The 72,089-nt window shown below is 42.3% G+C and overlaps 1 protein-coding gene across 1 annotated transcript; it reads left to right on the forward strand.

The window, feature by feature from the left end:
• The first annotated feature begins 23,607 nt into the window (after positions 1–23,607).
• Positions 23,608–36,639, forward strand: LOC145167770 (brefeldin A-inhibited guanine nucleotide-exchange protein 2-like). Its single transcript, XM_079087018.1, has 11 exons — positions 23,608–25,001; positions 26,220–26,537; positions 27,678–28,029; positions 29,396–29,818; positions 29,912–30,198; positions 31,125–31,398; positions 31,486–31,985; positions 33,118–33,439; positions 33,521–33,905; positions 34,997–35,679; positions 35,822–36,639. The coding sequence occupies exons 1-11, from the start codon at positions 23,752–23,754 to the stop codon at positions 36,413–36,415; spliced, it is 5,388 nt and encodes a 1,795-aa protein (XP_078943144.1). The 5' UTR covers positions 23,608–23,751; the 3' UTR covers positions 36,416–36,639.
• Positions 36,640–72,089: the final 35,450 nt, after the last annotated feature.

The raw sequence follows: 72,089 nt of genomic DNA on the forward strand, positions 1-72,089 counted from the left end.
AACAAAGAACCTGTTTTCTAAAACAAAATGCTTATGAACTCACCAGCTTTATGCTGATACTCTTTCAAAACCTACTTGTATTCTCAGGACATTAGTAGACAGGTACATGTGCCGTATTCAAGAAGATGGAGCATAGTAGCTTCGAGTCCTTACTTGTTATTTACTTTTGGAGTCAAATGTGTATAATTCAAATGTAATGTAAACATTATACTATTAATATAATGGTTGTTGTTGCTTTGATTACTATTATTCAATTGTTGTGATAATATACATGACGTCCTCCGCCCCCGAACATTTCCGCCGTTCCAGTTTGGGGGTGTGACATTATGTGTCCCGGACTCCGGTCCGATTCCGGGCAAGTCCGATGCGGTATATGCGACTATGTTATATGTTATGTGTTAAGTGTTCCGGGGTAATCCTGATGACGGGGCAAGCCCGATGTATGTTAGTCATTATGCTATGTATTATGTATTTTGACGTAAGCCCGGTGTATGCTAGTTATGTGTTATATGTTATTTGTTCTGGGCTTCGGTCCGATGCCGGGGCAAGCCCGATGCAGATTATGTGATTATGCTATGTATGTGCCGGGGTAAGCCTGATGTCGGGGTAAGCCCGATGTCGGGGTAAGCCCGATGCCGGGGTGAGCCCGATGCCCGATGCGGTCGGATGTCGGGGTGAGCCCGATGCCGGACAGGAGTCCGATGTCGGGTAAGCCGATGTCGGGATTCGTCCCGATGCAGTTGAGAGTAGTCCCAGAGTTATGTTCTTTGTTATATGTGCTTTGTATGGTCTGTGGTAGTTTGGGGGAGCTCACTAAGCTTTGTGCTTACAGTTTTCAGTTTTGGTTTCAGGTACTTCAGCTAGTAAAGGGAAGGGCTCGAGTTGATGGCATGGCACACACCACAGTTTTATTAGCCTGGGTGCTTACTCTGATATTTTATGCGAGACAGTTATATGTTGACAGATTTTATGAGATTTTGAGATACGTGATTGATGATTTTATTTTACGGTCATAATATTATGTTTGCTAAATGATTTTAAAAACGAAATTTTTGGCTTGTATTTTTGGGACGTTTCAAGTTGGTATCAGAGCCTTGGTTTGAGGGACTCGGGCACACTTTTGGGTGTGAACTCAAACTAAGGAATTGGTAGAGAAATTTTCAAAAGGAAAATCATTTTTTGCAAAAGAAAAGATTTTTAGAAAAAGCGAAAAGAAAATTTTTGTGAAAAGAACTTTGAAAAGAGAAAAGGGTGTGGTGCATGCAATTAGCCGAGCTCAAGTAAGTACTACCAAATTACCCATAAAAGTTTATGCTATGTTATGATTATCAGCTTTATTAGAACAGCATGTTAGATTAGGACTAAGGATCTAGGAAGGATGCCTTATGTGCCCGTTATACGTTTTTCGACTTTATGAGAACTGCATGCTAGTACAGAATTGTTAGTATGATAGCCAGAGTAGTATATGCTTGAATATGTGTACTCAATGCCCGAATGCTGCTTGCTTTGTGCTTTTAGGAGTTCTAGTTGTCTTTCACTAACTAGTAAACGAATATGCTAAGTTACATATTGCAAGGACTAAATAATTTCAGAAGGTTAGGTCTAGATCTATTCCGCAGCTCTTGTTTGAGTCCAACTGTTGTAGGGTAGGATCTCTCATTCAAAGAATTATCTAGTCTGAGTAATATGTAATAGTACTTGTGATCTAATTAAGGGAAGAAATCAGGGACTTCTTATGCAGCTGATGGCGGAGAGTGAGTTGGTGATTACCCTAGGGAAAGCCTAGGATGAGAGTAGCAGAGAGCAGTAGCAGTAGAAGGGACTTGGTGGAGTCAAGACAGTTCTTGAGGAAAGTACGGATATATGTGGAAGGTAGTATGGGCCCGTACTACTGAAAGCAGAGGATCCGTACTCAAATCACGGAAGGCCGAGATAAGACCAGGGAACTTTTAGTGTATGTGATCCCTCTAGTTATATTAGTATTCTGACGCTTGTTATGATGTGTTTTTAGAATGGTGGTTTTACGCCCTAGACCAGCAGATGGTAGTTCAGGCACAAGAGAGGGATCGGGCTCAGGCTCTGGAGCCAGGCAGTTAGATGAGCAGATCAAGGAGTTCATCTCCTCGGAGGTCACGCGCAGCATACTAGACCAGACTCCTGTGATTTTTGGATCGGTCAAGGAGGGTATTTTAGAGCTTCTGGATGAGAAGTTGAGCGCATTCCGCACTAAGATAGCGACCATGATGGGATCGCACACATTGACTTTCAGGGAGTTCAGAGCTTGTGGAGCTCCCGACTACCCTGGGGCTCGGGACCCCATTACGAGTACCAGATGGTTGGCAGATGTTGCCAACGCGTTCCGTACCAGCAAATGTCCCGAGAAGGACAAGGTCAGATTAGCATCATGTCTTCTGAAGGACAGGGCACGAGATTGGTGGGAGGAGGTCGGGAGATCCATTGGAGATGACACTGTGTTGGATGCTATGACCTGGAGTGATTTCACGACCAGGTTCAGAGCCGAGTTCGCACCTGTTATTGAGGTGCAGCAGCTTGCTAGGGAGTTTCAGGACCTCCAGCAGACGACGGAGACTGTGGCGGAGATTACCGCCAAGTTTAGGGAGAGGGCCCTTCTTGTTCCGCAGTATGTGGCGGACGAGGAAATGAAAAAGGCCCGATATCATGAGATGTTGCAGAGTGATATCCGCCAGTTTGTGAGTCGATCCAGCTGCAAGACGTTGGAGGATATGATAGCGAGGGCTCGAGAGAGAGAGTGGGATTTAGAGATAGAGAGGAAGAGGAAGCCAGAGGGAGTTCAGTCAGGAGGTTTGGGCAATAAGCCCAAGGTATCAGATCACAGATCTCGAAGCCAGCAGAGCCACGGTCCTTGTGGTAAATGCGGCATGATGCACGAGGGAGCGTGCAAGGAGGGGAGTTCGGGTTGCTACAAGTGCGGCCAAACTGGTCACATGAGCCGAGATTGCACAACTACTACCACCACCACACTAGCATCAGATCTGCTTTGCTTTCATTGCAATCAGAGGGGACACAAGCAGTCCCAGTACCCGAGCTTAGCATCAGCAGGGAAGGTGGTAGCACCTTCTCCTACCACCTTGAGGATTACAGATGGCCGTCAGGTCCAGGCTGATGCGCCTACGGCGCGGAGCAGGGCTTTTCAGCTTACTGCAGAGGAGGCACGAGCAGCTCCTGACGTGGTAACGGGTATGTATTTTCCTCTTCTCTCTATATTTGATATTGTTTGTTTCTCATGTTTATGTGTTTGTGTATAGGGTCGTTCTTAGTGAACGACATTTCAGCTATGGTATTGTTTGATTCGGGGGCTACCCGATCATTTGTGTCGCTCGCACTTAGCAAGCGATTTAGCAGAGTTCTAGGGGAGCTGGATTGCCCACTCGACGTTGAGATAGCTGATGACAGGACCGTCAGGGTCACGAGAGTTCATAGAGGATGTACATTGCAGTTATTTGATGAGCAGTTCTTAGTGGATTTGGTTCCTATTCCCCTGCGAGGGAATAAGGTTATAGTAGGTATGGATTGGTTGAGCCCCAATGGGGCAGTGATAGATTGTGAGCAACAGTTGGTTAGAGTTTACACTCCCAGTGGGGGAGAGTTAGTGATTCAGGGCGAGAGGCCACAGCGTGGACCAGTTTTCTGTTCTGCAGCGTGAGCGAGACGTCACATTCAGCAGAGTTAGGCAGGATATGTCGCATATGTCATGGATACCCGAGATAAGGGTAAGACGACAGTCGATGATGTACCGGTGGTACGAGAGTATCCGGATGTGTTCCTGGAGGATTTGCCTGGGGTACCTCCGGAGAGGCAGGTTGAGTTCCGGATTGACCTGGTCCCTGGTGCGGCTCCGATAGCCAAGGCACCATATCGGTTGGCTCCTCCTGAGATGCATGAGTTATCTACGCAGCTGCAAGAGTTGCTAGACAAGGGTTTCATCAGGCCGAGTAGTTCACCATGGGGAGCCCTGATCCTGTTTGTGAAGAAGAAAGACGGGTCGCACCGTATGTGCATAGATTACTGGGAGCTGAATAAGGTAACGGTGAAGAACCGTTACCCACTCCCAATGATATATGACTTGTTTGACCAGCTTCAGTGAGCATCTTGGTTTTCCGAGATTGATTTACGGTCCGGATATCACCAGATGCGTGTCAGAGATGATGATGTGCAGAAGACCGCTTTTAGGACCCGCTATGGTTATTATGAGTTTGTGGTGATGCCGTTTGGGCTCACCAACGCTCCACCCGCGTTCATGGACCTCATAAACCGCGTATGCAGACCAATGCTATATCGGTTTGTGATAGTATTCATTGACGACATCTTGGTTTATTCCACGACTCAGGGGCAGCATGAGGAGCACCCGAGAGAGGTGCTAGAGAATTTGAGGAGGGAGAGACTTTTCGCAAAGTTCTCTAAGTGCGAGTTCTGGTTGCGTGAGGTGCAGTTTCTGGGACACCTCGTCAACCAGGAGGGTATATTAGTCAATCCGGCCAAGATAGAGGCCATGATGCAGTGGGAGGTCCTGAAGTCTCCATCCGAGATTCGGAGCTTCCTGGTTTTGGCAGGGTATTACAAGAGATTCATTCAGGATTTCTCCAAGATAGCAGTTCTGCTGACCCGACTGACCAAGAAGTCGGTGGTGTTTCGTTGGGGTCCTGAGCAGCTGACAGCCTTTGAGACGCTCAGGAAGCGACTGTGCGAGGCGCCGATTCTTACCCTGCCAGAGGGAGTAGATGACTTTGTAGTCTACTATGACGCTTCGATCACAGGTATGGGAGCAGTGTTGATGCAGCTGGGGCATGTGATATCTTATGCCTCGTGACAGTTAAAGCCTCACGAGGCTAATTACCCGACGCATGATTTAGAGCTGGGGGCGGTGGTGTTCGCCCTCAAGATTTGGTGGCATTACCTCTACGGGGTCCAGTGTACTATTTACACGGACCACAAGAGTTTGAGGTACCTCATGGATCAGCCGAATCTGAACATGAGGCAGCGTCGGTGGTTAGATGTAGTAAAGGATTACGACTGTGAGATCCTTTACCACCCGGGCAAGGCCAACGTAGTGGCCGACGCCCTGAGCCGCAAGGGGGTAGCGGCTCCGATCCTAGATATCTGTCTGAGGATGACAGTGATTACTTCATTGCTGGGGCAGATCAGGGAGGCGCAGGTTGAGGGCCTGAAGCAGGAGCGCCAGAAGTGCGAGAGGATAGTGAGCCGAGTAGCTTCGTTTGATTACGATAGACGAGGATTGTTGACCCTGCATGGGAGGGTCTGGGTATCGTACTGGGGTGGAGTACGGCAGGTGTTGATGGATGAGGCCCGCAAGTCTCGGTTCTCCATCCACCCAGGGGCGACGAAGATGTACAGAGATCTTCTACCCGATTACTGGTGGCCCTGCATGAAGCGGGACGTAGCTTGGTATGTGGATAGATGCCTGACCTGCAGGAAGGTCAAGGCAGAGCACCAGAGACCCCACAACAAGATGCAGCCATTATACATTCCCGTGTGGAAATAGGAGGATATCACTATGGACTTCATTACTAAGCTTCCTAGGACCGCACGTGGGGTTGATTCGATATGGGTCATCGTGGATCGGTTGACCAAGAGCATCCATTTTATACCGATCCAGGAGAGCATCTCGGCCGAGAAGTTGGCCGAGATTTACGTGCGAGAGGTAGTGGCATGTCATGGAGTGCCTGTCTCCGTGGTGTCAGACCGAGATGTCCGGTTTACTTCCAGGTTTTGGAAGCAGCTTCACGACGAGATGGGTACTCGTCTCCATTTCAGCACCGCTTTCCACCCTCAGATGGACGGGCAGAGCGAGAGGACGATTCATACTCTCGAGGACATGCTTCGGGCATGTGTGCTAGATTTCGGTGGCAATTGGGATACGTATCTTCCGTTAGTGGAATTTTCGTATAACAACAGCTATAACTCCAGTATAGACCGGCCCCCCTTCGAGATGCTCTACGGGAGGAAGTGTAGGACCCCAATCTATTGGGGTGAGTTTGGTCAGGGAGTCATGGGGAGTACGGAGGTAGTACTCAAGACCACGAAGCAGATTCAGCAAGTCCGAAGCAGGCTCCAGACTGCTCAGAGTTGGCAAAAGAGTTACGCCGATAAGCGTCGTTCGGACTTGGAGTTTCAGGTGGGCGATATGGTCCTCCTGAAAGTGTCACCCTGGAAGGGTGTTATCAGGTTTTAGAAGCGGGGCAAGCTGGGCCCCAGGTTCATAGGTCCATTTAGGGTTTTGTCACGGGTGGATCGGGTTGCCTATCGGTTAGATCTTCCAGCAGAGCTCAGCCAGATCCACAACACATTCCATGTTTCTCAGTTGCGAAAGTGCTTAGTGGATGATTCAGCAGTGGTACCCCTTGAGGACATTCAGGTTGACGATAGCCTGAACTATATCGAGAGACCCGTGGCGATTTTAGATCGCAAGACGAAAGAGCTGAGAAACAAGAGGGTAGAGTTAGTGAAGGTGAAGTGGAAACACCGCAAGGGTTCAGAGTGGACGTGGGAGTCCGGGGAGGAAATGAGGGAGCACTAGCCAGAGTTGTTTTCAGAGACATCAGACTTCGAGGATGAAGTCTAAGACAAGCGGGGGAGAATTGTAACACCCGGTCTCAGGTACGCATTTAAATTCAAGCAAAACTCCTTATTTTACCCTTGAACTCGGCGAGTTGGAGGCCCAAGGGTCGGGGGATTAAGTGACCTACTCGACGAGTCTGAAGACCGATTCGGCGAGTAGGAGCTGTCTGAGTAAAACCCTAAATTGGAGGGTTTGCACCCTATTTAAACATCTTATGAGGCTTCCACCCCAGCCTCCATCACCTTCAAGCTCTGTCCTCGAAACCCTAATCAATTGTGAGCATTCTTGAGCAATTTGTGTCTTTCCTTGTGATTTGAAGTTAGAAGAAGGAAGGGAAAACTTGGTGAATCAAGAAGCAAGTCAGTGGATCCAGAGTTGTGGTTGCACTTCCAGTTATTTGAGGTAAAGAGCTCCTACCTTGACTCCTTATTTATTAGATCTACCTTGAGGCTTGAATCTTGGCATCTTTGGGGGCCTTTCCAAGCCATTTCGGATTCTAAAGTGTGATATAGGGTAAATGCTTAAGATCTAGAACCCTGGAGGGTTCTCATGGCATAAAGGTGCCAACTTTATGGCCATGAGAACCTCATGCATGTAATAAACCCTATTTTTGGTCTTTGGAGCTTAAAAGTCTCATGCATGGACGTAAAGTTCACAACTTTACGTGTTACATCGACCTTAGGAGCCCAGATCTACCCTTTGGATGAGATTAGCACAACAGAAATCGAGTTATGGGCATGGGCATTAGTTGACTCGACGAGTCGTTCATGGGACTAGGCGAGTCGGGGGTTTGGTTCCCCAACATTTTCTGATTCGAAGGGATCTAGACGAGTCTAGAAGGGGGACTCAACAAAATAGACGTAGTTATGGACCTGGAAACCATGGGACTCGGCGAGTGTATGAACACACTCGGCGAGTCCAAGGCAATCTCCCAACCCATGAAGACGGACTCGACGAGTTGTTCATAGAACTCGGCGAGTCACAGACTAGTCACACTCATATGATGAAGATGAACTCGACGAGTTCAAGGATAAACTCGACGAGCCAGATGAAGATAGTCTTGATGTTATGTTTGAAGGAAAACTCGTCGAGTTCTTGCTAGACTCGACGAGTAGAGTCGGGGTTGGGAACAGATGAAAGAATAGGGACTCGACGAGTTGGTGAACCAACTTGGCGAGTCAGGTCAACTGGGTGTTGACTTTGACCAGGATGTTGACTTTAGACAGGGGTAAAATGGTCATTTCACCCTAAGAGTAATTATCAGTTTTTGACTAAGTACCTTTATGGAAATTTATAGCCGGAGAGTCGCCGGAGCAGCAGACAGAGATTCCTCACCCAGGGTTGCAGCAGTCAGTCACTCGAGGTGAGTTTCCTTCCAGTAGTAACGGGTCTACGGCCATAATGCCGACCCATTTAAGTTGTAGAGTATGTCGGGGTGAACCCGATGTCGGGGTTAGCCCGATGCAGTTTATATGTTTCCAGACATCAGTCTGATGCCGGGGCGGTCCTGAGAAGTAGTTAATTATGCTTGATGTCTTTGTGATTCATGCATGTATATGTGTTATGTGTTATGTGTCCCGGACTCCGGTCCAATGCCGGACAAGTTTGATGCAGTATATGCGACTATGTTATATGTTATGTGTTAAGTGTTTCGGGGTAAGCCCGATGTCGGGGCAAGCCCGATGTATGTTAGTCATTATGCCATGTATTATATATTTCGGGGCAAGCCCGATGTATGCTAGTTATGTGTTATATGTTATTTTTTTCGGGCTTCGGTTCGATGTCGGGGCAAGCCCGATGCAGATTATATGATTATGCTATGTATGTGCCGGGGTAAGCCTGATGTCGGGGTGAGCCCGATGCCCGATGCGGTCGGATGCCGGGGTGAGCCCGATGTCGGACAGGTGTCCGATGCCGGGTAAGCCGATGCTGGGATTCGTCCCGATGCAGTTGGGAGTAGTCCCAGAGTTATGTTATTTGTTATATGTGCTTTGTATGTGTAACAACCCAAAAATTTTTGTTTCAACATTACTAAAAATCACAACATCAAATGTCATATCATAAAATCATGGAACATGTATCTCAAAAAGTTATAATCAATGTATCAAATCAGAAAATGTGTCAAATCATATCAAACTATCAGAGTGAACTCCCAGGCTAAACTGAAGCTGTGGTGTGTGCCATGCCATCATCCCGAGCTCTTCCCCTTGCTAGCGGAAGTACCTGAAACCAAAACTGAAACTGTAAGCACAAAGCTTAGTGAGTTCCCCCAAACTACCACATACCATACAATAACATATAAAACAACTACTGGGCCTTGCCCACTGCATCAGACCGAAGTCTGGAAACTGCATCGGACCGAAGTCCGGAACTAACCAGGGTCGTGCCCTCTGCATCGGACCGAAGTCCGGTTTTAACCAGGGTCTTGCCCTCTGCATCGGACCGAAGCTCGGAAACTGCATCGGACCAAAGTCCGGAACTAACCAGGGCCTTGCCCTCTGCATCGAACCGAAGTCCGAAAACTGCATCGGACCGAAGTCCGGAACTGACTGAACATAACATAGCATAATCGCAACTACTGGCTTAAACACATATAATGCATACTGCATCGGACCGAAGTCCGGAACACATAACACAAAGACATGCTTGAATCACAAAGACCTCAATCACACTGAACTACTGCATCGGACCGACGTCCGGAACTACTGCTAACTAAACGGGCCGGCATTGTGGCCGTAGACCTGTTCCTACTGAAAGGAAACTCACCTCGTAAGCTGGATGCTGAAAAAGCTACTCGGGAACTGTCTGCTGCTGCTCCGGTATCTCCCCGGCTACAATTCCCATAAATATACTCACAAAGCTTAGTGAGTTCCCCCAAACTACCACATACCATACAATAACATATAAAACAACTACTGGGCCTTGCCCACTGCATCGGACCGAAGTCCGGAAACTGCATCGGACCGAAGTCCGGAACTAACCAGGGTCATGCCCTCTGCATCGGACCGAAGTCCGGAACTAACCAGGGCCTTGCCCTCTGCATCGGACCGAAGCTCGGAAACTGCATCGGACCGAAGTCCGGAACTAACCAGGGCCTTGCCCTCTGCATCGGACCGAAGTCCGGAAACTGCATCGGATCGAAGTCCGGAACTAACCAGGGCCTTGCCCTCTGCATCGGACCGAAGTCCGAAAACTGCATCGGACCGAAGTCCGGAACTGACTGAACATAACATAGCATAATCGCAACTACTGGCTTAAACACATATAATGCATACTGCATCGGACCGAAGTCCGGAACACATAACACAAAGACATGCTTGAATCACAAAGACCTCAATCACACTGAACTACTGCATCGGACCTACGTCCGGAACTACTGCTAACTAAACGGGCAGGCATTGTGGCCGTAGACCTGTTCCTACTGAAAAGAAACTCACCTCGTAAGCTGGATGCTGAAAAAGCTACTCGGGAACTGTCTGCTGCTGCTCCGGTATCTCCCCGGCTACAATTCCCATAAATATACTCAATCAAATACTGATAACTAAACTGAGGGTGAAATGACTATTTTAGCCCCGGTCAAAGTCAACTTCCTGGTCAAAGTCAACTTCCAGTTGACCGGACTCGCCGAGTTGGGCCGCCAACTCGCCGAGTCCCTTTCATCCGTTCTAGTCCTCTACTCGCTTCTACTCGTCGTGTTTGTCGAAGACTCGACGAGTTCTTCTTCGATACATAAATCGAGTCTAACTTCATCCGACTCGCTGAGTTGTATGAACAACTCGTCGAGTTCTCCTTCATCATATGAACATGTCCAGTCTGCGACTCGCTGAGTCGTAAGAACAACTCGTCGAGCCTGAAGAACAACTCGCCGAGTTAAAGAAAACCTCACCGAGTCCCAAGCATGTTATTACTATACAGTCGATTCTAATCGATTTCAGTGCTTCTAAATCATAGATCTGAGCTTCTAGGACTGGTTTTACACGTAAAGTTTCCAACTTTACGTGCATGCACAAGGGTATGAGGCTAAAATACCCAAAATCATCAACTACTAAGCACTTAGGGTTTGGAACAAGGCCAAGATTGCATAAAGGTGGCTATAATGAGCTCCTGGAGTTCAAGAGGGGCTAGATCTGATGTATAACTCGATCATAAGGCTTTATTACAAGAGATTTGGGGTTTTTGAGCTTAATATCAACAATTTTGGGGACAAACTAGATCTATTAGGTCAATAAACAAGATGGAGACTTTATTACCAGAAAAGATGACCACAAAGGAGTGTGTCCCGGATCTACTTCTTCTTCCTTGAACTCTTCAACCTTCTCCTTCTTCTACTTGCTCCAAAATGCACCAAAAGTTGCTTCACAAGGCAACAACCACTCACACACTCTTTAAGGAGGCTAGGGTTTGATAAGAAATGTTCTGAGGGTGATGGAGGCGAGGTTGGGGCGCATAAATGTGTTTAAATAGGGTGCAGACCCTTAAAATTAGGGCTTCATCCAGACAAGCGGACTCGCCGAGTCCCAGCATATGGACTCGCCGAGTAGCCAGCTTAATACGTGTGATCAACCCGTCTCTACTCGACGAGTTGTGCTACAGACTCGTCGAGTATCCCTTAAGAAAATAAAAATTACTTTATTTAAATCACATACCAGAAATGGGGCGTTACAACTCTCCCCCACTTATCTTAGACTTCATCCTCGAAGTTTGCTGCTGTTGAATCTATAAACAACTCTCGATAATGCTCCCTCATTTCCTCCTCGGCCTCCCACGTCCACTCTGAACCCTTTCGGTGCTGCCACTGCACCTTCACTAGCTGGACTACCTTGTTCCTCAGAGTCTTCGTTTTCCGATCCAAGATCGCAACTGGTCTCTCGATATAATTCAGGTTGTTATCAACCTGAATATCCTCCAAGGGTACAACCGCTGACTCGTCCACCAAACACTTCCTCAACTGAGAAACATGGAAAGTGTTGTGGATCTGGCTAAGCTCTGCTGGAAGATCCAACCGATAGGCGACCCGACCTACTCGGGCCAAAACCCTAAAAGGACCAATGAACATGGGGCCCAGTTTGCCCCTCTTTCGGAACCTGATAACACCCTTCCAGGGTGATACCTTCAGGAGGACCATATCGCCCACCTGAAACTCCAAATCCGAACGCCTCCTGTCGGCGTAACTCTTCTGCCGACTCTGCGCAGTCTGCAGTCTGCTACGGACCTGCTGGATCAACTCTGTGGTCTTGAGCACCACCTCAGTGCTTCCGATGACCCTCTGACCGACCTCGCCCCAACAAATCGGGGTCCTACACTTCCTCCCGTAAAGCATCTCAAAAGGAGGACGGTCAATACTGGCGTGGTAACTGTTGTTATACGAAAATTCCGCTAATGGAAGATACGTATCCCAACTGCCACCAAAATCTAGAACACATGCCCGTAGCATGTCCTCAAGAGTCTGAATCGTCCTCTCGCTCTGCCCGTCCGTCTGAGGGTGGAAAGCGGTGCTGAAGTGAAGACGAGTCCCCATCTCGTCATGAAACCGCTTCCAAAACCTGGAAGTAAACCGGACATCTCTGTCTGACACCACCGAGACAGGCAATCCATGCCGTGCCACTACCTCGCGCACATAAATATCAGCTAGCTTCTCGGCCGATATACTCTCCTGAATCGGTATGAAATGCGCGCTCTTGGTCAGCCGATCCACTATGACCCAAATCGAATCAACTCCACGTGCGGTCCTGGGAAGCTTAGTGATGAAATCCATGGTGATATCCTCCTATTTCCACACGGGAATGTCTAACGGCTGCATCTTGCCGTGGGGTCTCTGATGCTCCACCTTGACCTTCCTGCAGGTCAGGCATCTCTCCACGTACCAAGCTACGTCCCGCTTCATGCAGGGCCACCAATATTCGGGTCGAAGATCTCTGTACATCTTCGTCGCCCCTGGGTGGATGGAGAACCGAGACTTGTGGGCCTCGTCCATCAGTACCTGCCGTACTCCTCCCCAGTACGGTACCCAAACTCTCCCATGAAGGGTCAACAATCCTCGACTGTCATAGTCAAAGGAAGCTACTCGGCCCACAATCCTCTCACACTTCTGTCTCTCCTCCTTCAGGCCCTCAACCTGTGCCTCTCTGATCTGCTCCAACAATGGAGTAATCACTGTCATCCTCAGACAACTATTCCTGATCGGGGCGGCTACCGCCTTGCGGCTCAGGGCGTCGGCCACTACGTTGGCCTTGCCCGGATGATAAAGGATCTCACAATCGTAGTCCTTTACCACATCTAACCATCGGCGCTGCCTCATGTTCAGATTCGGCTGATCCATGAGGTACCTCAAACTCTTGTGATCCGTGTAAATGATACAGCGGACCCCATAGAGTTAATGTCTCCAAATCTTGAGGGCAAACACTACTGCCCCCAACTCTAAGTCATGTTTCGGATGGTTAGCCTCGTGAGGCTTCAACTCTCTAGAGGCGTAAGCTATCACATGCCCTCGTTGTATCAACACTGCTCCCATACCTGTGATCGAAGCATCACAGTAACTACAAAATCCTCTACTCCTTCTGGCAGGGTGAGAATCGGCACCTCGCACAATCTCTGCCTAAGGGTCTCAAATGTTGCCTGCTGCTCAGGCCCCCAGCGAAACACCACCGACTTCTTGGTCAGTCGGGTGAGCGGAACTGCTATCTTGGAGAAATCCTGAATGAATCTCCTGTAGTACCCTGCTAATCCTAGGAAGCTCCGAATCTCAGTTGGAGATCTCGGGACCTCCCACTGCATCATGGCCTCTATCTTGGCCGGATCCACTAGTATACCCTTCTGGTTGACGAGATGTCCAAGGAACTGCACCTCGCGCAACCAGAACTCGCACTTGGAGAACTTCGCGTAAAGTCTCTCCCTCCTCAGCGTCTCTAGCACCTCTCTCAGGTGCTCCTCGTGCTGCTCCTGAGTCTTGGAATAAACCAAGATGTCATCAATAAACACTATCACAGACCGCTCCAGCATCGGTCTGCATACGCGGTTCATGAGATCCATGAACGCGGCTGGAGCGTTGGTGAGCCCGAACGGCATCACCACAAACTCATAATGACCATAGCGGGTCCTAAAAGCGGTCTTCTGCACATCCTCATCCCTGACCCGCATCTGGTGATATCCTGACCGTAGATCAATCTTGGAGAACCAAGATGCTCCCTGAAGCTGGTCAAACAAGTCGTCTATCTTCGGAAGTGGGTAACGGTTCTTCACTGTTGCCTTGTTCAACTCTCGGTAATCTATACACATACGGTGCGACCCATCCTTCTTCCTCACGAAAAGGATCGGGGCTCCCCATGGTGAACTACTCGGCCTGATGAAACCCTTGTCTAGCAGCTCCTGCAGCTGCGTAGACAACTCCTGCATCTCTGGAGGAGCCAACCGATACGGTGCTTGGCTATCGGAGCCGCACCCGGAACCAGGTCAATCCGAAACTCGACCTGTCTCTCCGGAGGTATTCCAGGAAAATCCTCTAGGAATACGTCCGGGTACTCTCGTACTACTGGCACATAGTCAACCGTCGCATTACCCTTCTCCCGGGTATCTATGACATAGGCGACGTACCCTGCGCAACCCTGTTGAACGTAGCGCCTCGCTCTCGCTGCTGAACACAGTATCGGTCCGTGCTGTGGGCTCTCGCCCTGAATCACTAACTCTCCCCCACTGGGAGTGCGAACCCTCACTAACTGCAGCTCACAATCAATCACTGCCCCATTGGGGCTCAGCTAATCCATACCCACTATAACCTTATTCCCTCGCAGGGGAATGGGAACCAAGTCCACTGAAAACTGCTCATCGAATAACTGCAGCGAACACGCCCTATGAACTCTCGCGACCCTGACGGTCCTGTCATCAGCTATCTCAACCTCTAGGGGGCAATCCAGCTCCCCCGGAGCTCTGCTAAACCTCTTGCTAAGCGCAAGAGACACAAATGATCGGGTAGCCCCCGAGTCGAACAATACTGTAGCTGAAATGCCGTTCACTAAGAATGACCCTATACGAAAACATACAACCATGAGAAACGATCAATATCAATAAGGAGATAAAAGGAAAATATATACCTGTCACCACATCAGGAGTCGCTCGCGCCTCCTCTGCTGTCATCTGGAAAGCTATACTCTTCGCCACTAGCGTCTCACCCCGCCCCTGACGGTCGTCTGTAATCCTCAAGGTAGCAGGGGCATGTGCTTCCACCTTCCCTGCTGCTGCTAAACTCGGGCACTGGGACTTTTTATCTCCCCTCTGATTGCAATGGAAGCAAATCAGATCAACTGCTGCGGTGGCGGTAGTAATAGCTGTACAATCTCTACTCATATGCCTGGTCCGGCCGCACTTATAGCAACCGGCACTACCTGCCTTGCACGCCCCATCGTGCAATCTCCCACACTTGCCACACCGACTCTGGCTCTGCTGTCCTCTGGATCTGTGATCTGACACCTTGGGCTTTTTGCCCGAACTCCCTGTACCAGAAGCCACCTCTGGCTTCCTCTTCCTCACCATCTCCAGATCTATCTCCCTCTCCCGAGCCCTCGCAATCATATCATCCAGCGTTTTACAGCTGGACCGGCTCACAAACTGGTGGATATCACTCTGCAACATCTCATGATAACGGGCCTTCTTCATTTCCTCGTCAGCTGCGTACTGAGGAACAAGAAGAGCCCTCTCCCTGAACTTGGCGGTAATCTCCGCCACTGTCTCTGTAGTCTGGGTGAGATCCTGGAACTCCCTGGCTAACTGCTGCACCTCAATAACCGGTGCAAACTCGGCTCTGAACCTGGTAGTAAAATCAGCCCAAGTCATGGCATCAAGCGTTGCGTCATCCCCGATGACATGCCCGACCTCCTCCCACCAATCTCGTGCTCTGTCCTTCAGAAGACAGGATGCTAGTCTGACCTTGTCCCCCTCGGGACATTTGCTGGTGCGGAACGCATTGGCGACATCCGCCAACCACCTGGTACTCGCAATGGGATCCCGTGGCCCATGGTAGTCTGGAGCTCCACAAGCCCGGAACTCCCTGAAGGTGAGTGTGCGCGACCCCATCATAGCCGTCACCTCAGCACGGAAGGTGCTCAACCTCTCGTCCATCAGCTCTAAAATACCCTCCTTGATCGAACCGAAGATCACAGGAGTCTGCTCAAGTATAGTGCGAGTAATCTCTGAAGAGAGAAACTCCCTAGTCTGCTCGTCCAACTGCCCGGCCTCCGGGCCTGATCCTGATCCCTCTCCGGCACCTGAACTGCCGACTGCTGGTCTAGGGCGTAAAACCACCATTCTGAAAACACATCATGACAAACGTCATAAACACTGATATATCTCGAGGGATCGCTACTACTACCAGTTTCCTGGTCTCATCTCAACTTTCCTTGGTTCAAGTACGGATCCTCTGCTTTCAGTAGTACGGGCCCATACTACCTTCCACATCTATCCGTACTTTCCTCAAGTACTGCCTCGACTCCACCAAGTCACTTCTACTGCTACTGATCTCTGCTACTCTCATCCTAGGCTTGCCCTAGGGAAATCTCTGACTCCACCCAATCCAGTCCTCAGCTGCTGAAGGCCTCCTTGTAATGCCAATTAGCCATCACCTGAATACCATCACATGTGGCGAGGCTAAGATAATCCTTCGAGTAAAAGACTCGTCCCTACAACGGTTAGACTCAAACAAGAGTTGCGCAATAGGGCCAAATCTAGCACTCTGAGATTATTCAACCCTGTTCACATGTGATGTGTCGTATTCACCTAATGGCTAATTCCCATCACTCCGAGTCCCACAAAGCACGAAGCAAGCAGCATTCAGACACAGGAGACTACTCAAGCAATTCTATCCTCATAACAAGAAACTGTACTAGCATACAATGCTAAGCTCATACTATCAGGCATAACCTAAACAGGCTATCCTACTGTTGTTTACTCAATACTAGCATGCAATTCTTATAAAGCTGAAACACATATAGCAGGCACATAAGGCATCCTCCTAGATCCTTAGTCCTATTCTAGCATGTTGTTCTACTGAAACTGGAACTGATATACATAACATAAACTTGTATGGGTAATTTGGGAGTACTTACTTGAGCTCGGCTGATCGCATGCACCACACCCTTTTTCTGTTCTCAAAACTCTTTTTCTTTTTAAGTTTCTTTTTCCATAATCCTCTTGAAAACATTTTTCTTTTGAAAATCTTTTTACCATTTCCTTAGTTTGAGTCCAGTCACACCCGAGAGTGTGCCTGAATCCCTCAAACCAAGGCTCTGATACCAACTTGTAACAACCCAAAAATTTTTGTTTCAACATTACTAAAAATCACAACATCAAATGTCATATCATAAAATCATGGAACGTGTATCTCAAAAAGTTATAATCAATGTATCAAATCAGAAAATGTGTCAAATCATATCAAACTATCAGAGTGAACTCCCAGACTAAACTGAAGCTGTGGTGTGTGCCATGCCATCATCCCGAGCTCTTCCCCTTGCTAGCGGAAGTACCTGAAACCAAAACTGAAACTGTAAGCACAAAGCTTAGTGAGTTCCCCCAAACTACCACATACCATACAATAACATATAAAACAACTACTGGGCCTTGCCCACTGCATCGGACCGAAGTCCGGAAACTGCATCGGACCGAAGTCCGGAACTAACCAGGGTCGTGCCCTCTGCATCGGACCGAAGTCCGGAACTAACCAGGGTCTTGCCCTCTGCATCGGACCGAAGCTCGGAAACTGCATCGGACCAAAGTCCGGAACTAACCAGGGCCTTGCCCTCTGCATCGGAGCGAAGTCCGGAAACTGCATCGGATCGAAGTCCGGAACTAACCAGGGCCTTGCCCTCTGCATCGGACCGAAGTCCGAAAACTGCATCGGATCGAAGTCCGGAACTGACTGAACATAACATAGCATAATCGCAACTACTAGCTTAAACACATATAATGCATACTGCATCGGACCGAAGTCCGGAACACATAACACAAAGACATGCTTGAATCACAAAGACCTCAATCACACTGAACTACTGCATCGGACCGACGTCCGGAACTACTGCTAACTAAACGGGCAGGCATTGTGGCCGTAGACCTGTTCCTACTGAAAGGAAACTCACCTCGTAAGCTGGATGCTGAAAAAGCTACTCGGGAACTATCTGCTGCTGCTCCGGTATCTCCCCGACTACAATTCCCATAAATATACTCAATCAAATACTGATAACTAAACTGAGGGTGAAATGACTATTTTAGCCCCGGTCAAAGTCAACTTCCTGGTCAAAGTCAACTTCCAGTTGACCGGACTCGCCGAGTTGGGCCGCCAACTTGCCGAGTCCCTTTCATCCGTTCTAGTCCTCTACTCGCTTCTACTCGTCGTGTTTGGCGAAGACTCGACGAGTTCTTCTTCGATACATAAATCGAGTCTAACTTCATCCGACTCGCTGAGTTGTATGAACAACTCGTCGAGTTCTCCTTCATCATATGAACATGTCCAGTCTGCGACTCGCTGAGTCGTAAGAACAACTCGTCGAGCCTGAAGAACAACTCGCCGAGTTGAAGAACAACTCGCCGAGTCCCAAGCATGCTATTACTATACAGTCGATTCTAATCGATTTCAGTGCTTCTAAATCATAGATCTGAGCTTCTAGGACTGGTTTTACACGTAAAGTTTCCAACTTTACGTGCATGCACAAGGGTATGAGGCTAAAATACCCAAAATCATCAACTACTAAGCACTTAGGGTTTGGAACAAGGCCAAGATTGCATAAAGGTGGCTATAATGAGCTCCTGGAGTTCAAGAGGGGCTAGATCTGAAGTATAACTCGATCATAAGGCTTTATTACAAGAGATTTGGGGTTTTTGAGCTTAATATCAACAATTTTGGGGACAAACTAGATCTATTAGGTCAATAAACAAGATGGAGACTTTATTACCAGAAAAGATGACCACAAAGGAGTGTGTCCCGGATCTACTTCTTCTTCCTTGAACTCTTCAACCTTCTCCTTCTTCTACTTGCTCCAAAATGCACCAAAAGTTGCTTCACAAGGCAACAACCACTCACACACTCTTTAAGGAGGCTAGGGTTTGATAAGAAATGTTATGAGGGTGATGGAGGCGAGGTTGGGGCGCATAAATGTGTTTAAATAGGGTGCAAACCCTTAAAATTAGGGCTTCATCCAGACAAGCGGACTCGCCGAGTCCCAGCATATGGACTCGCCGAGTAGCCAGCTTAATACGCGTGATCAACCCGTCTCTACTCGATGAGTTGGGCTACAGACTCGTCGAGTATCCCTTAAGAAAATAAAAATTACTTTATTTAAATCACATACCAGAAATGGGGCGTTACAGTATGGTCTGTGGTAGTTTGGGGGAGCTCACTAAGCTTTGTGCTTACAGTTTTCAGTTTTGGTTTCAGGTACTTCAGCTAGTAAAGGCATGGACTCGAGTTGATGGCATGGCACACACCACAGTTTTATTAGCCTGGGAGCTTACTCTGATATTTTATGCGAGACAGTTATATGTTGACAAATTTTATGAGATTTTGAGATACGTGATTGATGATTTTATTTTATGGTGATAATATTATGTTTGCTAAATGATTTTAAAAACGAAATTTTTGGCTTGTATTTTTGGGACGTTTCAATTTTCTTTCATTAAGGGTAAAAGACCATTTTACCCTTTCCAATGCTAAACCCACCTAATTTGGCCCAAAGCCTAATAATGGACCAATGCACCTTTGGTAGTACGTCCTACGTACTCTATACTTACGCCTCGCGTACCGCATTTCCACCAAAGAGAAAATGGGTATAACTCGTTATGCTGTGCGCACGGCTGGGTTACGCCCAACGTAATCTAGCTGATGCCAAAAACGACTTTCTAAGTTCTTAATACTTTAAGACCTCATGTATAACTCTCAGATCCGACTCTAAGGGACGTCTTAAGTAATAAAGTTCTTTAATTTATGACTTTGCTTGGCTTAAAGGGATCCAAAAGTCAAACCCTTGATCCATAACACACTTTAAAAACCTAAAACTCTTGCATGAGTGAGAAATAACAACAAAGATTCCATTTTTATGACACAAGGTCCTCAAAAACAACATAAAGTAACAACCTTGAGCTCTGGAGTAGATTTTACTCACAACAACCAAAACCATGGGACCAAGAGCTTACAAATCAAGGCTCTAACCCAAATCTATTCATAGAACCATAAAGTTAAGAGCTTTGTACCTCCAAAAGCTTGCAAAGGTGATTATGGTTCTGGATCTTCAAGCTTCAAGCTCAACAAGGCTTCTCCAATGGGTTTCTTCTTCACGAGAATACAAAAAAACCACACTAAGGCCTTAAAATCTCACAAATGGGGCTAGGGGTTCGAGTTGACAGAATGAGGGAATGGAGGCTTAAGATAAGGGAGGTCTTAACGACTTAAGGTCCTTTAAATAGGGTCCAAACCCTAAAAATTAGGGTTTGGAAGCTACATGAGTACGTCCAACGTACTCCTTAAGTATGCCTTGCGTACTCAAGGATGACCGTGTCCACTTTAATGATGTACACCCAACGTACGGACCAAGTCTCATTTCCATCTTAACTTCCAACGACTATAACGTCTTCGTACAAATTCCGTTTTTGGCGTTCTTTATATGCACAAAAAGGTATTGAAAATCCCTACAATCCTATCTAGATGATTTTGATTTACCACACATCGATTTAACACCTTAACCCTTGCAAGAAGCCCGATATATAACTTTTCCCTTTCCACCCTCCGGTCCAACACTCAAATCAAAGGGTTTGGGCCTCACAACCAACATTATTATCCTTCAATAAGGCCTCAACTTACTTTCCTCAAAGCCCAAAACCCATTTCGTGATCGAACTTCAGATCAAGGCCCCAAATTTCGAAACGATCTGAAATAGGGCGTTACAGACGTTGTCACGATGTGGTGGTAGGGCTATCATCACATAAAAATTGATTTGAACGAGAATGAGTTGGATCGTGATCGAGTGTGTTATCGGGTCGAGTTCGTTTTCCCATGACGTGACCATGGGTTGGTCACGACATGAGGGTCAACTGATGGTGATGCTGACTACTGACTTTGATGCTGACTGTTGACTTTGATGCTGACTGTTTACTTGTTGACTTGTGTTGATTTTTGGTCAAATTGCTAGTTCTAGAGTATAGACTAAGGTGGGACCTTTTTTGATTCGATAGGTGAGTTGTAGCACCTGATTCATGACACTAAGCTATGGTTTGTCTGACTTCGTGAGAAAGGTAAGTCTTCTTATTATACTATGTTGGATCCTAGTTGTCTTTGTGACTCTTACATTGTGTTATGGGCTGGGCCCGTTTGTATGCTGGGCTGGGCCCGTTTGTATGTTGGGTGGGGACCGTTTGTATGTTGGGTGGGTCCCGTTTGTATGATGCGAGGGGCCCGTTATGTGGGCGGGGCCCGATGTTATTTATGGTATTTGGTATTTTGGGGAACTCACTAAGCTTTGTGCTTACGGTTTTGTGGTTTAAATATTTTCAGGTAGTTCCATTTCCAAAGGGAAGGGTCCGACTTAACTGCACAAGACCCCCTGATGGCTTTTTCCGCATTGATTATTATTTTACTCTGATGTTTGAGAGATACCTTTTACTATGATTGGTTTTGAACAGATGTTTGTATGGTTTTAATGGTTTGAAAATGAAAATTTTTATTAGAATTTTTGGGACGTAACATTTTTGGTAACATTTTAGGGTTATGGTTTGAGTTTGGGTTTGCATAAGTTAAAGAAATGGACAAAGTTTGAAACTTTATCCATTAAGTCCCTATGTATTACGAGATATGATGATTTGGACTCTAGAATTAAAGGATGAAGAGTTTTGTAAAAATTGGCTGAATGACTAGGAATCGCGACACGACCATTATGGGTGTCGCGACGCGAGTCGTAAGGGCCAATCATGACTATCTTGGTTGTTCGTGTTCACGACGTGACCATGGAAAGGGTCGCGACCCATTGTCTTTGACCATTGACCGTTGGCAGTTGACTTTTAGGTCAAACTTGTTGGATATGAGCTATAGTATGAGGTTTGACCTCTTTTGGATTGTAGGTGGTTCATGTTACTTGTTATTCCTTGAAAATTATAAGATTGTAGTTGTTAGCTTCATGTGATTTTTTCTCATTATACTACGTAGGACACTGGTATCATATATGCTAGATTGTATTTGTAACCATCTATATTAAAGACTATGGGGGCCATAACAGTTGTATAAAAGACTATGGGGGCCATGACAGTTGCATGAAAGACTATAGGGGCAATCACATTTATATGTAAGACTATAGGGGCCATAACATTTGCATGAAAGACTATGATAGGATCGTAGCAGTAAAGACTATAGTGGGACTGTAGCAGTGGAAGTGATTATAAGGTTATGGTAGGATCATAGCATTCACATATGTATGTGATATTTTGGGGAACTTACTAAGACTTGTGCTTACTGGTTTAAAATGTTTCAGGTTGTTCTGGCAGCAAGGAAAAAGGCGCGACTTGATTGCATTGTATCTGCTGATATATTTTAGAGACTTTGTATATTTGATTTTACTATCTTTATGACTCTGATTTTGATTATGATTATCAAACTAACAAGTGGTTATTTATCTATCTTTGATAATGAATTGGAATAATTAATTCTAAATTAAAAATGAAAATTTTGGTTTGAAATTTGGGATGTTACACTTTAAGCCCTAAGCCATGCACCATAAGTCATATGTCATATATCATAAGCCTTAAGACCTAAGCCATAAACTATAAACCATAAGCCATAAATCTACATTATCTTTGGTTTCTGGTATTGTTTGAATGTTCAAACCTATCATCCCGTTCAAACTGTAAGGGGAGGGGGATGTCAATATACATATTTATGATTTTATTTTCTTTTGTTTTAGGCTTGGTATGTGACCATGTTATCAACCTACAATCCTCATTGTGAGTTTCCTATATGACGTTGTATAATAAGAAATAAGGAATCAAGTAAAATATTTGTTATCATCAAAGACCACAACTAAAGGGGAGAGCATCATGAGGAGAATATTAAATGAGGTGTGGATGAAGACTAATCTTAACAACAACAATGATACCAAATTAATACGAAATTACAAAATAAGAACAATTTAGTCACTTTAGAAAAGTAAGATTATGTTTGGTACGCCAGTCGAATTATTGGCTTTTAACTTATAAGTTAGTTTATCAATAAGTTATCTCAAATAGTTTATCAAAAAAGTAAATTGTAAGTTAGTTTATAGGCCACCATAAACTATTTTGTGGTCTTACCAAACACTAAGCTAAAATAAGCTAAAAAAGTTAGTTTATTCACACACCAAACATAGCCTTAATATCTTTTTTAATGACATTCTCTATACGAAAAACATTACTAGAATGCTTTATACAAATGGAAAAGATTAATTTTTTTTTATGAAAGTCCATAACTTTCAACGAGTATGTATAATTTATTATTATGTTTGGGGGAACCGATCTCCCTCAATCATTCCCACTACTTGTCATATAGGGCATCACAATTTTTTCTTTCTTTTCTTTCATTTTCATTCATTCAAACTCAAAACACATGAAAATTATCTCTTTCAACCCTACGAACAAAACACTTTGATATAAATTGGGCAACATAGAGTACAAGTTGAGTGAGAAAGACATGAACGGGATGAGGGTAACCCTCTTTTAGATGAACCCACTCTTGAGCGAACCATGGCACCGGCCCAAACCCGCCGGCGATCTGGGAAAATATATTAAAGAATAAAAATTTCACTGTTATAAAAATATAAAAATAAACAAAAGCAAATTTCTGAATTGATCCCGTGGGTAGTTTCACAGGACTACAATTGGAATAGACACAAACCCCGCCCGAAACAAGATGTAAGGTTACATTCGTCTTTTCACACAATTCAAACAATATTTTCGAGACATCACCTTAACAAAATCACAAAAGTACAAGTGCCCGTACGCGATCCAAACTCACTTCCTCTCCACCTGACACCGCCACGCTCCTACCGGAACCACCATAATCCACCGTCGATCCACTTCAACTGAACCACCATTATCAACCATATCACCGCCAGATCTAACAGGAGAAACCCGGGGGGATGGCTTCTTCGGAAGCCGATTCCCGTCTCATCAACAACATTTTAGTCCCTGCGCTAGAAAAAATCATCAAGAACGGTTCATGGCGCAAACACTCCAAGCTTGTTCGTCGGTGTAAATCCGTTCTCGGACGCATTACCTCTCCGGATAATCCTCCTCCCCCCTCCCCTATCTCCCCTTCCACCCCTCTCACCCCGGAGGAGCCTCAATCAGGCGTCGACTTGTCGTTACAATTATCGTCTCCAGGCGTTCTACATGATTCCGGAACGAATGAATTAACCCTACCTGAATCGGAATTCATATTGTCCCCGATCATTAATGCCTGTTCTTCGGAAACTCTCAAGATCGTAGAGCCAGCGTTGGATTGTATACAGAAATTAATCGCGCATGGTTGCTTACGCGGCGAATCAGATACCACAGGTGGACCGGATGCGAAGCTGTTAGCAAAACTGATCAATTCCGTTTGCAAGTGTCATGAATTAGGTGACGAAGGTGTAGAGTTATTGGTTTTGAAGACAATTTTATCTGCAGTGACATCAGTGTCGCTGAGGATACATGGTGATAGTTTGTTGCAGATCGTGAGGACGAGCTATGATATCTATTTACAAAGTAAGAATGTTGTTAATCAGACTACGGCTAAGGCATCCTTGATTCAGATGCTTGTGATTGTGTTTAGGAGAATGGAGGCAGATTCTTCAACTGAGCTAGTTCAGCCGATTGTAGTGGCGGAGCTCATGGAGCCAGTAGAGAAGACAGAAGATGGTGATGGAACAATGACAATGGTTGTTCAAGGGTTTATCAGTAAGGTTATGCAGGGAGTGGATGGGGTTATAAATCCCGGGTCTCCTGTAACATCAAACACGAATGTAACTGTAGTGCATGATGGGGCGTTTGAAACAAAGACATCAACAATGGAGTCAACAAATCCTGCTGATATGTTGGATTCTACAGATAAAGATATGTTGGATGCTAAGTATTGGGAGATTAGCATGTATAAGTCAGCATTGGAGGGAAGGAAAGGAGAATTGGTAGAGGGGGAAGGAGATAGAGATGATGATATAGAGGTTCAAATTGGGAATAAACTGAGAAGGGATGCTTTTTTGGTGTTTAGAGCTCTTTGTAAGCTATCTATGAAGACGCCTCCAAAAGAGGCTTTAGCAGACCCACAGTTGATGCGGGGGAAGATTGTTGCCTTGGAGTTGCTAAAGATCTTGTTGGAGAATGCAGGTGCTGTTTTCAGAACTAGTGAAAGGTATGTCACTTTTCATCCATGTTTGTTGTCATTTTAGATGTTAAAACTGGGATGGTTTTTGATTTATGATGAAATGTGGTTAGGAATTTAGGGTTTATGGAGAATGCCTAGACTTGTTTTATTGTACCAATTTTTAGAAGAATACATGTTAGTGTATGGATTAGCATAGGCTTTAGGTCTGCTTTATGATTTTATGTGTAAATTAAAAACTGCAACGTACAAGAGATTCTCCAACATCTTGGTATCAGAGCCATGTTTGCATGGCTTCAAACGGGAAAAACAACAATGGTGGAATTCAACCACAATTACCAAAACTAAGCATGAAGAAGTTATCACCATTGGCACATACAGATGAGGGCCTTATACGGGTCACAAGATGTTTGGGCCTTGGTAGAAAGCGGATACTCAGAAAATAATCCCCAACAAATTCTTGAAGATAAAGAAAATAAAAAGAGAGATAGCAAAGCCTTATTCTTTATATTTCAAGCAGTAGATGAAACATGGTATCCGAAAATCCGATGCTAAATAATCCGAATTTTCGGATTCGGCTACAGATAGTATTTTTTCTAAATTTTTGGATATCTAATATCCGAAAAAATTATTTTTTTAATTATATTGTACATATTTTTTTATTTCAAAATATAATAGATTTGGAGAGTTAGGGGGCTTGGATGTAGTTTAGCGACTTTACTCATGCCTTTTCATTTAGTTTTAGACTTTTTTATTATAAATATTTGTTATTTAAAAACATTTTTCGCGGTAACTTGGTATATTTCACATAATTGGTTAATTAGTCAAATGAAAACGAAAACATTTTTGGTTTATGGTGTATAATATCTAAATAAAGAGATTGTTGTCAAGAGTAAGAAAGGGGACAAAAAGACTTATAGTTATCCTAGTTTCTGTTTGTTCTCCATACTTGGCTATTGACTACTTGTGTTCCTAGTTAATCTTCTTTTTTATTAAAGGTGTAGTCCAATCTTATGTACTTACATTCCAAATGTAAGTTCTCCACTTTCAAGTTCTCATATTACTTGTTGTCCAGTCTTTCGATCTTTTTGTTGCAAAATTTAGTGTGTTTTTACTTTTTATACATTATAACAACTCGAGGCATCCGATATTTTTGTGCTGGAAGTTTGAAAAACCCCTTTAAAACTTTGTTAATATTTCATTTATCGGTCTCTTTCTGGCTTGACTTGTCTTTTCTTATTGGAACAGATTTTTGGGCGCCATTAGACAGTATTTATGCCTATCACTATTGAAGAACAGTGCATCAACCCTTATGATTATTTTTCAGCTCTCTTGCTCAATTTTCATTAGCCTTGTGTCAAGATTTAGACCTGGATTGAAGGCAGAAATTGGAGTCTTTTTCCCTATGATTGTTCTCAGAGTTCTAGAGAATGTTGCTCAGCCTAATTTTAAGCAGAAAATGATTGTATTGCGGTTTCTTGAAAGGCTCTGTGTTGATTCACAGATCTTGGTAGATATTTTCATCAACTATGATTGCGATGTTAATTCATCTAACATATTTGAAAGGTATAAATCTTGAAAATTTTATAGCATCTCCAACACAATACCAAATCTCATTTTTAAAGCCATATTTGGTGCAAACGTGCTTCAACCCAACACCATTTATTACATTTCTTCTTATTAAAAAAAAAGCATTGTAGTTGAAAAATCTCCCTATTTATGGCTGAAAATACAATGCCATTTTTAGAATCTTCAAAGCGTAATGACTCATTTAGAATTTTTTTTGAAAGTACAAGTACAATGCTATAATTGGGTGGGTTTTTCAAAGTACAATGCCTTGATAAGAAAAAACATTCAACTACATTGTTGTAATAGAAAGAAATGAAAGTGGAATGCTAAAAGTAAGAAATAAATGAAATTACATTGGTGTTTCTTGCTTTTAGCTCTATATACTTAATATGCTCATTAATTTGCTTATTGTAGCATTCTACTTTCATTTCTTACAGCAAAATGGTGTCATAGTGTTTATTCATACGGAAATTTGATGTTAAAGTTTCACTTGTACAATTTGGTCTTTCAACTTTGAGTTTAATGTTTGTTTAGTTTCTTATTTGTATAATGCTGTTATATATGCAATATTTGTTACTTGCAGTTCAATTGATATTAGTCTATGATATATATTATATTTAAGTTATATATTTCAAACTTATATGCAAGTCTAATACTTTTTCATAATTTAAAACAAAATACATTAATTATCTATCAATAATTCATTTTGGTTATAATTGTCTAATAATATAATTTATAAAGTAATTTTAATAAAAAAGATGTGCGCTAAATTTGTAAAAGTCTAATAACTACAAGGGTTTCTTTTGAAAATCAACATAAATTAGTAAAAAGGAATATACCTAAAACATTCTTTTTGGTGTTAAAAATGGTGTAACGGGTTGGAGATGAATCACTATTTGTACCAAAAGTTACACCATTTTGATGCAAAAGAAATGGTGTAATGGGATGTAGCTTTAAAATCTTAATCAGATTTTTTTGATACAATGGATTGTTAAACATTAAAATTTCTGAGCTACTTATATAACTCGGTTGTGTTCATTCTGTTATATATATATATATATATATATATATATATATATATATATATATATATATATATATATATATATTTTTTTTTTTTCTATAATTATTGTACAGAATGGTGAATGGGCTTCTGAAAACCGCTCAAGGTGCGACACCTGGTGCTACCACTTCACTTCTACCACCTCAAGAAGCAACCATGAAGCTTCAAGCTATGAAGTGCTTAGTGGCTATTTTAAAGTCAATGGGTGATTGGATGAACAAACAATTACGCATTCCTGATCCTAATTCTGCAAAGATTTTTGATGTGCCTGACTACACTCGTGAAATGAGAAATTCAATAATGGAAAATGGAGTTGCAGTTGAACATGAGCCTCTTGATGGATCAGATTCTCATTCAGATGCTTCCAATGAAGTTTCAGATGCTTTAACAATTGAGCAACGTCGTGCTTACAAGCTTGAATTTCAGGTACATGTTTTGAAGCAACTCCATATTTATATATTTTGCATTGCATTTTTGAAGCTTACTTCTTTATTGCTAGTATTCATTCACTATTTACCTTCTTACCCTTGCTCCTCTTTACTTTCTGCTTTATTGCTTGTATCCGTTTTTTTTTACTTTCAACTTTATTGCTTGTATCTGCTTTTTTACTTTCAACTTTATTGCTTGTATCTGTTTTTTACTTTCAGCTTTATTGCTTGTATCTGCTTTTTTTACTTTCAACTTTATTGCTTGTATCTGCTTTTTTACTTTCAGCTTTATTGCTTGTATCTGTTTTTTTACTTTCAGCTTTATTACTTGTATCTGCTTTTTTTACTTTCAGCTTTATTGCTTGTATGTGTTTTTTTACTTTCAACTTTATTGCTTGTATCTGTTTTTTACTTTCAACTTTATTGCTTGTATCTGCTTTTTTACTTTCAACTTTATTGTTTGTATCTGTTTTTTTACTTTCAGCTTTATTGCTTGTATCTGCTTTTTTACTTTCAGCTTTATTGCTTGTATCTGTTTTTTTACTTTCAACTTTATTGCTTGTATCTGCTTTTTTACTTTCAGCTTTATCGCTTGTATCTGCTTTTTTACTTTCAACTTTATCGCTTGTATCTGCTTTTTTACTTTCAACTTTATTGCTTGTATCTGCTTTTTTACTTTCATCTTTATTGCTTCTATCTGCTTTTTTACTTTCAGCTTTATTGCTTCTATCTACTTTTTTACTTTCAGCTTTATTGCTTGTATTTGTTTTTTTACTTGCAGCTTTATTGCTTGTATCTACTTTTTATTTTCAACTTTATTGCTTGTATCTGCTTTTTTACTTTTAGCTTTATTGCTTGTATCTGCTTTTTTACTTTCAACTTTATCGCTTATATCTGCTTTTTTACTTTCAGCTTTATTGCTTCTATCTGCTTTTTTACTTTCAGCTTTATTGCTTCTATCTACTTTTTTTACTTTCAGCTTTATTGCTTGTATTTGTTTTTTTACTTGCAGCTTTATTGCTTGTATCTACTTTTTATTTTCAACTTTATTGTTTGTATCTGCTTTTTTACTTTCAGCTTTATCGTTTGTATCTGCTTTTTTACTTTCAACTTTATGGCTTGTATCTGCTTTTTTACTTTCAGCTTTATTGCTTCTATCTGCTTTTTTACTTTCAGCTTTATTGCTTCTATCTACTTTTTTACTTTTAGCTTTATTGCTTGTATTTGTTTTTTTACTTGCGGCTTTATTGCTTGTATCTACTTTTTATTTTCAGCTTTATTGCTACATCTTATCCCACTCCTATGGGATTTGGGACTCGTTGTTGTTGTATATTACCATAAATCTAATGTAAGATTAATGGCAGGAAGGTATATCACTTTTTAATAGGAAACCCAAAAAGGGAATTGAATTCTTGATCAACGTCAATAAAGTGGGAAGTTCACCGGAAGAAATAGCAGATTTCTTAAAAAACGCTTCTGGTTTGAGTAAAACTTTGGTTGGTGATTATTTGGGGGAAAGGGATGATTTATCATTGAAAGTAATGCATGCATACGTTGACTCCTTTGACTTTGAAGATATGGAGTTTGATGAGGCAATTAGAACCCTTTTAATGGGCTTTAGGTTGCCTGGTGAAGCACAAAAGATTGATAGGATTATGGAAAAGTTTGCAGAACGTTATTGTATATGCAATCCAAAGGCATTCATTAGTGCTGATACTGCATATGTTCTTGCTTATTCTGTTATAATGCTGAATACTGATGCTCACAATCCCATGGTCAAGAATAAGGTATATTTTATTTTCATCCCATTCTTCATAATTCATAAATAAAAAAGGTTAAATGTAAAAAACTATTTGCTAAGTATTTGTTGAGTTTTGCAGATGTCGGCTGATGATTTTATAAGAAACAATCGTGGGATAGATGATGGAAATGATTTACCAGAGGAGTTTCTGAGGTCATTGTTTGAAAGAATATCAAGAAATGAGATTAAAATGAAAGAAGACGATTTAGCCCTTCAACAAAGGCTTTCTGTTAGTTCAAACAAGATTTTGGGTCTTGACAGTATATTGAATATTGTGGTGCGCAAGACAGCTGAAGAAAATCATACCAGTGAAGATCTTATGCGACACATGCAAGAACAATTTCAAGAAAAAGCACGGAAATCTGAGTAAGATCACTCATCTGTTTTTATTTATTTATTTATTTATCTAAAAAGTGGATATAACAACCCACTTGGTATCTCTCATGTGTTTTATATCTATCTTTAATCTACATTAATGCTTATTCTGTTGCTAGTATGTTTTTTTGTTTCGTGTACATCATTTGTACATCATAGGTGGTTGATATATATATATATATATATATATATATATATATATATATATATATATATATATATATATATATATATATATATGTTTTAGGTTTAAATGCAAGAAATGGCAACAATGTTTCATGTGTTTTTTTTCCTATTATAGCATCTTACTTTCGTTTTTTTTTCCTATTACAAAATTATATTTTGAAAATTTTAACCAATTATAGCAAGGTTATCCGAATACAAAGGAACTTTCACTGCGGGTAGATTTTTCAAAATACTATATGTCCTAATAATAAAAAATTGAAAGTACAATTTGGGTAGGGTTTTTTTTTTTTTTCCTTTCAAATTACAATGTGTTAATAAGGAAAAAAATTGTAAATATAATGCTATAATAGAAGGAAATGAAAGTTGGATGCTACAATAAACAAATAAATGGAAGTATGGAAGAAGTACGTTTTGTTTAGGGTTAAATGCATTGTACTTCCATGATTTGTTTATTAAAGCATCCTACTTTCATTTCTTTTTATTTAAAACATTGTAGTTTGACAAATCTACCCAAATTATATCAATGCCACCCAAATACAAAACAGTTTTCAATGCAACTATTCGGTAGATTTTACAAAATACAAAGTCCAAATAAGAAAATTGGAAGTTAAATGCTATAATTTGGTAAAATTTTCAAAGTACAATGTCTTAATAAGGAAAAAGTGAAAGTAGGATGCTATAATTGGTTAGATCCTGTTGCTTATTAATTAACTTGTGTTGACAATTTGTAGGTCAGTTTATTATGCTGCTACAGATGTTTTTATACTAAGATTCATGTTAGAGGTGTGTTGGGCTCCTATGCTTGTTGCTTTTAGTGTTCCTCTTGATAAAAGTGATGAAGTCATTGTTATCACTCAATGTTTGGAAGGATTTCGATATGCAATTCATTTAACAGCAGCCATGTCCATGAAGACTCATAGAGATGCTTTTGTCACTTCACTAGCAAAGTTCACTTGCCTTCATTCACCAGCTGATATAAAACAGAAAAACATTGATGCCATCAAGGTGTTTTTTTTAACTATTCCCCTTTTATTTCTTTTAAAAACCTGAAATAGCAATTTGTTTATTAATAATGGCTACATTATTTCACAGGTGATAGTTACAATTGCAGATGAAGATGGTGACTACTTACAAGAAGCATGGGAACACATTCTAACATGCATCTCACGTTTCGAACACTTACATCTATTAAGAGAAGGGGCCCCACTAGATTCTGCTTTCTTTTCACATGAATCAGGAACAAAGTCAAAACAAAAAAAGTCAAACGTCCTTCCAGTTCTTAAAAAAAGAGGGGCTGGAAGAATCCATCACCAGGCAGCAGCTGCAGCAATGAGAAGAGGTTCATATGATAGTTCAAACATTGGTGGTGATACTTCTAGTGGAATTACATCTGAACAAGCTCATAATTTGGTTTCTAATTTGAATATGTTGGAACAAGTTGGTGAAATGAGTCGCGTGTTTACAAATAGTCAGAAACTTAATAGTGAGGCGATTGTTGACTTTGTCAAAGCACTTTGTAAGGTGTCTATGGGGGAGCTACAGTCTACTTCTTCTCCACGAGTTTTCAGCCTAACAAAGATAGTTGAAATCGCGTATGCTTCTTCTTACTTCTTACTCTTTTCTTGAAATTATTTTATTTTTAGGTTGTGTTTATATGGAGGAATGGAATGGTTCATTCCATTGCCGATGGAATGGAATTGACCATTCGTAAAGAAATGTGATTCCTTCCGATTTGTTAATTTTCTGTCTTTAGCCAAGCTGTGTTTTTTTTTTTTCTTCTCATTCCGGTCATGGAGTGGAATGATAAAAATGGAATATAGCCCTTTTTCATTTATGTGAATATTAATTACATTTTTTTTTTTTTTAAATTTCACGATTTTAATAAAGTTATATATTCTTATCGAAAAGTAAGGGTTTTATGCAGAAAAGTCTCATTATTGTGGGAAAATTTTTGATAAAGTCCTAACGTTTTTTTTTAACATAAAAGTGCCGATTATTTAATATTTTGGCCAAATTAACGAAAAAGTCTTTATTTTTATTTTAACAAGAACTGACAAATTATAGTGTAAAATTAAATAATCGGGACATTTCTGTTAAAAAAAAAAATTAGGACTTCATAAAAAATTTTCCCAAAATAATGAGACTTTTCTGCATAAAACCCCTAAAAGTAACTAGAGTTTTTATTTATTTATTTATTTTATTTTTTATTTATTATAATCTTATTTGAGTTTTAGTGAGCTTATATAATGTTTAAATTTTGTATTTTTGGTATAATGGAATTGCGGGAGGAATGGAATTGTGTATTCCAATGGAATGAAAAAAAGTTTTTATTTTGCTAGATGGAACAGAATGGTTCGTTCTTATGGAATAGAATAGTGAATTTAATTTTCTGTTTTTAGCCACTGGGGTGGCTTTTTCTAATTCCATCTTTAAATGGAAATGAAAAAATTGTAACGTAGAACTTATTTATTTATTTATTTATGTAGATTCTTTATGGTATGAATATTTCAAAAAATGATAATCATGCAATATTTTTCTAAAACTAATTGATTTTTTTTATCATAATCTTATTGGGGTTTTAGTAACCTTATACTATGTTTAATTTTGTATTTATGTAAATAAAGTTCATTAATTATGATAAAATAATGTATAAAGTAGACATTGTATCTACATACAATATAAAAATCCATATGTTACCACTTTTTATATATATTTCTTTTTCAGGCACTATAACATGGAGCGTATCCGGCTTGTTTGGACAACTATCTGGAATGTACTTTCTGAATATTTTGTGACAATAGGCTGTTCTGAAAACCTCTCAATTGCAATATTTGCAATGGATTCTTTACGCCAGCTGTCAATGAAGTTTTTGGAGAGGGAAGAATTGGCTAATTATAATTTTCAAAATGAGTTCATGAAACCTTTTGTGATTGCTATGCGTAAAAGTAGTGCTGTTGAGATCAGAGAATTAATAATCAGATGTGTCTCTCAAATGGTTTTATCGCGTGTCAATCATGTCAAATCAGGATGGAAAAGCATGTTTATGGTATACTCTACCTAATCTCTCTACATGTTATTCCAAATTATTTCTTTTTATTAGAATTCTAATTGCTGCAACATTTATCAGGTGTTCACAACAGCAGCAGATGATAAACACAAAAACATTGTGCTTCTGGCATTTGAAGTAACTGAGAAGATAGTTCGAGACTATTTCCCATATATAACTGAGACAGAAACAACTGCTTTTACAGATTGTGTAAATTGTTTGATTGCATTCACAAAGAGTAAATCCAACACAGATATTAGTCTCAGTGCTATTGGATTCTTGCGTTTATGTGCTTCAAAACTGGCTGAAGGAGAAATTGGATTTTCAAGAAATAAAGAGAGAGAAGGTTCTGAAGTTTTGCAATCACCAAGTCGTGTGAGATCCCCACATCAAGGAAGGAAATTTGAAAATGGGGAGTTGTTGGATAAAGAGGATCTTCTTTACTTCTGGTTTCCATTATTATCTGGTAAGAATAAATAATAATTTACTGTGGGAATCAAGGTCAACCTTAATGATGAAAACCATTTTGCTTGGATTTTGTCGCCATTGTTTTTGTAAAAGTTATATAAAAGAAAAAAGTTTGATTTATATTTTTTACAATTTTTCGAAAATTACTCATTTTCGAAAACTAAATGCCCATTTGGTACTTTTGAAGAAACAAGGTTAGTTTGTAATGGAAAACCAAGCATCATGGTTCAAAATATATGGGTGAAATGCAAGAAATAGGAATGTGCTTTTTTTGATTTCTTTATTATAGCGTCCTACTTTGATTTTTTTTTCCTATTAAAGCATTTTACTTTGGAATTCTACCTAATTATAGCCATGTCATTCTAATACAAAGTAATTTTCGTTGCTATAATTGAGTAGATTTTTTCAAAGTAAAGTGCCTTAATAAAAGAAGTTTCAAAGCACAATTTAATAATTTGGTAGACTTTTTAAAGTACAAGACAAATAGAAAGAGAGAAAGAAAGTATAATATTGTAATAGAAAAAAGAAAGTATGGTGATATGTTAAACAAATAAATGAAAGTACGTTGCTATTTCCTCCCTTTAGCTCATCAAAATATGGGTGGAATGAAGGAAGTAGCAAAATACTTTCATTTATTTGTTTACTATAACATCCTATTCTCATTTCTTCCTATCATGGTAGATACTCGGAGAAATCTACTAAATTGTAGCTTTATCATCAAAGACAAAGCAATTTCCACTTCTATATATAATTAGATAAAAAAACCAGAAAATACAATGCCATATTTTGGCGGATTTCTTAAAGTACAATGCTTTGATAAGAAAAAACAAACAAACTTGAATGTACAATTCTGTAACAACCGAAAGAAATGAGAAAGAATGATGCTATGATAAACAAATAAACAAAGATACGTTGCTATATCTTGCATTTAGCCCTTCGAATATAGGGTAATTGCAAGAAATAGCAACAAACATTCATTTATTTGTTTAGTATAACATCCTGCTTTATTTCTTCCTATTATAACATTGTACATTGCTATTTCTTGCATTCCTAATATTATATATATGTTTTCTATTTTATATTCCTCAGGGCTATCCGAACTTAGCTTGGACCCACGATCCGAAATCAGACAAAGTGCTCTTCAAACACTATTCGACACCCTAAAAACCTATGGTCACCACTTTTCCTTACCCTTATGGGAAAGAATATTCGAATCTGTATTATTCCCAATTTTCGATTACATCCGATACGCAATCGATCCATCCAACGATCACAACCCTCCATCCAAAAAACTAATCGTCGGTCACAATGAAGAACAAGAACTCGATCTCGATCAAGATCCATGTTCATGGCTATACGAAACCTGCACACTTTCACTCCAATTAATCGTCGATCTCTTCGTTAACTTCTATCATATTATTAGCCCGATTTTAAAAAAAATCATGAATTTATTATTAAACTTTATAAAACGACCTCATCAGAGTCTTGCGGGGATTGGGATTGCTGCGTTTGTGAGGTTGGTGAGTAATGCTGGTGAGCTTTTTCATGATGATGATGATAAATGGGTTGAAGTTGTTTTCAGTTTGAGAGATGCGGCTTATTTCACACTCCCTGATTTTGAGTTTGTGTTTAATAATAATAATAATAATAATAATAATAATAATAATAATAATGTGGAAAGTGGGGAGAATGGGAGCAATAGCAATGTGCTTTTGTTTGGTGCGATTTCCAATGTTAAATGTCGGGCAGCCGTTCAGCTTTTGTTGATACAGGTAAGTTTTTTTTAGTTTTTTTATTTTTTTTAATGTTTTTTTGGGTTGGATACTTTTGTAGAAAAACCTACCCAGTTATAGCAAATGCCCTTCTTATGTGTAACTAAACACTTATTATTATTTAAAATTTTAATTTTGGCAGGCAATTAGCGAGATCCAAAACATGTATCGATCTCAACTATCAATAAAAAACACCATGATTCTTTTCCAATCAATCCACAAAATCGCAAACCACTCTCACAACATAAACACAAATCTCGCCTTACGTTCAAAGCTCCAAGAGCTCGGATCCATAACCCAAATGCAAGATCCGCCATTACTCCGTCTAGAAAACGAATCCTACCAAATCTGCCTCACATTCCTACAAAATCTCACAACCGATAAACCCCCAAATCCACAAGTCGAATCCTACCTCGTTGACCTTTGTCACCAAGTCCTCGAATCCTACGTGGAGATAGCACGTCCTGTGCAAATGACGAATTTGCCCTTCAACCATTGGTTGATACCTTTAGGGTCCGGGAAGAAAAGAGAGCTAGCGGCTCGTGGGCCCCTTATTGTCACTACCCTCCACGCGGTCAGTAGTTTGAGGGATTTTGAGTTTGAGAGGAATTTGAAACGCTTTTTTCCGTTGGTTTCGAGCTTGATTAAATGTGAGCATGGGTCGAATGAGGTACAGGTGGCGCTTAGTGATATGCTTAGTTTGTCCGTGGGTCCCATTCTTCTTCGGTTATGTTGAAAATGGTTATTTTTATTTATTATTCTACATTTTTTATTTAATTTGAAAATATAGTTCATAGCTTATAAAGGGTTTTCGGGGTTAGATCGGTAGAATGGTTAGATTTGATGAGGAATTTTGTTGTATCTTATTATTCTACCTTTTTAATTTAATCTGAAATGATATTTTATCATCTTCTTGCTGTTTTTGTAAACACCTTAATGTTCACAGAAATGCTTTATTTATTCTTTCTAAGGGTGTCATGAGTTTTTTTCGAATATTTATTTAAAATATCATTAATTTTTATAATATTTAATAGGAAAAAAACAACAGTGGTGCTAAAAGAAAATTTGATATTTTCACTTGTGATTTTATACATCCATAAATGAAAATATACCCTCCTAAAAAAACCCTTTTTGGGTTTTAAATTACATTCTTTTTTGAAATGACAATGTTATCCCAACTTAATAACAAATTTTGTAAATTACAAAAATGGTACCTACCGTTTATCACACCCAATTTGCAGGTAAGCTTTAGAAAATTGATGCCAAACATTCATATGGTTTTAAAATCAAACACATTTGGCCCTTACTTCGGTTACTTATTGTCACTCGGGCTCCGTTAGAAAGCCCTCACATGCCCTACACAAGGGCAAATCCGATTATAAATAAGAAACCAGGGTATATGTTCAAATTAAATAATCTGGTTTTATTAAAAAAACCGGGTCTTTTTGCTGGAAAATTGTATCACCTAGTTTTCTAATCGTAACCGTGTTTTATGACTCAAGGACATAACTTGTTTTTCAACAACTTTGACAAATGAATCATAGTAAGAGTATATTGCGATTTGAGGGCTGAGGCATTAAGTTATAACATACCGAATTATATACTTACTTATATGCAAGCCTAAATTAATACACATGCCAAATCCACTACCAAAATCATGTAAATAAGTTGTAAATTAATCATTTTTCGAATTTTCTTATTTACCTTTCAGTTCAATGCTAACACCAAAAACATATTTGACTGGAATAACGTTATTTTTTTAACGCTAACTTTTATTTACCCTGCACCATACTTTCATTAATTCTTTTACATAGCATCCTAATTTCATATACACAAACAGTCAGATACATACACACATACAATCACATATATGTTTTATGCCCTGAAAAGTAATTAGTAATAAACAAACACTTCATATAAATAGACACATACACAATTTTTTTTCGATAAAGAAGCATACATGCAAACAATCACAAAATATTTCTCATATAGTAAAATACACAATCACACAAACACACACACGCACAAAATTAAGTAAAGGAAAATAGCAACCAACTATATTGTTTCTTTGGGCCTTTGAGAACCATTCTCTCTTGCAATTCCCCTATTGTAATTGTGCCTTCGGTCTCTCGTATCTCTCCCTACCCCTCTATCTCGGTCTCTCGTATCTCTTTTTTTCTTCTCTATCATTCTCTCTTTTTCTCTTTTGTGTGTGGATTAACAACCAAATTTGCTTGTGTATATACGAGGTCAATGATATGGTAGAATTGGTAGAAGATGATGAACTTAAAGATGTATTCCTGCCTTCCATCGAGGCTAAAATGGTATAGTACTAGTATGTAATTATTTATTAAATAATATGATATGTATTTAATTTTTTATTTGTTTAATGTTGTTGATTTTTGTTTATATATGTCTTGTTATTGGTAATTTTTTGTTTACGTTGAGCTTGTTGATTTTATCATAAATAATCAAAAAAAGAATTTAACATTAGTAGTTATATTATGATATGGTTTGATTATATTTCTCGTTTCAATATTACACGATTGTTTATTAATCGATTGAATCCAAAAAATATGTAGCTAATATGTAAAACTTGTTTTTTTGTAACATTAGTTAATTATGTAAAGAATTGATAAGGATATATATATATGTTTGGTGATTTTTGATGTTAAATACTATATACCCTTATGTTCTTACCATTATAAGTAAAATTGTAGTGCGTTTTGATGGATGTTTTTCTATAATAAAGTTGTATTTGACTTCAAGACGGTCGCTTGGATATAAAATTTATCAAAATGCGAATTTGTAAGAGGGAGTTACGGTCGTAGAAGATCATGGTGTAAAATACAATGCTAAAATATGTATCAGGAAAGCATTACACGATCGTGTAATTATGACGAGGTGACCAAAGCTTGAGAAAACAATATGTTGCTAAAATGGGCTTTAATGGGAAGTTACATGAATGTGTAAGGAGTTACACGATCATGCATGTTTTTTGGACTTTAGGAAGAAGGAAGATGAGTGTGCTTGAGTTCTTTTGCAACCTCTCGGAGGGAAGTTGTAACACCAATTTTCCAAGATAGATTAGTTGAGGGCTTGAGGGATTAAAAGTAAGGTTTTTGGAAGAAAAAAAAACAATGTGCCACGACATGATGAATAGGGTACCACGAGTGGCATAACTAATGCATGGTCCGAACATCTGATGATTGCCATGACGTGGAAAGGAGGGGTGCCACGTCGTGGCAGCTGCTGAAGCCCAAGCCCATGATTTTTAGGGTTTCTTCCATATTTAAGCACCTAAACTCAAGGTTTAGGACATCATCTTTGGCCTCCAACCCTTCCAAATGAAACCCTAGCCTCCACGCTTGATTAAGGGCTTGATTTCTTGATTTAGAGCTTATTATTTGGATTTTGGTAAAGCTTGGGGGAAGAAGAGGTTCATCTTGGTGCAAGGGAACAAATAACAAGTTTGGGTCCAATATTCTATTCAAATTTTTGAGTTGTTGAAAGTATAAAGTTCATACCTTGGCACTTATTCTTCAAGATTTAAGTTTGAGGTTATATTTGGGTGGTTTTGGTCCCTTCCATGGATGCTCTTGGAGTTTGAGGAACTCCAGAGCTTGGTATGGCTCCTATATTGTACCGTCTAGGTTTTCATAACAAGTACACCCTAAAAATTTCATTTCTCATTAAAAATTTTACAATAATTTTGGTGTACATTAGCACTCCGGAATACAAGTAGTTATCACAAGGATCGTGCTAGCCTCAAGTACAAGATCGAGTCGGGCGTCACAATAATTTACCTGCAAAACAATTCATCATAACAACATAAGCCTCATGGCTTAGTGAATGACAACTACAATAACATTATTAATTAGATGAATCATACGCTCAGTAATAATCTAATCGGTCATTATGATCAATATCAACTATTAAGACCAATCTCAATTGCTCAGATCAATATCAATCGCTCATATTTATCTCTTCGATCAATATAAATCACTCGGTTGAATAACTTAAATTACCCATGTCAATCAACCACTTAAATCAATTGATATGATCAATATTTATCACTTTGTTCAATCTTAATCAATCACTCGGATCATTCATTTAATTTAATCTAATCAATTACTCAAATTATTTATCAACCATTTTCTAAACCTTTTTCCGCACTCAATAAGGAAATTATTTCTCTCATAAGTTCGCAGTTTCTCAGATCAATCTCATTTTAATTAGGTCAATTACTCAAGTTAATATCATTCGATCATATCAATCACTTGGATCTATCCGTTACTCAAATCAATTTCTCATATTAAACATTTTTTTATCAAAATCAATCATTCCGATCAATTACTCGATACACTTAGATCAATATCATCTACTCAAATTAATTGCTTGGATCAATATCGTTTACTCATATCTTTTACTCAAATCAATCGTAACAAACCTCACATTGAGATTAGGCCTCGACACCTCTCGGAGACTCAATCACAATTATTATCTTCATGAGTAAACCCAATCACCTCTCATGGGTCCAAAGATGTAAGTCTCAATCGTCTACATGAAATGATCTAATTGCCTCTCATAGATCAATCATGTAAGTCTATGATCTCAATCAGAATTCTCATTTATCTCGATCTTTTACATAAAGAGATACAATCATCTCTCATGGATCCATTATGTAAATCTCATGATCAATCTATCAATTGTCAATCGATTATTCGTTAATAACTAATCATTTAAATCATGTAATGTATATCACAGATAACACATCAATGGATGTTAGAGTAGTGTTACTCACCTGGTTAGTCAGCAGACTTATTCTGGTTCCGATTTTAATCCTTCGATGCCTATCAACTTATCACATGGTAACACCTAATCATCAAATAACAAGTTTCTTAAAAGTTGTCATAACTTATTACTAGCTACCCTCTGGTATCTCTTGTCACCAAACTAATCAAATCTCATAATATGATTATAATAGGCTAAACCCGTAAGCCATTAGCTAAATCTCTCATAACGGGTGTTTCTCAAATATTAGAGTTTATAACCCTCACAGTCTCAACTAAATTTTTAGTTATAGGATTTACTCATTGATCTTACCAACGAGATCGTAACACCACAATACCACGAATTCCCGTAACATACTCAGATCTATCAAATCTTATAATTTATCATATATCGAAATTACAAATTAACGAGGTAAAAGACACCTCAACGAATCTCGTACTCGACCCCGTATCTCTTGTACAACGGTATATCTCATCTGCTAAAATCTCCCGAGAACGACTTCCGAGCAGCATCTCCGATCGCGTGTGCCAAAATCCCGAAAATGACAAAAAATGCTTATATTTATACTCTGGGCATCGCCATGTCGTCACCATCTATGTGTCACGGAATGGAAATCAAATGTATCCTGCTTTCGCCATGTGTCCAACTTGAAACATCCTAAAAATACAGTCCAAAAATTTCATTTTAAATCATTAATAAAACCATAGTAATCCAAACATCATATAAAAACCATAAGTCGTGTATCTCAAAATATCATAACATCTTTCAAAATATATCAGAGTATAAACATCATAGGCTAAAAAAATGGTGTGGGTGCACTGCAATCATCCCAAGCTTTTCCCCTTGCTACCGGAAGTACCTGAAACCAAAACTGAAACTATAAGCACGAAGCTTAGTGAGTCTCCCCAAACTACCACATACCATACAAATAATCATGCTACTAGGAGATACGGGCCCCACACACACTCAATGAGATACGGGCCCCGCCCACACTCAGCTACTATGAGATACGGGCCCCGCCCACACTCAGCTACTGATGCAGCGAACAAATGACCAAAGATCAAAACTGTTGATTCTAGAAGAATATCCAGGATAATCTTGCCCAAACCACGTTGATTCTATGAATACCGTGGGATTGGCTTCAAAATTCGGTAAACACACACGAAATTTTGAGAGAAAAATGAAAGTTCTTTAAACTGATCAATGACCATCCAGATTACATCAGAAAGACCTAAATAAGAAGTAGAATTTTAAAAGAAACCCTAAAGAGACATGGGCCAAACACAAACCCAAAAACAAAGTCCAAAAATTATGAAAAAAACAAAAAAATGTCCATAAGTCCAATTTAGAAAGCGATTTCTGGACTCAAAAATGGGTAAGTCCCCTTCGAGTACTTATCTAGACGTGCTCCTTGCTTCAAGCTTCGATTTGACTGGTCGTAGGCCTAAAACGGAGATCCGTAGCCAAAGTTATGGCCGTTTCCGTGAAGCCCCTTTAGTCACACGATCGTGGGCCTCTAGGAACGCAAGTGTCCGATCCTCCACACTAGGGCCCGCATCAGCTACTATGAGATACGGGCCCCGCCCACACTCAGCTAGTCATGAAAATACATACAAGTACCACACAGACAACAAGTAAAACTAAGCATATAAGTCTGTACCATATCAGCTATCTATGAGATATGGGCCCCGCCCACACTCAACTACTATGAGATACGGGCCCCACCCACACTCTATGAGATACGGGCCCCGCCCACACTCACATTCCTAACAACACATACAGGTATCACACAGACAACAAGTATAGCAATCCAACAATCTGACTGATATCTATATTCAGGTAATAATGAGATACGGGCCCCGCCCACACTCCGTGTTCCAATCAAGAACATATAAACTACACGGGCCGGCATTGGTGCCTTAGACCCATTCAATCCAGGAGGAAACTCACCTCACACTGCTGAAGTCCGGTAGATAATTCTCTGGCTGCTGGCTAACAATTCCAAAACTGTCAATCGTCAAAACAAAACCCAATTAACTATTTGGGTTTCAATGCATAACCATAAATACACACTTCGGGTAAAAGGACCATTTACCCCTAACATAGCTTGGTCCAAGACCAATGCCCAACTCATACTCTGAAGGCCCAAAAGTCAAATAATCAACCAAGGCCCAATTATGGCCCAATTTTCCAAATTAGGCCCAAACCCCTTACATGGACCTTACCCTAAGGCCCATCCAAATATAATGGTCCATATGCTTGTTCTCAGATGGCCCAACATGAATCCAAACACCTAAGCCCAAAAGAAAGGATCAACTTGAAACCCAATCATAATTAGGGTTTTCACATAAAATGACGATTAGGATTAAGTGTTCTTACTTAACCCATTAAGGACTTAACCCATTAAGGACTTAATCCATTAAGTCCATCACTCCACTAGCCCATTCATACAATGTAGTCAGACATAATTCAAAATTCCAGTCTAACAGTCCAAACGCGGGTCCTGGCAAACAAAAACTAACATCTCCCAAAATTAGGGTTTTCTAAACCCTAATTAAGGTTTCCAACCCAATCACAAGCCAAATAAGTCCAAGATTAAGCTATTGGGCCGATTAGGGTTGTCGAGCACCACCTACTGCCACCTCGGGCAGTGGTGGTCGACGGCGGCTTACAGCGACAGCCACCACCTCACGGTGGTGGTGGGGGTTTTCCATGGTTTTTCTCCAGCCCAAAACAACCAATCTACCTCTCACAAGGAGGAGACACACTCACACGCACCTATTGACACACTCACGGCCACCAACGCGGTGGAAGGCGGCAATAAACGATGGCAGCCACCACCATGAGGTGGTGGCGGTGGGTTTCTAGCCAAAAAAACACACATGTCCACGCATTCGGCTCGTAGCAGCAACACAAACATATAAACGACACGAGAACAAGGCTCCCAACCACCGACTAGGAGGTTGTTGTCATTGGAACAAGCAGAAACGATGGTTCAAGGGCCACCGACGACCACAACCGTCACACTTGACGTCAAACCACAGAAAAGAACGAAAGAGAGAGGAGGTGGGTGGCGGTTAGACTTACCGGAAGCTTCCCTTTCGCTCACGCCCAACACAGCGAGGAACACAACTCCAATAATCGATATCGATGGTCTTCCGGCAGTGTGCGAGATTTGGCTCTGGGATTCCGGCTTCGTCGGCAGTGGGCGTCACCGGCAGCGGCTGTGGCGGTCGATCTTGGCTAAGCGGCGGCGGCGGTTGAAGAGGGTTTACATGGTGGTGGCGGCTGGTAACGTTTTAGGGTTAGGATTTGCTCAATGTAACAGGAGGGAAAGAAGATATCGGGTATAAGTCCCGCTCCCATACAAACTTTTGCACATTAAACAAGTCTGGTCCCTCCCCATAGGATCTTTTCCAACCAAAATCCCTAATTTACCATTTATACCCTGCCTTCTGAAATCCCTTTCAATTCAAGTCCCCAATTTACCCAACAACCCTCAGTTTTAAAAGTCCTTTCATAATAAGTCCAATACTTACCAAACACCCCCTGTCTTCTAAAAATTTTTACAAAATAAATCCCGAAATTATACTTTGACCCTCGAATAATCCAAATTATAACATTTGGCTCCCCAAAACCATAACCCCACTAAATATTATGGATTTTAGGGCTACTATTCATTCATCAATTTTTTATCTATTTATTTATTTAACAAACGGGATGCTACAACTCTCCCCCACTTAAATTAGATTTTGTCCTTGAAATCATTCCTTACCATTCCTTTCACGCTAGACAACTTGAACGACATGGCCACAAACCCGAGCATAACCTAGCCTTTCCAAGGCAACCAAAACCATCCCTCGCAGGGTTCTAAAACCCGATCACATTACTGAATCTGAATTTTGTAGTCTCGAGATGGTCTGACTCCCTGACAGACTGCCCATACTGAATCATTATTGTTGTACCCAGTCCACTTATCTCTCATGTAACATCCCAAAAATCATGACCAAAAATTTTCATTTTAAATATTATAATTATAAAACCATTTCTCTGAAAACAACCATAGTATTTGTAACGCCCGGTTCCTGCATGAGAAGGAAAAGGAAGCTTGGGGTTCAAGAGGAAACAAGTAGATCCAGAGTTTGTGCTCCATTTCCAGTTCAGTTTGAGGAGTTTGAGAAGAGTTGATCCAGGAGCTGAGGACAGTTCAACTACTTCACGACATTGAGGTGAGTTACCTTCCAGTAGAGGTGGGTCTAATGCACCAATGCTGGCCCACCAGTAGGTGCTTATGATTGAGATGATTGTCTTTGTGATAATTGTCTGGTATGCCACTATCTGATATGGTTTATGTGCTAGGATGCTATGATATTATGTGTTAGTGGTAGGAGGGCTGAAATAGTCCCCGGATACAGGTTGAAAGATACCGAAGGGGTAGACAGTACCCATGCATTCCTAGCAGTATGTTCATGTTATGTTATTATGTGGTAGTGGTAGGGGTGAAATAGTCCCCGGTTACCGGTTGAAAGATACCGAGGGGGAGCCCAGCTCCCGGATACCGGTTGAAAGATACCGAGAGGGAGCCCAGCTCCCAGTTACCAGTTGAAAGATACCGAGGGGGAACCCAGCTCCGGGTTACCGGTTGAAAGATACCGAAGGGGAGTCTAGCTCCTAGTTATGCCAGTCAGATACAGGTTCAAAGATACTGAAGGATAGGCATTATGTGTATGTGGTATGTGTTATGATGGGGAAACTCACTAAGATTTGTTCTTACGGTTTTTAGTTTTGGTTTCAGGTACTTCCTCTTTGAAGGGAAAGGAGTCGGCACGGTAGCAGCGCATCAGACACACGATTTTCCGCATATGATATTGTTGGGATTTGTACTCTGACATTGTTTTACCATGATATGATTTGACTATTGATACTCTAGTTTTGATATGAATTGATGCGATGTTTATTTTCAGACAAATGGTTTCATCATTATTATATTTAAAATGAAAATTTTTGGTCATGATTTTTGCGATGTTACAAGTTTGTATCAGAGCCTTGGTTTGAGGGATTCGGACACACCTTCGGGGGTGTCTGAACTCAAATCGAGGGTTTGAAAGATTTTTACAAGAAAATAATTTTTTCTAAAAAGTAAAATAAAGAGTTTTGAGAAAGAACAAAGTGTGTGATGCGTGCAATCGGCCGAGCTCAAGTATGTTTTCCCCAAGATACCCATACATGTTATGTTATGATATGATATGATTATGAGAACTGCATGCTAGATTAGGGCTGAGGATCTAGTAAGGATTGCCTTATATGCCTATTGTATATATGAATGAGAACTGCATGCTTGATTAGGGCTAAGGATCTACGAAAATGCCTTATGTGCCTGCTATATGTGCTTATTGAATTTCATGCCAGAACTGATTAGTCAGTGATATGATGGCCTGAATAGGATATGCTTGGTTTGGTTACTCAATGCTCGAATGCTGCTTGCTTTGTGCTTTTAGGAGTTCTAGTTATTTTTAACTAACTAGCAAATGAATATGTTAAGTTACATATTGCAAGGACTAAATAATTTCAGAAGGTTAGGTCTAGCCCTATTTCGCAGCTCTTGTTTGAGTCCAACCGTTGTAGGGTAGGACCTCTCATTCGAAGAATTATCTGGTCTTAGCGATATGTAATAGTATTCGCAAGTTAGTTAGGTAAAGGTAGTAAGAATTTCTTATGCAGCTGATGGCAGAGAGTAGGTCAGAGAGTTACCCTAGGGTAAGCCTAGGATGAGATTAGTGCAGCAAGCAGTGGTAGTAGAAGGGACTTGGTGAAGTCAAGGCAAACCTTGAGGAAAGTACAGATAGATGTGGAAGGTAGTATGGGTCCGTACTACTGAAAGCAGAGGATCTGTACTCGAGTCAAGGATGGTTGAGATAGAACCAAGGAATTTGTAGTGTGTGAGACCTCTCGAGGTTATGTATGACCCTGACGCTTATATGTTTTGTTTCAGAATGGTGGTGACATGTCACGGAGTAGGAGGTTGAGGGTTAGGATCAGGTTCAGGATCAGGTTCGGGATCGGGTTCCGAGCCAGTCGATGAGGGACTACATGAGTTCATTGCTTTTGAGATCACGAGAGGCATCCTTGAGTCAACCCCAGTGATTTTCGGGTCGATCAAGGAAGGGATCATTGAGCTGATGGAGGATCGTCTCAGGGCGTTCAGGAGCGACATGTGTTGGGTCTAAATTATGGTTTATACATTACTTTTCTAGGAAAATGTATTTTTCTGTAATGTAATATGTGTTTATATTTGTGTTCACGGCCCAGGTGGGTGTTTACGGCCATGAACTGGTTCACGACCGTGAACCCTTCATGGCCCATGTGCACCATATAAATAGATGTCAAGGTGAGAGTTGTGTACGGCGAGAGAAGGAGGGCTAGAAGAGCTTAAATATGGGAAAACTCAAGGTGTGTTCCAGAGAGAAGAATAGTGTGTGTGTGAATCTCTTGTAAGGATCATCATTCTATTCATCAATACATTGAAGATTCATATTATTCTTCTTCTCCTCCTCTTCTATTTTGATCTAGCATCATCCGTTTGATTGAGAATCTGCACCACTAAACGGATCTGATTGATACTCAAGCAAATTTGGGACTTACAAGTGGTATTAGAGCTTGGATTGTATCAATCAATTTTTGTAGACCTGGAGCGTATTTGATCTTATTTTTGAAGTATTTTTGCGTTTTTGGATAGATCGTGGCAAAATAGGGGGGTTTGTTCTTCGCGTTTTTCATAAAAACGAGTTTTTGATCGAGTTTTGGAGAAAAAAGAGGTGAAGAACGCTGTTTTTCACATAATCTGCGAAGGGTTCGCGACCATTGAAGGGTTTACGACCATTGAAGCTTTATCGGCCGAAAAAGAATTTGCGGCTAGGGGTTCCTCCGAGGTTTACGGCCAGCCTCGCACGTGTTCGGTCGGGGGTTTGCGGTCCGAGGTACACGGCCGGTCTTCGCACGTTCACGGTTCTCGTCTCGCAGGTTCACGGCCAGCCTTATTTGCGGTTGATCCTCGTCCTCGCTTCGTGTTCTCGGCCATCTTGTGCGAGGGTTTGCACTGCGTTCATTTAAAAAAAAATTGGGAGTTGCCAGGAATCGAACCCGGGTGCCTCGCTTTAACATCCCATGCGTCTTACCAGTTGGGCTAGGCTGCCTCTTGTTTCAATCCTTCCCAATTTAATTCAAAAGGATTCAATATCTTCGTTTCCAATTTCGCATTTTTTACACTTTCAGCCCAAAAATCAATTTCTTTTTATTTTTAATTTTCATTTTCAACCAAAATTTTAGTTTTTAATTATTGACTACTTAAAATTTTGACTTTGTCTTCCAAGTTTGACCTTTGACTTTTAACTTTGACTTTCTCGTTTAACTTTCAAATTTTCAAATTTGGCTTTTCGGTTTAACTTTTAAGTTTCACTTTTTAAATTTGACTTTTTAAGTTGACTTTTGAGTTTTTAGTCATAGGGCATTTTTGGTAAACAATGAGCTCGTCAAACATTCCGGTCAATGAAGTTTCATGCTCTCAAACTTGCATTAAAACTGTTAAATTTTTACGTGAACAAATTGAATTGATAAAGAGGGAGAATGAGGACCTAAAATATGAGAAGTATGAACTTAAGAAAGACCAGAGACCATTAAAAGAGAAACTAGAGGCCAAGACTAAGGACTTTAGGAAATTGGAGGAGGAGTATAGTAACAAGTGTGAGAATTATAATTACATTAAGAAACAACTTCCACGTGAAGAAGCAGACTTGCTTTCACTATGGAACACCTGGACACATTTCCAGAAATTGTCCAAATCGTGCATACGTTCCCTACTACACACAAGACTGGCAAAATGCGCCAAGAGGGAGATTTTCCAAAAGAAACCCCTCAAGGTTACGTTCAGACAATGGCGACTGGAACGCGCAAAAGGCCAAGAATCAAAATCCCAAGGGCAAGAAGGGAATGCCGGCCAAGAAGTCCAATCCTAGAGATGCTCCAGTGAAACCAAGACCGGTTAGGTCAAAGTCATCTCGACGATCGGCTTCAAGTTCAAAAGCAAGTGCCGAGGCACCCATCGGATCGAACAAGAAATGGGTTAAACCCGACTATAGATGGGTACCGAAGGTTCAATCTCCCAAATCACCTAATGACTCTAATATTTCTTCATCTTCTGTTTGTGATAAGCAGGACATGTCGTGGGAGAGAGTTTCTTGCAAAGATGACAAAGGTCAACCCAGTTTCAAAATGGACTGGGTTCCAATGACCAACTGATCCCACTCTGTGCTGGAGCAGCTATGGAGGCATATCATCAGACTTCGGTTTGTTGGTAGTGGTTGTTCCAGGCACATGATAGGAGGCATATATCAACTGTACAACACTCAGAACTTTGTTTGAGAGTATGTGTCCTTTGAGGGAAAGGAAGAAAGGAGAGGATCACACATGGGGTTTTGTGCTTAACGATGTGAAGAATTTTCGGATCTGTTCTGAGATTATGCGTGATGTTCTCAGACCTTCTGGATGCAAATTCAATCGGTGACTTACGGTGTAACGAAGTAAATTTCCAAAACAGTTTTTCATTTTAAAAACATGCTTTCATTCATAAAATATCATAGTAATCCTATGTATCACGTGTTATCACAATAAACAATTCCCAAGATCCTCAAATACATAAATCCTCTCAGTGTGTACGGATCATGCCGGCGCCTTCCCGCGATCCTCGCTAGTACCTGAAACACATAACACAACAACTGTAAGCATAAATGCTTAGTGAGTTCCCCAAAATACCACATACAACACATACGCCACTCGAGGCTATAATACGACCCTCCGATCGATGTGTCTCAGTGGGACCCTCCAGTCCTGTAGCTCGTTGGACCCTCTGGTCCAGTCATAGCTCGTCGGACCCTTCGGTCCAGTCTGTGTCGTTGGATCCTTCAGTCCGGTCTATATCGTTGGGCCCTCCGGCCCGGTCTGTTCAACACATATCATACATATAACACAATGCACATAATCTCATATATACACATAGCATACAAGACCCTCTGGTCTACACATAAATACCACTCTAGGTAATGTATAGTGAGAAGACTCACCTCGGGTAACTCGGTAATCTCGAACTCTGTAAAATCTGGTCTAGCCTCCGCCTAATCATATGAAATAAACACTCTAAATCAATACATCTCTCAAGGCTAGACTATTCCCTCTCTTAGTACTCTCAGAAGGGTAAAAGACCATTTTACCCCTCTCATGGCTCAAAGACCCTAAAGTTGACCAAACCCTAAAAGTCAACAAAAGTCAACTCTCTGGGTTATGCTGCGCGTACCGAACATGTACGCTGGGCGTACCCGACGTCCTCACAGAAACGGGGTGCGCGACCCCTTACGCCGCGCGTACTGGGATTACGCCCCGCGTAACTCCCAATTTCAGACTCTAAGCTCTTGAGGTCTTAAACAGTTAAGACCCACGTCCAACTTCTAGATCTGACCATTTCTAAGCCTCTTAATCCATAAAGTTGGTGACTTTAAGCCTTTGCATGGCTGGACAAGTCACTAACACCCACAACATTCAATTTCCCAACTCTAGAAAGCTCATAATTCAAGCATGACCTCATAACGACGACCAAGATGGAATTTTTATGGATCTATAACACAAATATCCCTGAAATGGGACAGATCTAGGTCCATGGAGTCCCTTATGCTCATAAAGTCTCCACCTTTGGGACTTTAACCCTAGAAATAGTCCATGCAACACCAAACCAAAATAAAGAGGAAAGTTCTGAGCTTTTTACCTCTAAATGAAGCTCCTTCCTCAGAAGAACTCAGATCCAAACTTGCACTTCAACTTCTAGTCTCCACAAGAACCTCCTCTTCTTCTTCACTAACACACAAAGGCACTTTCTAGCTCAAGAACTCACACACACTAGCTTTAGAACGATAATATTGCTCTCCTAGGGTTTCTCTCTGAGGGATGGTGGCTGGGGACAAGACCATCTCATTCCTTTTATAGCCCTCAAGCCACAATTAGGGTTTTGCACCTGGGCCAACTACGCCCAGCGTAACCCTGGGTACGCCCAGCGTACCTAGGCGAGTCCGCGTCCAAAATAAGCGCATGAGTACGCGCAACGTACTCTTGAGTATGCCCAGCGTACTCATTTGCTACAATTTCCACTCAAGGGCTAATCTTGACAACTTGACAAAAGAGAAGGGTTAAATAGCTGTACCTGAATTTCAGGATGTTACAATTCTCCCCCACTAGAACCAGACTTCGCCCTTGAAGTGTCATGCTGTAAACAACTCCGGATGCTGCTCCCGTATCTCTGACTCTGTCTCCCAAATCAGCTCAGACCCCCTCCGATGTTGCCACTGAACTTGAACCAGGGGCACCTCCTTGTTCCTCAGAACCTTGATCTTTCGATCCACAATCGCGATTGGCCTCTCAGCATAATTCAGGCTCGTATCCACCTGAATATCCTCCAGCGGTCCCACCACCGACTCGTCGGCTATACACTTCCTCAACTGAGACACGTGGAAGGTATCATGAATCTGGCTCAACTCCGCAGGTAGCTCCAACCGATATGCTACCTTGCTCACCCTCGCGGTCACCATGAACAGACCGATGTACCGGGGCCCCAGCTTGCCCCTCTTCCTGAATCGGATCACTCCTTTCCAAGGGGACACTTTCAGGAGTACGAAGTCCCCGACCTGAAACTCCAGCTCGGATCGTTGCCGATCCGCATAACTCTTCTGACGACTCTGAGCCGTCAGTAACCTCTGTCTAACCTGCTGTATCTGCTCTGTCATCTGTAGCACTATCTCAGTGCTACCCATCACCCGCTGTCCTACCTCTCCCCAGCAAATGGGAGCCGACACCTCCTCCCATACAACAACTCGAAGGGAGGCATACCAATACTAGAATGGTGGCTGTTGTTGTAGGAAAACTCAGCCAATGGCAAGTACGTGTCCCAACTTCCTTCGAAGTCCAACACACATGCTCGAAGCATGTCCTCGAGCGTCTGAATCGTCCGCTCACTCTGTCCGTCCGACTGGGGGTGGTAAGCGGTACTGAAGTGAAACCTCGTGCCCAACTCCTCGTGGAAATTCTTCCAGAACCTGGAAGTGAAACGTACATCTCGATCTGACACAATCGAGATCGGTAATCCATGACGCGATACCACCTCCCTCACATACAACTCTGCCAACCTCTCAGCTGAAGAGCTCTCACTGATAGCAAGAAAATGCGTGCTCTTCGTCAGCCGGTCGACGATCACCCAAATTGCATCGACACCCCTCGTGGTCCTCGGCAATTTGGTGATGAAATCCATGGAAATCTGTTCCCACTTCCACTGCGGAACCTCAAGCGGCTGCAACTTGCCATGCGGACGCTGGTGCTCGGCGTTAACCTTGCGACAGTTCAAGCACCTCTCGACAAACCACGCGACATCCCTCTTCATATAGGGCCACCAATAATCCTTCTTCAGGTCCAAGTACATCTTCGTGGCCCCGGGATGGATCGAGAACCTCGATCTATGCGCCTCCTCCATCAGAATGGTACGTGCCCCGCCTGCATACGGCAACCAAATCCGACCTTGAAAGGTCATCAGCCCTCGACTATCGGTAACGAATTCGGACACCTGCCCGATCACCCGCTCCCTCTTGCGGTTCTCCGGTATCACGGCCTCTGCCTGGGCCTCCCGAATGGTGTCCAACACCTGAGTCATCAATGTCAGTTGCATACAAATGTCTCGAATCGGGGCACTCTCCGCCCTACGGCTCAGCGCATCAGCTACAACATTAGCTTTGCCCGGGTGGTACAGGATCTCACAATCGTAATCCTTTACCACATCCAACCATCTCCTCTGGCGCATATTCAGGTTGGGCTGATCCATCAGATACTTCAAACTCTTGTGGTCCGTGTATATGGTACACCGAATCCCGTACAGGTAATGGCACCAGATCTTGAGGGCGAACACCACCGCCCCCAACTCCAGATCGTGGGTGGGATACCTCGTCTCACGAGGCTTCAGCTGCCTCGATGCATACGCTATCACATGCCCTCTCTGCATAAGCACCGCACCCAACCCTGATATCGATGCGTCGCAGTACACCACAAAATCCTCCATTCCCTATGGAAGGGATAACACCGGGGCTTCGCACAACCTCTGGGGAAGAGTCTCAAACGAGGCCTGCTGCTCAGGACCCCACGAAAAAGTAACGCCCTTCCGGGTCAACCTGGTGAGAGGCACGACGATCTTGGAGAAATCTTTAATAAATCTCCTATAATAGCCGGCCAACCCCAGAAAACTCCTGATCTCGGTGGGGGTTCTCGGCACCTCCCAACTCATCACCGCCTCAATCTTGGTCGGATCGACCAATATCCCATTCTGATTAACGAGATGTCCCAGGAACTGGACCTCTCATAACCAGAAATCACACTTGGAGAATTTGGCGTAAAGCCTCTCTGATCTCAGAACTCTGAGGATCTCCCTCAAATGCTCTTCATGCTGCTCTCTGGATCTCGAATACACCAATATGTCATCGATGAACACGATCACCGATCGATCCAACATCGGCCTACACACCCTGTTCATGAGATCCATGAACGCTGCCGGTGCATTGGTGAACCCGAAAGGCATCACTACGAACTCGTAATGCCTATAACGAGTCCTGAACGCCGTCTTCTGGATATCCTCATCTCGCACTCTCATCTGATGATATGTAGACGTTAGATCAATTTTGGAGAACCAAGACGCTCCCTGTAACTGATCAAACAGATCATCAATCCTCGGCAGTGGGTAACGGTTCTTGACCGTTAACTTGTTCAACACCCGGTAATCAATGTACATCCGATGTGAACCATCCTTTTTCTTGACAAAAAGGATCGGCGCTCCCCACGGTGAGCTACTTGGTCGAATAAACCCCTTCCCCAGTAGCTCCTGCAGCTGTGAGGATAACTCCTGCATCTCTGGTGGCGCAAGGCGATAGGGCGCCTTGGCGATAGGCGCCGCTCCCGGAACCAAATCGATGCGAAACTCCACCAGCCTCTCGGGAGGAACACCCGGCAACTCCTCGGGGAAAACGTCCGGGAACTCGCGCACTATCGGCACATCATCAACAGAACTAGGTCTCTCCGCTGCTACTCGTGTGTCCATCACATAGGCCACAAACCCATTACAGCCCTGCTGTAGACTCTGCCTCGCTCTAGCAGCCGAACAGAATGCTGACCCTGAATGGGTACCCTCGCCGTACACCGTAAGAACTCCCCCACTATGGTCTCGTATCATCACCAACTGTCGCTCGCAGTCTATAACTGCCCCAAAACGGCTCAACCAATCCATACCCACTATAACACACACGTCCCCCATCGCAATCGGGACCAGATCAATCGGAAACTCAACCCCGAAGATCTCGAGTACACATCCCCGAATCACCTCCGTAGCATATACCGCTCGCTCGTCAGCTATGGAAACTCGTAGAGGTCGACTCAACGCCTCCCGCTGGATACTGATGTGTTGACTAAACGCTAACGACACAAAAGACCGACTCGCACCCGAGTCAAATAACACCAAAGAAGGTACAGAACTCACAAGAAAAGTACCTACACATAACATTATATAAGCACAATATCTCAAACTCAACATAAATAAATGAAAGAATACATACCAGCCATGACATCGGGCGCTGCGCGGACCTCCTCCGCTGTCAACTGGAAGGCTCTCCCGCGAGCCTTCGCTGCCTCGGCCTTCGCTGGCCGGGTCTCAGTAGCTCGAGCAACAGGTGCAGATCCCTGCGCTGATCCCTGCAGCAATTGTGGGCACTCGGCCTTCCGATGGCCGGTCTGGTTGCAATGAAAGCAAACCGAGAATCCCTTGGGGCAATCCCTCGCGTAATGCCCCTCCTTCCCACAGTTGTAACACATCCCAGCCCTGCACCCTCCCTCGTGGCTCTTGCCGTACTTTCCACTAGTGCGGCCCTTCGGACCCCCAGATCTCGAATCAGGGGGCTTTGCCCGCTTGGCTGCCGACTGCACCTGTGCCGGTCACCTGTCCCTCCTCTGAGACTCGGCCTCCTCCCTGACCTGAGTCTCCAGCTCAATCTCTCTCTTCCGGGCATTTGCCTGAAGCTCGGCAAATGTCCAGTATGACGAGTTCGCCACGAACTCCCGGATATCCCTCGTCAGTATGCTCAAGTACCGGCTCATACGTGCCTGCTCAGTCGACACGTGCTCAGGGCAAAACAACGCCCTCTCGTGAAACATCCTCGTTATCACCGTCACAAACTCAGTTCCCTGATTGAGGGATAAGAACTCCTGGGCCAGACGTTCCCTCTCCACAGGGAGAACATACTCATCTCAAAACATCGTGGTGAACCTCTCCCAGGTCACCGCAGTAAGCTTTGCCGTAGTGAAGTCTGCCGTCACAAACTTCCACCAGTCCTTCGCTCCCAAGCGAAGCTGGTTCAGCGCAAACCGAACCCTCAGATGCTCCAGACACGAGCAGGTGTAGAAGCATCCCTCGATATCAGAAATCCACCTCATCGCAGCAATCGGGTCCTGCGTCCCATCAAACTCTGGTGGCTTCGTGTTGCTGAACTCTCGGTACAGCAACGAGTCACCCCCCTGCGGCCTGGCAGCAGCGACGGCTGCAGTGGCCGCAGCAACAGCAACCTCAGTAAGAGCAGCGTACCGCTCATCAAAAGTCTCGATTAGCGTGGTCTTGATAGACCCGAACATCTCTGGTATCTCAGCTCGAATGGCCGCAACCACCTCCTCGTGAATCAACCTACGAATCTCCTCATCGCTGGTACCACTGGTACCACTGGCTCCTAGGTGGTGGCGCGTCCCAACCATGATGTCTCTGAAACACAACACAAAAGAATCAGAGACTCGTTCGAGCATACTCGCACTCGATACTCAACCCTACTTGTTCTTTAGTACCCTGAGGATTCTTACTTGGACGGCTCACCGATCCGGTGTTTCCAGTAGTATCGGCCCTTATACTACCTTCCACAGCGCATCGGTATTCACCCCAAGTCCTCCTCCTAGGATCCCAGATCACAAGTAGTCTATATCTCACTAAACTCAGGCTACTCTCTAGTAGACCACTCATAAGTTCCTCGCTGCTACCTACTTACTCTCGAAGCATCTCATAGTAGCAGTAACTCCTAGGCTAAGGCATCACAGATCAGGCCACTCTAGTCCTAATAGGAACACCTAGCCTACTCGAGCATGCATATCATATCATAACATATCTCATAACACATAATGTAAGGGTATTTTGGGAAATCATCATTCAGGCGCTGGCTGATCGTACACACTACTCCGTTCTGCTTTTCTCAAAATCTTTTACTCTCTTAGAAAAATTGTTTATTTTATGAAAACTTTCTCAATTCCTCAGTTTGAGTTCAGATTCATCCGAAGATGTACCTGAATCCCTCAAACCAAGGCTCTGATACCAACTTGTAACGACGTAAATTTCCAAAACAATTTTTCATTTTAAAAACATGCTTTCATTCATAAAATATCATAGTAATCCTATGTATCACGTGTTATCACAATAAACAATTCCCAAGATCCTCAAATACATAAATCCTCTCAGTGTGTACGGATCATGCCGACGCCTTCCCGCGATCCTCGCTAGTACCTGAAACACATAACACAACAACTGTAAGCATAAATGCTTAGTGAGTTCCCCAAAATACCACATACAACACATACGCCACTCGAGGCTATAATACGACCCTCCGATCGATGTGTCTCAGCGGGGCCCTCCAGTCCCGTAGCTCGTTGGACCCTCTGGTCCGGTCATAGCTCTTCGGACCCTTCGGTCCAGTCTGTGTCGTTGGACCCTTCGGTCCGGTCTATATCGTTGGGCCCTCCGGCCCGGTCTGTTCAACACATAGCATACATATAACACAATGCACACAATCTCATATATACACATAGCATACAAGACCCTCTGGTCTACACATAAATACCACTCTAGGTAATGTATAGTGAGAAGACTCACCTCGGGTAACTCGGTAATCTCGAACTCTGTAAAATCTGGTCTAGCCTCCGCCTAATCATATGAAATAAACACTCTAAATCAATACATCTCTCAAGGCTAGACTATTCCCTCTCTTAGTACTCTCAGAAGGGTAAAAGACCATTTTACCCCTCTCATGGCTCAAAGACCCTAAAGTTGACCAAACCCTAAAAGTCAACAAAAGTCAACTCTCCGGGTTATGCTGCGCGTACCGAACATGTACGCTGGGCGTACCCGACGTCCTCACAGAAACGGGGTGCGCGACCCCTTACGCCGCGCGTACTGGGATTACGCCCCGCGTAACTCCCAGTTTCAGAATCTAAGCTCTTGAGGTCTTAAACAGTTAAGACCCACGTCCAACTTCTAGATCTGACCATTTCTAAGCCTCTTAATCCATAAAGTTGGTGACTTTAAGCCTTTGCATGGCTGGACAAGTCACTAACACCCATAACATTTCATTTCCCAACTCTAGAAAGCTCATAATTCAAGCATGACCTCATAACAACGACCAAGATGGAATTTTTATGGATCTATAACACAAATATCCCTGAAATGGGATAGATCTAGGTCCATGGAGTCCCTTATGCTCATAAAGTCTCCACCTTTGGGACGTTAACCCTAGAAATGGTCCATGCAACACCAAACCAAAATAAAGAGGAAAGTTCTGAGCTTTTTACCTCTAAATGAAGCTCCTTCCTCTGAAGAACTCAGATCCAAACTTGCACTTCAACTTCTAGCCTCCACAAGAACCTCCTCTTCTTCTTCACTAACACACAAAGGCACTTTCTAGCTCAAGAACTCACACACACTAGCTTTAGAACGATAATATTGCTCTCCTAGGGTTTCTCTCTGAGGGATGGTGGCTGGGGACAAGACCATCTCATTCCTTTTATAGCCCTCAAGCCACAATTAGGGTTTTGCACCTGGGCCAACTACGCCCAGCGTAACCCTGGGTACGCCCAGCGTACCTAGGTGAGTCCGCGTCCAAAATAAGCGCATGAGTACGCGCAATGTACTCTTGAGTACGCCCAGCGTACTCATTTCCTACAATTTCCACTCAAGGGCTAATCTTGACAACTTGACAAAAGAGAAGGGTTAAATAGCTGTACCTGAATTTCGGGATGTTACATACGGTGTGAGTTTTCTTCTCGATACTCCTGAGTTTATGTTAAACTGATTCATTTTGAAGACAATTTTTTTCTTTCTTATAGTTTTTCTTCTGTAGGTGTTGTGTGGGAAGTGATATCAAGAAAGTGATAACGGGCAATCTAAATCATGTGTAAGGGACTGAATCTGAATTGTCTAGACTCTGTGTTCAATGTGCTGGTAGGCACGAAGGATTTGACAGTGTGGATTTAAATATGATTGTTTGGACTGACCATACGACGCTCGGGTAGATTGAGCAGTGAGATAAACATGGGAACCTACAGGATACACTAAATTAATGCGCATCTAGAACAGTGGCTCAACTTTTCCTTGATGTACGAACTTATGTCCTTAATTCTGGTTCTGATAGGGCAACTAGGGGGTTCTGATAAAGTAGGTCTGTAGGATATTATTTTGTTGCTTTCTATCTGTCAGTCATATGTTGCTTCCTCTGCGTGATTGGAAGATATCCGACCTGGAATGCAACATATGCAACTCTATTTCTACGTATCTCCTTATCTATGAAATTCTTTCTATCTGTTAGCCATATGCTGTCCCCTCTGCATGATCGGAAGATCCGACCTGGGACACAACATATGCACCCTATTATCTCTATAAACCTCTATCTCTGTTAGTCATATGTTGTCCCCTCTGCGTGATTGAAAGATATCCGACCTGGGACACAACATATGCACCTATCTCTAAATCTGTCTTCCTCCTTAATAATTGTTTACTCACCTAAAGTAAGGAGTTCTTTGGAAGTTCTTAATAACCAGGGTATATCGGGAAGTGGGGAACATGTTCTAGTGCAACTAAAATTGAACCATTTAGAGGTTGTCTGTAGATCTCACTGCTTAATTTAAGTGGACAATAATACCCGTGGTCGTCGTCAGCTGAATGGTATATTTGGAAAAGTTTGTCAATATTCTTTGTGTTTAAGTGGACCACAATACCGACAATTGACCAGATTTATTCATGAAGGTGAAGGTACTGATAAACAAAGTTAAGATTGTAACATCCCAAAATTCAAGGCCAAAAATTTCATTTTTAATATAAGAAAACCTTTAATAACGTTGTTCCAGACATTGAAAACATTTCATTTAAAACAAATATCAAAGTCAAATCCCAAAGATCACATAATGCTGAATAACATAGGTGAATGTGCTGCGATCGTCCTGAGCTCCTTTTTCTTGAAACTGAAGATACTTGAAACCAAAAACTGTAAACTGTAAGCACAAAGCTTAGTGAGTTCCCCAAATACCACATACCATACATATCAACTGGGCCATACATGCCATACATACTGTGAGCCATACCTAACAAACATATCCATAATCAAGTAAGGTGCTATGTGCCAAACATAGTCCTGTTGTTATGCCACGTGCCGCACGTGGTCTTTCTTGTCAAGCCTGGGACCACTCCCTGGGTATTACAGACAAGTGCCAAGGGCTACCCCCTAGTCTTTTATGCAAGCATAAAAAAGCAACTAGCATACATACTACTCTACTTGGCTAATCAACATACAGTGTGCCAGGAGCCACCTCCTGGTCTTTCATTCATAATAGCATACAGTGTGCCAGGATCCACCTCCTGGTCTTTCATACATAATGCCTAAGGCTTACCCCGGGTCTTCCTACTATACATAATATCATGCAGTGTGCCAGGAGTCACCTCCTGGTCTTTCATACATAATGCCTAGGTCTAACCCCCGGGTCTTTCTACTATTCATAAACTAAATGGGCCGACATTGTGGCCGGAGACCCATACAACCAGTGAGGAGACTCACCTCGCACTGCTGAAGACTAGCTGAACACTTATGGCTGCTAACCGGCAGCTCATGAACTAATGATCCTTCGGCTCCCCGAACTATCAATACCCAAAATAACACTTAGACTACAATACCCTCAAAAGCCAAACTAGGTCGAAGTCAACTTTGGTCAAAGTCAACATCCAGTTGACTTGACTCGCTGAGTTGGTCCACAAACTCGTCGAGTCCCTATTCTTTAAAAATGATACAACCCCCTGACTCTACTCGTCGAGTCTAGGAAGAACTCGACGAGTTCACCTTCAACCATAACATCGGGACCATCTTCAACCGACTCGCCGAGTTCATCCTTGAACTCGTCGAGTTCATCTTCATCATATGAATGTGTCCAGTCTATGACTCGCCGAGTTCTATGAACAACTCGTCGAGTCCGTCTTCATGGGTTGGGAGATTTCCTTGGACTCACCGAGTTCATCTTTGAACTCGTCGAGTACGATGATCTTCAAGTCCATAATGAACCCAACTGGCTGAGTCCTCTTTGGGACATCCTTGTCCCATAGATCAAGGTCCGTGGACCAAAACTCTCATAAAGTGGACATAAATAGATCTAAGAAGCTATAAGCCAAGATGAAGACTTGATTACCAGAAAATGATGGAAATGAGATGGTGTTGCTGGATCTACAAGTTCCTCCTTGAACCTTCAATCTCCTTCTTCTTCTTATAGCCTCCAAGAACACCAAAATACTCAAGAATGGCTCATACACTCACCAAATAATCTAGGGTTTCGTGCGTTAAGTTCTGGACAATGGGGGCTGGGAATGGAACCAAGAGGAGGAGAATAAGATGCTTAAATAGGGTGCCAACTCCCGAATTTAGGTTTTCCCAAACCCTGACCAACTCGCCGAGTCGGTCCTCCGACTTGTCGAGTAGGTCACTTAACCCGCGACCTGGAACACGCTCCTACTCGTCGAGTCACCCTACCCACTCGACGAGTCGCCTTCTGATTTTTGAGGTTTTCCTTTCCTTTCTAGGTCTTCTGAATTCGGGGTGTTACAACTCTCCCCCACTTAAACTAGACTTCGTCCTCGAAGTCCGTTACGGCCCACTACTCCGCAACCTCTCATGACATTCCTAATCTCCGCATACCTTGCCTGCTCGGTCCAATGCTCGAAGGACCGCTTTTGTTGGCCTTCCGTCCACTCTTCCTGATCGAAATGCTATACCTCGAAGGTATCTTTATGAGAACCACCGAATCACTACAAACATTGAGTACATCACCCTTACCCAATCAACAATCCTGCCGGTACTCTCCGAGTAGTTACACTGGACATCCAAGGCAACTTCCATAAGCAATAACCTTCTCTATCTCTGAGTAGAACCAACCTTGTGCTATACTAAATCTCCAGTCACTCCCAGTGCTGGTTCCTTCACTGTCAACTACAGAATGCTTCCTCTTATCACGCCTCAATGCTGAACACCCAACCCAGTGGATGGATCAGATAATCCTTCGAGTAAAAGATTCGTTCCTGTAACGGTTAGACTCAGACGAGAGCTGCGCAACAAAATCAAATCCTTCCCTCTGAGATTATTTAACCTGACTGTGAGAGGCGTCGCACCACTCGGTCAACTAACTACTCCATACAAGAATTCCCTTATCGCTACCTCTGTCCGAAAAACCTGCAATCTCTTATCCGCTTTCCAGATTAACCGAGACCACCCTGGTCCCAACTACTCTGTCGGCTATCTAAAAATACCGGATCCTACCTAGTTACCGAACTCAATTATGTTGTGGCCTACTCACATCCGTGTGGCCTGCCCTGACCTGGTTTAACCTATCTGAAAAACCCCGCAAGTGAGACACACCCCTGATACATTCTTACTACCGAATCGGGACTGATGAATGCTACGGGCCACCCCACAATCTCACTATACCATTATACTAACAACTAACTGACGAGTGCTACGGGCCATCCTGTAGTCTTACAATACCAAATCTATGGGCCATACCTCAATCTTACTATACTAATGCTACGGGCCACGCCGCAGTCTAACTATACTAATATACGAATGCTACGGGCCACATCGCAGTCTTACAACGTCCTTACTCTATCTGCCAACTAGTGAACGCTACGGGCCACCCCATAGTCCTACAACACTCCTACACTATCTGCTAACCATTGCTACGGGCCACCCCGTAGTCTTGCCACACTTCTCCTGCTATCTGGCCCCTGGTAAATGCTACGGCTAACCCGCAATCTTCAACACTTCCCACACTGTCTGGCTACTAGTGAACGCTACGGCCATCCAACAGTCTTACAACACTTTCCACGCTGGATACTAACCCGAACACCCCTATAATCGAGCATACAAGCACAATCTAGTACCCCAAGATGTACTCATGTCCTGACTGAAACTCCCAACCGATTCTTCTGAAACCTGCTATCATACATCCCGAGAATGCGATCTCACCATTGGTAAGTTTTCCGAACTTCCAATTCACACTATCCTCAATTCATATAGCCGCATGGGCTGTATTTCTCCCTGACAAGAGAGCGAAACTTACCCCATCTTCAAAACCGCTCCTTCTTCTGAGTACGAGATCGTTTCTCCCCTACTTAGCTTCGACTAAGTCTTTACGGCACGCGAAAATCTGAGGATTTCCATTCCTTCCTCCCTTACACGATAGGCATGCTAACTACCAACGCCTTAATCTTGCTAAGGATCCATCACTAGCCCACTCCAAAGGTCGCCCAATCACTGAAGACTAGATGAACGCTTCCTGAAATCCCGACACTAATGACCCCAAAAGCTTAACCTGATGTCCTTCCCAACCTTAAAGTCGAATTAGCCGATGCTCAGAGCAACTTCTTTAGCGATGGACTGCTTCTCTTGATGTTTCTAAAAGTTATCCCTAGCACAAGAACTGATCTTCTCCGAATCCTCAGGATGGTGGATAATCATCCTGTTGAACCCTGACCACAAATTTTCTCATGATGCTCCTAAACTGATCTCGGCCGTAACCGAGATCACACTGAACCTTTCGAACCAGAAAAGGGAAATGACCTTACACTAGCTACTAATAATTCCCGATATGCAATTGGCATATTGTGACAACCCGAAAGATATTCCGTTAACGTAACCCATTCCGTTAATAAAATTTATTTTATTATGAGAGTTTGCCGTTAAACTCTTAAGTTAAATAATTCATATAGAATTATTATTATATTTTATCAGGGGTCGGAACGAAATATTATTGAGTGAAAACACTCTAAATAATCTTTTGAGAATTTCTAGACTACGACTAATACGGGTAATGGTTATTTACCCGGGTAAAATATTTAGCTCCGTTTAATGTCGGTATTGGGTGTATCCCCACCGGGCCACTAACTCTAGACCTATAAAAAGGTGGAGTGGCCACCATTTGAGCTTTTTCCCACCTTGAACTTCCTCTCTCTACTCTCTCTCTCTCTCTCTCTAAAATCGGATCTCTCTTAAGAATCTTCACTTTCAAGCTCCAAATTTGGTAAGTGATCCTTCCTAACTAGTTGTTTATCCTAACAGGCATGCAAATCTATGTTTAAACTACCCAAGAACCATCAAAAACTCGTGTTTACGGTTTGGGGAGCCTCCAAAAAACCGTAAACTCCTTCAATGGGGGTTTTGAAGCCCCAAAACCCTTCCAAACCTCTTCTAAGGCTTAAATACTTACATGCATGGAGTTTGAACCACAAAATCATGTCTTTTTGAGGATGAACATGAGTTTACGGTTCTTGAAGGTCCAAGAACCGTAAACACCCTTTAATGGGGTTTTGATGCCCCTTAACCCCTCCAATGCATGTCTAATGGCCTTGAAACTTGCTAGAATGATCTTAGAACCCTAAAACATGTCCAAAGAAGTGTAAACCTGAGTTTACGGTTTGGGAACATCTCCTAAAACCGTAAACACCTACAAAGGGTGTTTTAATGCCCTAAACACCTTGCATGGCTTGTATATGAGTCTAGAACTTGCATGAATGGCCTACAAACCACCAAAACACTTGGAAAATGGACAATCATGGACAAGGATGGGTTTACGGCCGTAAACCCATGTGTTTACGACCGTAAACTCCCCAAGGGTGGTCCAAGAACCGTAAACCCTAATTCCTAGGTCATTTCATGTCCCGATCACTTCCTAAACCCTCGAATCAACCCTAGATCCTTCCTATGTGCAAGATGAGGCCTTGGATCACTCAAAACACCACACCCATGAGTTTACGGCCGTAAACTCATGGGGGATGTGATCTAGAAACCGTAAACTCCCCCAAGGGTTTACAATTGAAGAGTAAACCCTCCTAACTAGGTCATACACTCCTTAAATGCAACCCGTATCATTCCTAACACTTGGAATCAAGTGTTTTCTTGCATTGAGTGTGTCTACTTGTTTAATTAGTAGTATAATAACTAATTGGATACAATTGTGTATCACCTCATATTACTTAGGACCTTTGCGTGTGATCAAGTCCTAAGTTGCCTTCTAGCATCCTACTCAGCACATTCTCGTCAGGTGAGTTCATACCCCTACACCTTTTCCACGTTTTTCATGTTTTCAGGGGGGGGGGGGATACAAGCAAAATCATAAAGGTTTTCATAACTTAAAAACTGATGTAATTATACGATTCTTCGATGAACTTATGATACTTTATCCCTCTTGTAATATGCAGAGCATAAGGGATACTTTCTAAATATAATTACATAGTTTTCCTAAAACTGTATGGAACTTATCAAACCTTTCAAGTCTAAATGGGAAAAACTTATCAAACTATGCAAATTATTATGGGAATAATTTGGGATCTTTATCACTCGTCATACGAATTCAATTTCATGCAAAGTCAAAAATATAAACTATGTCTGATTTAGTTTATCCATGTCTAATCTAGAGTATCATGCTAAATAATTATGTTGTATTTAATTATTTATACTCTACTATGTTCCAAACAAATTCGAAACTCGAAAACGATTAAACCATCCGTAAAATAGTAAATACTAGCTTGTGAGACTTGTCTTCATTATATCCTTCGGGATACCAATAAATCCTTTCCGGAAGTATAACCAGAGTCTCCTGGAGGGAGAACGTAAAATTTGTGGATAGATCTATTCGGGACTGACAATCCCACACCTAAACTGCTAGCTACAGTTAGGCGGGCACGCCTGGGGTGACAAATTTTGGAAATCGAACGACGCCTGAAGAACGTCAAGGAGGTCACGGGTCATATCAGTATGGTTATACGGCTCACAATATGTATTAAATAAACCAATTTGGTCACGGATTTTTCTTGCTTCATTGCAACTATAGTTTTTATGTATTAAAACTACCTACTTTCGTACTGGATGGTATTCCAGGGATCTAATCTATAGTTTTATGTATTAAAACTACCTACTTTCATACTGGATGGTAATTCCAGGGTCATAACTTATGGTTTTCATATCTTAATTAAATCAACTTACATGTTAGAAAATATGGGATTTTCTGGGAAAAACATGCCTATGTATTTCATAACTCGGTAACGATGGCTTTTCGACATTACAGTAAATCTTTACCAAAAAGGGAAATGAATTATTTATTATTGGATTAAATAAACGATTTTTCCTTAACAAAATATGCTTATGAACTCACCAGCTTTATGCTGATATTTTAAAACTGCTTGTATTCTCAGGTTCTCATTAGACAGGTACTCTTGTCAATCTTTTGGAGAAGACGGAGCGTATAGAAGCCCCGTCTCTACTTTTGTTCTAACTAATGTATCTATGAAACTTGTAGTACTTTGTTTTCAAACGAATGTAATTATTTCTATGTAATGTAATGGTTGTGTTTACTATGCTTACTATGTTCATTGGTTGTGATACTACAAATGACGTCACTCCGCCCCGGAACGTTTCCGCCATCGGTTTCGGGGTGTGACAGATTGGTATCAGAGCCCTTGTTTATAGTGAACTAAGTATACCGAACCTTACATGGTATACAACTATAAACACTAATGGGGCCTAAGTGCTCTAAACTAAAAGTATGCTTTTAAAATACAAGTATTTTTATAAAAGTATACAAGAATACCCGAGTACCAAGATCCGTATCATGAAAAGAACAAAACATAAGTAATTGGGTGTTGTGCACTATGGTTAAACCTGGGCAGTTATGTAGTCGTGTCTAGGGTCAATATAGCCTGATCAACTATATTCATTCGAGACACGGCCAACATGTGCTTGGGAGTGACTGTGGTGTACAGCAGGCCTATAACTTACCTAATATCCATCCAACTCAAAATACTATAGGAGTATTTTGGTCAAAACAGAAAGCATCGTAGAAATTCATTTCAAGTGTTGCTACTCATTCCTTCCTTAGCGATAGTTTACTTACTTTAACTAACTTTTCTGTCCTATCACTTAGTAGAACACTCTAATAATTATTATGAGATATATCCTTGTTTCATATCTCTAAATTCCATCCTCCTTTTCCTTGGTCATTTCAGATCAAGATGCCTCCCCGAAAGAAACCTATCAGGAGGAATAACGACACTTTACCACCACCTCCTCCCCAATTTGATCCTGTCGTGTTTCAGGCAGCTGTTACTGCTGCCGTGGCTGCTGTGATGTCATAAATGAATCCCGGTGGATCTGGTGGTCAGGGAGGTGGTATGCATCCTCAATTTCAGGAAGGTGGTCAGGGACACCAGGGTCGACTCGAAAATCACCGGGGTCGTCTCAAAGATGCCTCTGGTGATCTCCGACGCGATAAAATCGCGTAGACTCTCATCAACTGGTTCGGATCCTAAACCTAAACCTGATCCCGATCCTGGTCCTGATCCTCCTGCCCCGTGTCGCGTAATCATCACCATTCTGAAACGAAAGACATAATCGTCAGGGACATACGTAACCTCAGGAGGTCTCACATACTACAAGTTCCCTGGTTCTATCTCGACCCTCCTTGAATCGAGTACGGATCCTCTACTTTCAGTAGTACGGGCCCATACTACCTTCCACATCTATCCGTACTTTCCTCAAGGATTGCTTCGACTTCACCAAGTCCCTTACTGCCACAACTGCTCTCAACACTACTCTCATCCTAGGATTTCCTAGGTTCCCGAACCCACCAAATCCTCAACTGTTGAAAGACTCTTCATGATGCCAATTAACCACTACATGAATACCATCACATGTGGCGAGGCTCGGATAATCCTTTGATTGAAGGACTCATCCCTACAACAGTTAGACTCAGACGAGAGCTGCGCAGTAGGGTCAAATCCAACACTCTGAGATTATTCAACCCTCGTCACATGTGACTTAATGTATGTATCTAGTAGTTAACTCCCATCACTCGAAGTCCCACAAAGCACAAAGCAAGCAGCATTCAGACAAACGAAAATATCTAACCAAACAAGCCATTCAATCCTCTTACAAGGAATCTATACTCGCATACAATTCAAAGGCTCATACAATCGGGCATAACCCTAACAGGCCATCCTACTACTGGCTGATGATTTCTAGCATGCAAATCTACAAGCTCATATAAGCATATAAACACATCTATCCTAGATCCTTAGCTCTAGTCTAGCATGCGAATCACATGATCATATTATATAACAAACATGTATTGGTATTTTGGGAACCACTTACTTGAGCTCGGCCGATTGCACGCATCACACCCCTTTCTTTTCAAAGTTTCTTTCTCTTTTCAAAGTCCTTTCAAAGTTCTTTTATAAAAATGATTTCCCTTTTTAAAATTTTCATACCAAGTCCCCAGTTTGAGTCCAGACACGCCCGAGAGTGTGCCCGAATCCCTCAAACCAAGGCTCTGATACCAACTTGCAACATCCCAAAATTCAAGGCCAAAAATTTCATTTTTATTATAAGAAAACCTTTAATAACATTGTTCCAGACATTGAAAACATTTCATTTAAAAAAAATATAAGAGTCAAATCCCAAAGATCACATAATGCGGAATAACAAGGGTGAATGCGTTGCGATCGTCCCGAGCTCCTTTTTCTTGAAACTGAAGATACCTAAAACCAAAACTGTAAACCATAAGCACGAAGCTTAGTGAGTTCCCCAAATACCACATACCATACATATCAACTGGGCCATACATGTCATACATACTATGAGCCTACCTAACAAACATATCCATAATCAAGTAAAGTGCTATGTGCCAAACATAGTCTTGCGGTTATGCCACGGACCACATGTGGTCATTCTTTTCAAGCATGGGGCCACTCCCTGGGTCTTACAGAAAAGTGCCAAGGGCCGTCCCCTGGTCTTTCATGAAAGCATCACAAAGACAACTAGCATACATACTACTCTACTTGGCTAATCAGCATACAGTGTGCCAGGAGCCACATCCTGGTCTTTCATTCATAATAGCATACAGTGTGCCAAGATCCACCTCCTGGTCTTTCATACATAATGCCTAGAGCAAACCCCCGAGTCTTCCTACTATACATAATATCGTGCAGTGTGCCAGGAGCCGCCTCCTGTTCTTTCATACATAATGCCTAGGGCTAACCCCCGGGTCTTCCTACTATACATAAACTAAATGGGTCGGCATTATGGCCGTAGACCCATACAACCAGTGAGGAGAGTCACCTCACACTGTTGAAGACTAGCTGAACACTTCTGGCTGCTAACCGGAAGCTCCTGAACTGATGATCCTTCGGCTCCCCGAACTATCAATACCCAAAATAACACTTAGACTACAATACCCTCAAAAGTCAAACTAGGTCAAAATTGGTCAAAGTCAACTTTGGTTATAGTCAACATCCAGTTGACTTGACTCGCCGAGTTGGTCCATCAACTCGTGAGTCCTTATTCTTTCAAAATGATACAACCCCCCGACTCTACTCATCGAGTCTAGCCAGAACTCGACGAGTTCACCTTCAACCATAACATCGGGACCATCTTCAACTGACTCGCCGAGTTCATCCATGAACTCGTCGAGTTCATCTTCATCATATGAATGTGTCCAGTCTATGAATTGCCGAGTTATATGAACAACGCGTCGAGTCTGTCTTCATGGGTTGGGAGATTGCCTTGGACTCGCCGAGTTCATCCTTGAACTCGTCGAGTACGATGATCTTCAAGTCCATAATGAACCCAACTGGATGAGTTATATTTGGGACATCCTTGTCCCATAGATCAAGGTCCATGGACCTAAACTCTTATAAAGTGGACATAAATAGATCTAAGAAGCTATAAGTCAAGATGAAGACTTGATTACCAGAAAATGATGGAAATGAGATGGTGTTGCTGGATCTACAAGTTCCTCCTTGAACCTTCAATCTCCTTCTTCTTCTTCTAGCCTCCAAGAACACCAAAATACTCAAGAATGGCTCACACACTCACCAAATGATCTAGGGTTTCGTGGGTTAAGTTCTGGATAATGGGGGCTGGGAATGGAACCAATAGGAAGAGAATAAGATGCTGAGATAGGGTGCCAAGTCCCGAATTTAGGGTTTCCCAAACCCTGACCAACTCGCCGAGTCGGTCCTCCGACTCGTCGAGTAGGTCACTTAACCCGCGACCCGGAACGCGCTCCTATTCGTCGAGTCACCCCACCTACTCGACGAGTCGCATTCTGATTTTTGAGGTTTTCCTTTCCTTTCTAGGTCTTCTGAATTCGGGGTGTTACAAAGATTGTCTCACAACTTTGATCCCAAATATTTTTGTTATTGTTAAATTTGTTCATAGTTTTCCTCTATGCACAAATTTAGGGGGAGAATTAAAAAAAATTCAAAAATCAAACAAAAATCTGAAAATTCAAAAATCAAACAAAATCAGAAAATTAAAAAAATCCAAAAATAGTGTTGTTTCTGTTTTAATGTTCAGAAAAATCAAAAATCCAAAAATATTGTGTGCTAAGTTTTCTTTTAGTTTTGTTTTGTCTTGAAAAGTGAATTCAAATGTAGATGGGACTCATGGAGACTGTATCGAGATTTTCTGAGCCAAGGCTTTGTCCGTGATCATTGAAGAATTCTCATTCGAAGGAGCAAGAAATGAAGACTATTCTTTCAACATTCAATCCTTCAAACCTAGAAGCAAGGTGAAGCTGCACTTGAAGATTATGTGACAGATTGCATTAAAGCCTCCGCAATCAATTTGCTGCTATCTATGAACCTGCTGAAGTGATCCAGAAGATTATTTCTCTCTGATGTTCTCTCTGAAGATTCTCAATCTGAAAGCACTATCTTTCAAGAATCAGTACATCAAGCCTCCTCACCCAATGTGCGTTCAGAGCCAAATTCTGAAGTAAAGCCCAACTGCTCAAGATGAAGTCATTCATTGAAGATTCATCAAGTTCATCTTGAAGTTGTGAAGAATTTGAAGATTAATGTTGAAGCCAAGCTCCCAATGAAGATTGACAAGAAAAGCCAGCTACTTTTTAGGGGGAGCATGTTGGGTTAATTAGAAAAGAAAGCTATAAACCAAGGGGGAGATTGTTGGGTCTAAAATATGGTTTATACTTTACTTTTCTAGGAAAATGTATTTTTCTGTAATGTAATATGTGTTTGAATTTGTGTTCACGGCCCAGGTGGGTGTATACGGCCGTGAACCGGTTCACGGCCGTGAACCCTTCATGGCCCATGTGCACCATATAAATAGATGTCAAAGTGAGAGTTGTGTACGTCAAGAGAAGGAGGGCTAGAGGAGCTTAAATGTGGGAAAACTCAAGGTGTGTTCCAGAGAGAAGAATAGTGTGTGTGTGAATCTCTTGTAAGGATCATCATTCTATTCATCAATACATTGAAGATTTATATTATTCTTCTTCTCCTTCTCTTCTATTTTGATATAGCATCATCTGTTTGATTGGGATTCCGCACCATCAAACGGATCTGATTGATACTCAAGAAAATTTGGGACTTACAACATGGCATCTAGCCAGTCAGGGACACACACACTCTCCTTCAAGGATTTCAGGGGATGTGGTGGACCAGACTTCCATGGGGTGAAGGAACCCATCGTGGCTAGGAGGTGGATCGTGGACATGGAGTCTGCTCAGTTGACGAGCTTCTGCCCTGAGGGGTCGAAGGTCCGGTATGCTGCAGGATGTTTGAGGGACCGAGCTCAAGATTGGTGGGAGGCAGTCAGTGATTCGTTGGGAGCCCCAACCATTGAGGCTATGACCTGGTCTGGCTTTGTGACCAGGTTTAGGGCAGAGTTTGCGCCGGATATGGAGCTTCAGCAGCTGGCCAGGGAGTTTATGGATATGAGGCAGACGACGGAGTCGGTGGTAGAGATTACCGCCAAGTTCAGGGAGAGGGCCTTATTGGTGCCTCAGTATGCATGGGATGAGGAGATGCGGAAGACCCGCTACCACGACATGTTGAGAGCTGACATTCAGAAACATGTCAGCTACTTGGCATGCCTGACATTGGATGACATGATTGCGAGGGCGAGGGAGAGGGAGATTGACATAGAGCACATCAGAAAGAGGAAGGTGGAGACTGAGCAGGATGATGGGGTTTCAGGGTAGAAACCCAAGGGATTCGACTCTAGGTCGAAGGGCCAGTAGGGCCGGAGCCGCTATGGGAAATGTGGCAGGTCACATGAGGAAGTTTGCCGGACTGGGGGATCAGGCTGCTATAAGTGCGGAAAGACTGGGCACTTTAGCAGGGATTGTACTGCCCCTACCCCCACCTTTCAGCCATCATACCTGATTTTCTTTCATTGCAATCAGAAGGGACATAAAAAGGCCAACTGCCCGAGATTGACAGCAGCAGCGCCAGTGGCGGCGCCAGCTCCAACGACCCTGCGGATCACGGATGGCCGACAGGGCAAGACAGATGCTCCAGTGGTGAGGATCCGAGCCTTCCAATTGACCACCGAGGAGGCGCTTGCCTCACCAGATGTGGTGACGGGCATGTTGTCTTCTCCCTAACTCTTATTACATGTCAGTTATGATATATATGTTTTGTGTTTATGTGTTATATTTAGGACCGTTCCATGTAAACAACATCCCAGTTCAGGTGTTATTTGACTCGCGGGCTACCCGATCATTTGTCTCTCTTGCTCTTAGCAAGAGGTTTTCTGAGTCGTCAGGCATGTTAGATTGTCCTTTAGAGGTCGAGATTGCTGACGACCGATCTGTCCGGGCATCAGAGGTTTTCAGAGATTGAGTTTTGAGGTTATATGACGAGCGTTACTTCGTGGATTTGGTTCTCATTCCGTTGCGTGGGAACAAGGTTATCATCGGCATGGATTGGCTAAGCCCTAATAGGGCGGTGATCAACTGTGCGCAGTAGCTAGTGCGTATCAGGACCCCAAGTGGGGGAGAGTTAGTAATTCAGGGCGAGAGGCCACAACGAGGACCAGCTTTGTGCTCAGCAACGAGAGCTAGGTGCTACCTTCAGCAGGGTTGCGCATGGTACGTCTCCTACGTTATGGATATCTAGGAGGCGGGCAAGATAACTATGAGCGATGTGCTGGTGGTGCAAGAGTACCCGAATGTGTTCCTAGAGGAGTTTCCTGGGATACCTCCGGAGAGACAGGTGGAGTTCAGGATCGACCTAGTCCTAGGTGCGGCTCCGATAGCCAAGGCACCATATCGGTTGGCTCCTCCCGAGATGCAGGAGTTGTCTACACAGCTGCAGGAGCTGTTAGACAAGCGATATATCAGGCCGAGCAGTTCGCATTAAG

The sequence above is a fragment of the Lactuca virosa genome, chromosome 3 (assembly GCF_052849685.1).
Source record: "Lactuca virosa cultivar CGN04683 chromosome 3, Lactuca_virosa_CGN04683_v6, whole genome shotgun sequence".
Classification (NCBI taxonomy): domain Eukaryota; kingdom Viridiplantae; phylum Streptophyta; class Magnoliopsida; order Asterales; family Asteraceae; genus Lactuca; species Lactuca virosa.

Coding starts and splice junctions, on each gene's coding strand:
- LOC145167770 (XM_079087018.1), top strand. CDS start 23,752: ATGGCTTCTTCGGAAGCCGATTCCCGTCTCATCAACAACATTTTAGTC. Junction 25,002..26,219: donor GTTTTCAGAACTAGTGAAAG/GTATGTCACTTT, acceptor TTATTGGAACAG/ATTTTTGGGCGCCATTAGAC. Junction 33,440..33,520: donor GATGGAAAAGCATGTTTATG/GTATACTCTACC, acceptor AACATTTATCAG/GTGTTCACAACAGCAGCAGA.